At 49.2% G+C, this 71,640-nt stretch overlaps 1 protein-coding gene across 3 annotated transcripts; it reads left to right on the forward strand.

The window, feature by feature from the left end:
* Positions 1–2,555: 2,555 nt before the first annotated feature.
* On the forward strand, positions 2,556–48,433 carry LOC145362858 (cytosolic 10-formyltetrahydrofolate dehydrogenase-like). 3 transcript variants are annotated; one of them, XM_080218614.1, is made up of 23 exons: positions 2,556–2,790; positions 10,471–10,630; positions 11,476–11,710; positions 13,476–13,641; positions 14,823–14,924; positions 15,705–15,794; positions 20,588–20,722; positions 20,946–21,071; positions 21,937–22,028; positions 24,538–24,685; positions 27,507–27,626; positions 28,795–28,922; positions 33,741–33,891; positions 34,590–34,660; positions 35,152–35,257; positions 37,090–37,177; positions 37,881–37,974; positions 39,030–39,129; positions 42,970–43,068; positions 44,122–44,287; positions 45,411–45,516; positions 46,721–46,920; positions 48,018–48,433. In XM_080218614.1, exons 2-23 carry the CDS (start codon positions 10,504–10,506, stop codon positions 48,071–48,073), a joined length of 2,706 nt encoding a protein of 901 aa, XP_080074740.1. In that variant the 5' UTR covers positions 2,556–2,790; positions 10,471–10,503; the 3' UTR covers positions 48,074–48,433. The 3 variants fall into 3 exon arrangements, with proteins under 3 accessions (XP_080074740.1, XP_080074739.1, XP_080074742.1); XM_080218613.1 differs by lacking the exon at positions 2,556–2,790 and adding an exon at positions 2,827–3,029; XM_080218616.1 differs by lacking the exons at positions 2,556–2,790; positions 10,471–10,630 and having other exon boundaries at positions 11,498–11,559.
* Positions 48,434–71,640: the final 23,207 nt, after the last annotated feature.

Raw genomic sequence — 71,640 nt, forward strand, 5'->3', positions numbered from 1 at the left:
GAAACTCTGCACTGGTTTAGGCGTCTGTCAAGGTATTGCTGGGGTAATAAAACAGTGAGAATTTGCATCATCTTGTGTTTGTATTGAGATCTTTCCAACTTTCGCTTGAATGTAATATGGTTCAGTTTTCTTGTTTTAATTAATACCCTAATCTTTGTATTCAAAGTTCATCCGCAAACTCCTGTGAATTTGTTAAGTTAATTATCTGCATGGGTTAAAAACAAAGCTAGGATCTATCAGGTCAGCTTTCACTCTGGGATCTGGCTTCTGGTATTCTGACTGTAACAGAGCGCAGTCTAGTCTCTTTGATAATTAACCCCCCAATCAGATTGTACAGATACTGCATACTCTACTGTAAATAAACCAACTTCTTAATCCAATCGGGGAGCTACGATGTTTTATTGTAACAATTAAACTTTAGGTCTTACTGTAAAATGTTTAATTGCACAAAGTGCTCATAAACAGAATGCATCATAAACAGAGTGTAAAGGTTCAGCAGTGAGAGTGGGCATCCTCTGTTTAGTTGGAAATAAGTAATCTCAAACTGAAATCCAACTTGATTTTTTTGAATTGAGTATACAATTTTAAAAACTAAAAACTGCAAGTTAGCCCCACTTTACAGGAACTGTCCAGTTGTGGCCGTTAGTTAACTACCGATTAATTGCAAGTGATTGTGTGACCTGGGGTTAGATCTATGAGCAGGAAGTTGAGTTGAAGCTTTGTAACTTGGCTGTGGTTCAACCTGGCACAGCGAGGTAAACATTATCTGCTGAGACACAGAGTGTACATGGTAATATCCATAAAGTTCAATTGGTTAAATCAAATTAGATTGTGGAGGGTAGACAGCGCAGACAGTGTGCTACAATTGCTATACGTGGGAGCTATTGAAGCTTTGTGAAAATGTGTGAGCCTCGACTATCAGAAGCTAAAAGCAAATTACTGCAGATGCTGGAATCTGAAACGAAAACAGAAAATGCTGGAAAATCTCAGCAGGTCTGACAGCATCTGTGCAGAGAGAATAGAGCCAATGTTTTGAATCTGGGTGACCTTTCATCAGAGCTTGAACGAAGGGTCATCCAGACTTTTTGTTGCAAAGCGATAGACTGCTTCGCTTGCTGAGGATAAAGCCACAATCAGGTCTTAATGAACGGTACAGCTGGCTCTCCTGCTGCTACTCCGATTCCTAAATAATCCTCTGATCCAAGCAGCAGCTGCGGATCTGAGGCTGACAGACCTTCTCCTGTTGCCGTTGGAGACTCTCCAGCTGCGATCTTCGTTTCCCCACGATCCCTAACATTAAATGTAAGGGGCTGATTGGCCGCTCTCTGTGCTGCATCTCTCTCTAAGGCTTTGACTGAGCCGCACTCTATCAGATTTAACTCCACATTCGATGAGCGATGGAGAAGTTTACAACATTGGAAACGGGAAGAGGAGTAGGCCATTCAGCCCCTCAAGCTTTCTCTACTATTTGATAAGATCATGACCCTCCGCACTCCCCCACCTTCTCCCCATTTTCCTCAACTCCCTCAGAGGTCAAACATTTACTGACCCCAGCCTCGAATTTATTCAGCAAATGGAGCATCCACATCTCTGTGAGTGTCCCCTGGGTGAGGGGCTGAGCTTGAGGGAGTGAGGTTGGCTGTGAGTGGGTGAGGGGTGGGGGTGAGAGTGTGGATGGGGGGTGGGTGAGGAGTGGGGGTGAGAGTGTGGATGGGGGGTGGGTGAGGAGTGGGGGTGAGAGTGTGGATGGGGGGTGGGTGAGGGGTGGGGGTGAGAGTGTGGGTGGGGGGTGGGTGAGGGGTGGGGGTGAGAGTGTGGGTGGGGGGTGGGTGAGGGGTGGGGGTGAGAGTGTGGGTGGGGGGTGGGTGAGGGGTGGGGGTGAGAGTGTGGGTGGGGGGTGGGTGAGGGGTGGGGGTGAGAGTGTGGGTGGGGGGTGGGTGAGGGGTGGGGGTGAGAGTGTGGGTGGGGGGTGGGTGAGGGGTGGGGGTGAGAGTGTGGGTGGGGGGTGGGTGAGGGGTGGGGGTGAGAGTGTGGGTGGGGGGTGGGTGAGGGGTGGGGGTGAGAGTGTGGGTGGGGGGTGGGTGAGGGGTGGGGGTGAGAGTGTGGGTGGGGGGTGGGTGAGGGGTGAGACTATGGATGGGGGGGTGGGTGTGGGGTGGGGTGGGGGTGAGAGTGTGGATTGAATGGGTATAGGTGTGGATGGGGGTGGGTGAGGGTGGATGCTGGGTGGGTGTGGGAGTGGGTGAGGGGGTGGGGATGAGAGTGTGAGTGTAGGTTAGGGGCTGAGGTTGAGGGGGTGAGGGTGGGCGTGAGTGAATGGTGCTCCCATTAAAAATAATACAATACTTGAAAGTATTTGTTGAATAATATAACACGTTTTATTATAAATGTCCTTAAAAATGATATAGAAACTTTGCGGATATTTGTCCAAAGATAAACATTTTTGTGGTTTTTTTTCAGAATGTTTCACAGGGATTTTGTCAGCACCCTGGGGTAGGGGTGGGGGGGGGCACTGACTGGAAGTGTTGGTGAGCCATGATGTGGCGATGCCGGCGTTGGACCGTGAACACAACCTCCCGCTCACCTGACGAAGGAGCAGCGCTCCGAAAGCTCGTGACACCAAATAAACCTGTTGGGCTTTAACCTGTGAGACTCCTTAGTGTTGGTGAGGCCAGAGTGAGACATTATCCTAAACTCCAGAGACAGACAGGGAGGGTTCAGCAACAGTGGGACAGGACAGGACTGCAGTGAGGGGACAGAGAGGCAGATCAGGAACACCCACCAGCACAGGTAGGACAACAAACCTAGCGAATCACAGGGAGTGAATGGAACAGTAAAACTGGTGAAATTGAACCGTTCTTTAAATAGTTCAGGCAGTTCCAATCACCGGCAGACAGTCTGAAGCAATCTCACTCTCTCCCTGGTTCCGGGCCAAAATAACTCTGTACAAATCCAACCTCTGCCTGAGACTCCCCCCCTTCCCCAGTGCTGGATATCTGGGACACACACGGTGGACACACAGCTGATCAGTAAGTGTTTTCTAAACATTTATTACTTCTCAATTCTTCAAATTCGACAATCCTCTCCGGTTTTTTTTCCTGTTTAAGATTGCACTTTGAAAGAGAGAGGGATTTGGGGAGTGTCACTGATAGGCTATAGGGAATAGGTTTAGTCTCACACTATACTGGCAAGATTTAAAAACTGCCAGGTGGAGATTTGCAGAGTGATCTCCGGAATAATTCAGATTCTGTACATTGTGAGAGTGGAAAGTGAGGAGGTGCAAACTAATTTATTGTAATCAGTGTGATTTTAAACTGGAAATTGCGGTCTATTTAAACCCAGTCTGGTTAGTTTACCAGGTCTGGAAGCCGAAGGCGGCGTCTCTCCAGTAACACTGAGTTTACAAAGCTACTTCCGAAGTTTTTTTGAGATTATTAGCGAGCATCGAACCCCACTCCAGGAATCTGTGTGTCCATCCCAGGGTCAAATGTTCTGACCGCAGTGTCCAGCCACAATGTCACAGCAACTTTGCAGTTCACTGCTCCGAGCTGTGTTTACCAGACAGTGTGTGTGTGATTTAACCTCTGTGTTATCACAGTTACAGCGCTGTTAGCGGTGTTTGTTTAAAAGTTTTGGAACTGTTTCTCCCCAGTCAGTCACTGCTGTTTCTGACCCTAGTGTATTTTCAGTAAAGGGTGAGTCTGACACTCGGGGAAAAGCTGCAGAATGATTTATTTCTTGGGATAGGGCCAGGATATGAAGCAGTGAGTGACTGGCACACATTGTCCTGACTCACTCTGTCTGGGCCCAGGCCAAGGTCAATGATTGGTCAACCTGGGCAAACACTCCAGTAGGGGCTTGTGTAATCCATGTTTCTGATTGGTTAGTGTAAGTGACCTGCCCACATCACCCTGTCCTTAGAAACATTAGCATGAGTTTCCAGCATGGTCTCTTCCCTCACCTGACAAAGTAAGCTCATGAGTTTACTATCAAGTAAACCTGTTGGACTTTAACCTGGTGTTTGTCAGACTTCTTACTGTGTTTACCCCAGTCCAACGCTGGCATCTCCACAACATCTCTCCAACAGCCTCAGGAGTGAGATGGAAAACTCCCCTGGATGAGCGTGGTTCCAACAGCGCTGTCCCATCCAGGACAAACACACATTGTCAACCCGTTTAATACTTCAAAACTCATAAAACTTCTAATCATAAAAAAAAATCTGTAGGTGAATAAACTTCCCAAAATCTCAGTTCTCCCTGCTGGAATTCCGTGTCAGTTTACCACCTTGTTTCCCTGGGAAGGCTGAGGGGGGTCTGATCGGAGGGTATGACATTATGATGCATACTGATAGGGTGAACAGGAGGAAACCTTTCCCCTTTGTGGAACGGCCAGTAGCCAGGGGAGCAGAGGTTTAAAATAAGGAACACAATGTTTAGAGTGGATTGAAAGAAAGCTTTGTTCATCCAGAGGGTGCTGGGAGTCTGGAACTCACTGCCTGAAAGGATGGTGGAGGCAGGAACCCTCACAACATTTAACAAGTGTTTAGATGAGGGGCATCCTGGTGGCACAGTGGGTTAGCACTGCTGCCTCACAATGCCAGGCACTTGAGTTCGGTCCCCGGCTTGGGGTCACTGTCTGTGCGGAGTTTGCACATTCTCCCCGTGTCTGCGTGGGTTCCCTCCGGGTGCTCCTGTTTCCTCCCACATTCCAAAAGACTTGCTGGTTAGGGTGCATTGGCCGTGCTAAATTCTCCCTCAGTGTAACCCGACTAGAGAATTTTCACAGTAACTTCATTGCAGTGTTAATAATAAGACTATTTGTGACACTAATTAGTAAATGTAGAAACATACAAGGCTATGGACTAAGTGCTGGAAGGTGGGGTTAGACTTGGTAAATGCTTGCTATCTGTGCAATAGTGATGGGCCGAAGGGCCTCATATTTTGTGCTGTAAAATCCGCTGGGTTGGAATTTCCAGCTGCGCTCACCCCAAAGCTGGAAAATTCTGCCTGAGGTCCAACGCCCTGGCCCTGTCCCGCCCGCTGTGATTCCCGTGGTGGATAAAATGGGAAAACTCTGCCCAATGACTCTCTGAAAACTTTCTTCCCCAATTCCCAGATGTAGTTAACCCCTTCAGTATTCAGTCAATCACAGGGACGGAGTTTCAGCCTCTGGTCCACAAACTCAGCCTCTCTCCAAATTCACACTTACCTCTGTGTGATTAAATTTGCTGATGTGAAGAAATGAGTGAGTTTTATTGCTCATTATTCATGGCAGGTTAATATAAAACCCAACAAACGCCTCTCTCATGTACTGCAGTGTAATGATGGTTGGCACGGTGACACAGTGGGTTAGCACTGCTTCCTCACAGCGCCAGGGACCTGGGGTCAATTCCCAGCTTGGGTCACAGACTGTGTGGAGTCTGCACATTCTCCCCGTGTCTGCATGGGTTTCCTCCAGGTGCTGTGGTTCCTTCCCACAGTTTGAAAGATGCACTGGCCGTGCTAAATTCTTCCTGAGTGTACCCGAACAGGCGCAGGAGTGTGGTGAGTAGGGGATTTTCACAGTAGCTTCATTGCAGTGTTAATGTAAGCCTACTTGTGACACGAATAAATAAACTTCCAAACTGATTATGAAACTAAACTCAAAACATAGAGGCTGTGAATTTGAGTAGCACCATGGTAATTTTACAGTGTGAATTCAGGTGGACCAGCCTGTGACTGTGTCAGTGGCTTTGGGATTCTTTCCTTCTTCATCCATACCTTTCAGAACTTTTCAAAAAGTACAGAAGATACTTTTATTTCCACTGCTGATGCACACCCACACATCACCTTGATGGTGATGCACCTACGCAAATATATTCTGCACACAGGTGGAAAAATGTGAGAGAGAACATTAATGTGTACCATCTACAAGATGGACTGCAGCAACTCACCAAGACTCCTTTAACAGCATCTTCCAAACACACAACCTCTACCATCCAGAAGGACAAGAGCAGCAGATACCTGGGAACACCACCACCTGCAAGTCACTCACCATCCTGACTTGGAAATATATCTCCATTCCTTCACTGTCGCTGGGTCAAAATCCTGGAATGCCCTCTCTAACAGCACTGTGGGTGTACCTACACCTCAGGGACTGCAGCGATTCAAGAAGCCAGCTCACCACCGCCTTCTGAAGGGTAATTAGGAGTGGACAATAAATGCTGGCCTAGCCAATATTATAATCCTTCTTAGAAAAACAAACAGGACATCCCCACAAAACCCCCAAGAGAAGGAAAACCACTGGGTAAGATTTTACAAGCATGTTGCAGCCTGGATCTGTGAATAGTGATGGTGAAGGCTCCAATTTCTTCCCAGCAGAATGGCTGGCTAGGAATCTCTCCCACTCTGACTGCCTGTCGCTGGGGTGTGTTGGAAGGATTTACAGGTTGATGCTCGACTTGATTGACTCCTTTATAAACAGATCTTGGTGACCAAGTCCTGGAGTGGGATTTGAACCCAGAGCTGAGAGGCCGGGGCACTAACCCAGTGCATCGAGCTCTCCATTCTGGGGCACTGACCCAGTGCATCGAGCTCTCCATTCTGGGGCACTGACCCAGTGCATCGAGCTCTCCATTCTGGGGCACTGACCCAGTGAATGGCCTCTCCATTCTGGGGCACTGACCCAGTGCATCGAGCTCTCCATTCTGGGGCACTGACCCAGTGAATGGCCTCTCCATTCTGGGGCACTAACCCAGTGCATCGAGCTCTCCATTCTGGGGCACTGACCCAGTGAATGGCCTCTCCATTCTGGGGCACTGACCCAGTGCATCGAGCTCTCCATTCTGGGGCACTGACCCAGTGAATGGCCTCTCCATTCTGGGGCACTAACCCAGTGCATCGAGCTCTCCATTCTGGGGCACTGACCCAGTGAATGGCCTCTCCATTCTGGGGCATTGACCCAGTGCATCGAGCTCTCCATTCTGGGGCATTGACCCAGTGCATCGAGCTCTCCATTCTGGGGCACTGACCCAGTGCATCGAGCTCTCCATTCTGGGGCACTGACCCAGTGCATCGAGCTCTCCATTCTGGGGCACTGACCCAGTGCATCGAGCTCTCCATTCTGGGGCACTGACCCAGTGAATGGCCTCTCCATTCTGGGGCACTGACCCAGTGCATCGAGCTCTCCATTCTGGGGCACTGACCCAGTGAATGGCCTCTCCATTCTGGGGCACTAACCCAGTGCATCGAGCTCTCCATTCTGGGGCACTGACCCAGTGAATGGCCTCTCCATTCTGGGGCACTGACCCAGTGCATCGAGCTCTCCATTCTGGGGCACTGACCCAGTGAATGGCCTCTCCATTCTGGGGCACTAACCCAGTGCATCGAGCTCTCCATTCTGGGGCACTGACCCAGTGAATGGCCTCTCCATTCTGGGGCATTGACCCAGTGCATCGAGCTCTCCATTCTGGGGCATTGACCCAGTGCATCGAGCTCTCCATTCTGGGGCACTGACCCAGTGCATCGAGCTCTCCATTCTGGGGCACTGACCCAGTGCATCGAGCTCTCCATTCTGGGGCACTGACCCAGTGCATCGAGCTCTCCATTCTGGGGCACTGACCCAGTGAATGGCCTCTCCATTCTGGGGCACTGACCCAGTGCATCGAGCTCTCCATTCTGGGGCACTGACCCAGTGCATCGAGCTCTCCATTCTGGGGCACTGACCCAGTGCATCGAGCTCTCCATTCTGGGGCACCGACCCAGTGAATGGCCTCTCCATTCTGGGGCACTGACCCAGTGAATGGCCTCTCCATTCTGGGGCACTGACCCAGTGCATCGAGCTCTCCATTCTGGGGCACTGACCCAGTGCATCGAGCTCTCCATTCTGGGGCACTGACCCAGTGAATGGCCTCTCCATTCTGGGGCACCGACCCAGTGAATGGCCTCTCCATTCTGGGGCACTGACCCAGTGAATGGCCTCTCCATTCTGGGGCACTGACCCAGTGCATCGAGCTCTCCATTCTGGGGCACTGACCCAGTGCATTGAGCTCTCCATTCTGGGCACTGACCCAGTGCACCGAGCTCTCCATTCTGGGGCATTGACCCAGTGCATCGAGCTCTCCATTCTGGGGCACCGACCCAGTGAATGGCCTCTCCATTCTGGGGCACTGACCCAGTGCATCGAGCTCTCCATTCTGGGGCACCGACCCAGTGAATGGCCTCTCCATTCTGGGGCACTGACCCAGTGAATGGCCTCTCCATTCTGGGGCACTGACCCAGTGCATTGAGCTCTCCATTCTGGGGCACTGACCCAGTGCATCGAGCTCTCCATTCTGGGGCACTGACCCAGTGAATGGCCTCTCCATTCTGGGGCACCGACCCAGTGCATCGAGCTCTCCATTCTGGGGCACTGACCCAGTGCATCGAGCTCTCTATTCTGGGGCACTGACCCAGTGCATCGAGCTCTCCATTCTGGGGCACTGACCCAGTGCATCGAGCTCTCCATTCTGGGGCACTGACCCAGTGCATCGAGCTCTCCATTCTGGGGCACTGACCCAGTCTGCCACGGGGCCTCCTGTCCTTGAGCTAAACAATATCATAATCCAGAAACCAATGAACTCTCTTTCAGAATACCCCCCCCTAGATTCCTTTCACTGGGCAGGAGGATAAGAGAGATTGAATATTGAAAAGCTGTGATACAGTGAGGAGCGCACTGCTGTCACCCTGGGGGAATTCTCCCCTCGGAATCCGAACATCCCAGATTCAAACCCCACTCCAGACAGGCCCAGGAGGGGAAACCGGACCCCACCTTCAGATTGATACCCAGCAGTTTATAGTGTGAGAGTGTGGGGGTGGGGGTGAGTGGGGGTGGCTGGGTGTGAGGGTGGGGGTGAGTGTGGGAATGGGCGTGGGTGTGAGCGTGAGGGTGGGGGTGGGGATGAGTGGGGGTGACTGAGTGTGGGAGTGGATGTGGGGGTGGGTGTGGGGGTGGGGGTGGGGGGACCACCCTCTCTCCTGGGTTGTGGGAGTCCATGATGTCCTTCGCTGTAATTGGACGATTCACCCACCCATAATCCCAGTTGGGATCCTCTCAGTGATTCTGACACGTTGAGGTTTTTGTCTCAATCACCGTCTCCCGGCACGTTCCACAGCCACACAGCTCTCTGTCAGGAAAGGTTTCTCCTCCTACCTGCCACAGGTTTATCTCTAACGTCCCCGAAACTTATTAATAGCTCGTTCCAAACTGCATTCATTCTGGTGGCTGGAATTCCATGCTGAAATCTTGCCACCAACCAGATTCTTTCATCGTTTTATCCTCTCGTGTAGAGATTTCCTTAAAACTTTGGAAACTTTTCAAGTTTTTCTCTGTGTCTCACACCGGGAATCTCAGAGAATTGGTACTTTGCATTTTCTACACTCTCCACATTGCTCCCAAACAGTGAATCCTATTGCTGGAACAGCCAGGCAGTGAGGTGCTGACATTCTACAGGCTCTGGACAGGAAGGTTCCAGACTCATTTCCATTTCAGCACCAGAGGAGTTCATACTTTAGCAAATTTGAAACTTAGAAGGAACAGCAGGAAGATGTATTTAAATATCACTCTCAAAATCATTAAAAATATCTCCAAGTATTTCACAGCAGCGATTAGCAAACAGAATTTCACACTCAGCCGAGTAAAAATATACCAGGCACTGAGGGGCGAGTTTCACTGCCCCTCCCTCCCCAGGAATGGGAGCGGGCAAGGGGTGGGACGGGAATGTGATGGGATTTCCCGGTTTTAAATTCCGCCCTGAGAATCAGGTGCTGGGTCCCGGGGGGAAGGATTCTGAGGAGAATTTAAGAGGGTGAGAGGCAGGTGGTGAGGAATAGTGGGGGGCGTTTCACAGCTACTGCAATAAAAGGTTATTTAAAAAGAAAGCTTTGCATTTTTACAACACAGTTCACAACACCGGACATTCAAAAGTACTTCGCAGCCAGTGTAACTGTTGTAATGTAAGAAACACAGCAGCCAATCTGTACACAGCGAGATCCCACAAACAATAATGTGATAACGACCAGATGAACCTTTGTGATGTTGCTCAGAACACCAGGGGACCTCCCCCCGTCCTTCTCCCAAGTTCTGCTGGTGGAATCTTTTCCATCCATCTGAGAGGCCCAATGGTGCCCCAGCTGAATGTCTCTCTGGGAAGGCAGTGTAACAGTCAGTGTGTGCAGCACTGCAGTGTTAGCTCTGAGACTGCGCTCAGGCCCTGGGGTGGGTCTTGAACCCAGAACCCTGTGGCCCAGAGCTTGGAGGCTGTGAAAGCCACTGGTTCTCCAGCATGTCACCAGGCTTGTTGTCTGCTGTCCTATCCGGGAGGGGTCCGGGAAATCCTCACTATGTTCAAACCAAGGATGGGTCTGGGTCTTTATCACATCAGTGACATGAAGGGAGGACGATGGATTCTCCGGCTGCCTTGCTGTTACAATGTCACCGTGTGGTTTTTATCAGTTTCTGCAGGTTTGCGCTCAGTACTGAAGGAGAATGAAGATTGCTGTGATTGGACAGAGCCTGTTTGGCCAAGAGGTGTACAAAGAACTCAAAAAGGCGGGACATGAAATTGTTGGAATATTCACCATCCCAGATAAAGATGGCAAAGAGGATCCTCTGGGTGAGTCCGCCCCCCCTGCGGGTACACTCCCCCTGCGGGTACACTCCCTCTGTGGGTACACTCCCTCTGCGGGTACACTCCCTCTGCGGGTAGGCTCCCTCTGCGGGTCGGCTCCCTCTGCGGGTCCGCTCCCTCTGCGGGTACACTCCCTCTGCGGGTACACTCCCTCTGTGGGTACACTCCCCCTGCGGGTACACTCCCCCTGCGGGTACACTCCCTCTGCGGGTACACTCTGTGGCCAGTGAGTCTCACATCTGTGGTGGGTAAATTGTTGGAAGGTATTTTGAGAGACAGGATCAACAGGCATTTAGAGACACAAGGACTGATTAGGGACAGTCAGCATGGCTTTGTGAGTGGAAAATCATGTCTCACAAATTTCCCTGTAAATCACCCTGACCTGCAATGGGACAGCACAGTGGCACCGTGGTTAGCACGGCTGCCTCACAGTGCCAGGGAGCCAGGTTCAATCCTGGCCATAGGTGACTGTTTCCCTATGTCTGCGTGGGTTTCCTCCAGGTGCTCCGCTTTCCTCCCACAGTCCAAAGCTGTGCAGGTTAGGTGGGTTAGTTATCGTAAATGCACAGGGTCACAGTGATAGGACAGAGAGGAGACCTGGGTGGTATACTCTTTTGGAGATTTGGTGCAGACTCGATGGGCCGATTGGCCTCTTCCTGCACTGCAGGGATTCAATGATTCCTTTATTTCCTAACAGCACAGTGGGTGTACCTACACCACGTGGACTGTAGTGATTCAAGAAGGCAGCTCACTGCCACCTTCTCAACCAGGGATGGGCAATGAATGCCGGGTCTTGTTTTTAATAATCTCTGTCACATTTTCTCCACCAGCTGCTGAAGGTGCAAAGGATGGCACCCGCTTGTTTAAGTATGCCCGCTGGCGGGTGAAAGGGAAGGCGATTCCAGAGATAGTGAGCGAGTACTCCAGTCTCGGAGCAGAGCTTAATGTGCTGCCGTTCTGTTCCCAATTCATTCCGATGGAAGTGATTGACTTCCCCAAGTATGGATCCATCATCTACCATCCATCCCTACTGCCCAGACACAGGGGAGCCTCTGCTATCAACTGGTAAGAGATGCTGACCGATACCAAGGCTTTGTCAACCAACCTTCCAGCTTTATATTTTGGTGGAGTGAGTGGGTGATTCCTGTAAATCTGTGACACCTTTAACTTTCCAGCAGTAATTTAAGATGGTGATCTTGTGCACAGCATGTGTGGGGGCTTCTGGATTTTCACAACCGTGCAGCCTAGAATAAACCTTGCCTTAGAACTCAGTTGGAGAACTGTGTCTAACTCTGGACTATTTTTTAAGAAGGATACTGTTATATATATAAAAGGGTTGCAGGTTACTTTAACAGCTGATCACATGATTTGATGGCGACGTCATTAGGGTGTTGCCACAGGCTGCTATTTCATTTTGTATTCTGTGCAGAGCAGAGAGCACCTCTTTCAATAAAGCCCGTTATCTGTTAGATTGAATCTACACGTGCAAACCACAACTTTTATTGCTATTAAAAATCCACAACCTCAGACGTAGGCAGGACATTCCAGAAAGTAACTTGGTGACGAGATGGGATTTGATTGAGAAAAGATCGTAAAGGCGAAGGAGAAAAACTGCGGCTCCTCTCACTTTGAATGTTAGAAGGCTGGCAAAAAATCAGTAACAGGGTTAAAGATTAAAGTGGCAGTGTGGGGAAACCATGTCAGAGAAAGATCTGTGTGGTTTTAAAAGAGGAGATTTTCTGATCAGTGAAGGGTGAGATTGCAGACAGTCCCTGGCATGTCTGAAATGAAGGAATGTTTTGCTGTACGGCTGGGGTCATTTAACCAAGAGCCCAGAATGCCTGGAGATTAAGCCAAGGGTCCACTTTACCACCAGAGAATGAATCAAGTATCAGGGAAATGGACAAGGTGACGGTAACTGTGGTAATTGATATCTGCAGGTGAAATGTACGTGTTAGTAAATACTTATAATGATTTGATATTACACAGGATAGGAAAAAGAGAAGAGTTAAAGATAAAATCCCATTGGACAATGCAGACAGTGCAGTGTGACAGAAGCAGGAATTAGATTAAGATGATGACTGAATCGGATAAACATTGTGACAGGAAAAGCTGTAAGAATCCCGGGAACACGATAGCTCAGAAGCAACCTCGAATCGTACATCAAGTCAGCGGCCTCCAGGGTGAAAGGGGAAGTACTGGGAAGATAGTAAAAGATAGGCTGAGCGGTCACACGTCACCAGTTGGAGGGAGCAAACAGACTGAGTCTCGGGGACTGTGCAGAACTTCAACACAATGTTTTATTCAAGCTTGTTCAACATGCATGGGGGAGAGCGCTCAAAGTTACAATTCAAGTTTGCTCCTGAGCTGCCCTGTCCTGTGGCCCCACTGAACCTCTTTCTAACCACATTGTTAGTACTGATGTGGACCAGGACTGCTGGCAGTTCACCCTCCTCCCCCAGTGATATCCTTCCCCCTGGGAATCGGGGAGGCGACACACCATCCTGGATTCAGGTCTGCGGCCGCACAGACAGCTATCTGCTCCCCTAGCTATCAAATCACTAATCACTATCGCTCTTCCAGTCTTCCCTTCTATCTCTGTATAGCTGACCACACCCCGTGGTGCTATGGACGTGACTCTGGCTGCACCCCCCCCCCCCCCAGATGGACCATCACTCTTATCAGTATTGAGAGGCAGGAACACTGCTGGAGTACCCACTGACACCCGGGACGTCTCTCTGCATTGACTGGATTGGGCTTTCCCTGATCAGGAGTGTTTAGTGTTACACTTTACACCGTTTGGTAAACTGCCTGATTTGTTTCTCTCCAGGACTCTGATACACGGAGATTCGAAAGCAGGTTTCAGTATTTTCTGGGCTGACGATGGTTTGGATACAGGTCCCATTCTCATGCAGAGAGAATGTGAAGTATTTCCTGATGATACCATCAGCACCTTGTACAACCGATTCCTCTACCCGGAAGGGATTAAGGCCATGGTAAGGTCCTGATACATCCTATCCAACACCCTAAACACCCACTCCCTCCACCACCAACACTCAGTGGCAGTAGTGTGCACCATCTACAATATACACAGCGGTAACTCACCAAGGCTCCTTAAACAGCACCTCACAAACCCACAAACACAGCCATGTAGAAGGACAAGGGCAGCAGATACTTCCACCGCCTGGAGGTTCCTCTCCAAGTCACTCACCATCCTGACTGGGTCAAAATCCTGGAACTCCCTCCCTAACAGCACTGTGGGTGTACCTACACCTCAGGGATTGCCGTGGTTCAGGAAGACTGCTCCCCACCACCTTCTCAAGGGGCAATTCGGGATGGGCAATGAATGCTGGACTAACCAGCGACACCCACATCTCGTGAATGAATTTTTAAAAGGATGGTGTAACTGCTTTTCGCAATGTTAGATCAACATTATCCAAAATATACTGAGAGAGAGAGAGAGAGAGCAAGAGTCAAATGGAAACAGATTGTGATCGATATGAGAGACTGATATATTGTAATGCAGGAAAAGCAGCAGCCAGTTTATGCACAGCAAGACCCCAGCAAGTCACCCTATCCCCGTAACCCTTTGCATTTACAATGATCAAACCCGAACATCTTTGGACTGTGGGAGGAAACCAGAGGAAACCCACGCAGACATGGGGAGAACATGCAGACTCCACACAGTTGCCCAAGCCGGGAATCGAACCAGGATCCCTGGTGCTGTGAGGAGCAGTGTGAGCCACTGTGCCACCGTGTCACCTTTCTTCCAGTTGCAGGGTTCTTTCATGTTGGGTGACAAATTCAGATGTGGCTTTGGTTCATGTTTTATCTTAAAGACAGCCACCAGAATTCTACCGCCACGGAAACAGAGCGGGCGAGGGGCGGACAGCGGAAATGTCCGTTGTCCTTGGCTGGGAATTCCCCAGTTTCGCTCGAGCGAGGCTGTAAAACCCCCAGCCAGCCAGCAAGGTGAACTGTGCAGCAGGTCCCCCGTACTGCAGTGGGACGGACTGCCTGGGTTACACCCTCAAGCTGCAGATTGCTGAGTCGGAGTTGGGAGGATAAACTGTCCCCTCAGTGCCGTGCCGGAACCACGGGGATATTCCTGGCTGCTCACACAGAGGGAGCGGGGGTCCCATGGTGACAATCCCTCACCGTGTCTGTCCATTCACAGGTGGAATCCGTGCAGCTCATTGCGGATGGGAAAGCTCCGAGAATCATCCAGCCCACGGAGGGAGTGACTTATGAAGGAATTCAGAAGAAAGAAAATGCAAAGGTGATGAAATCTTTTCGTTATAAATTAGTAAAATCCAGTTCTGTCATTTCCCTGAGCAACTTTCCCTTTGGAATAATCTTATTAGTACAACATCCAAATCTGGGTGCAGGGGGGAGAGGGGTTACTGAGTGACAGTGTGAGGGAGCTGGATTAACATCAGTACAGATACAGTCAGTAACACAGGGTGCTGGGGGGGGAGAGAGAGGGGTTACTGAGTGACAGTGTGAGGGAGCTGGATTAACATCAGTACAGATACACAGTAACACAGGGTGCTGGGGGAGAGAGGGGTTACTGAGTGACAGTGTGAGGGAGCTGGATTAACATCAGTACAGATACAGTCAGTAACACAGAAGGATTATAGATTTATATATTTCCTAATAGTAAACAGGAGAATGAGGAATTATTGAAACGCTGACTGACAATTTCTTCCCTCAACCAAGGCACTGAGTCCAAGTTGTTTCATTTGTGTAGCACCATTTTCCATTTAGCAACCCCTTCACACGAGTACAACCTGTGAAGAACTGACCTCACACCCAATGTTGAGATACGTAACGTGATCTGAGACGGTTGTAGTTCTGGAGGAGGTTACACTGAAAGAGGTGAATGAGACCACAGAGGGATTTGAACATGGGATGAGATTGTTAAATTTGATGTGTTGCTGGATTGGGTGTAAATATATCGGAGTGATTGCACTGAGACTGTGGGGTTTTAGGCAGAGAATGGGTGTTGATGACTGGCTGCCCAGGGGACATGTGTCTGAAGGATTGTTTTTGTGTTCAGATTAACTGGGACCAGCCAGCGGAGGCCCTTCACAACTGGATTCGAGGAAACGACAAGGTTCCTGGGGCCTGGGCGGAGGTTAATGGACATGTAAGTGTTGTGTGCAATCCTGGGAGAGTGAATAACCCGAATAAAGTGTCTCAAACCTCAGGAAAAACATTGAGTTGTTGGCAAGGCCATGTGCCAAGGAAAAGTAAAGTTTATTTATTAGCCACAAGTAAGGTGTACATTAACACTGCAATGAAGTTACTGTGAAAATCCCCTAGTCACCACAGTGCAGGTCAATGCACTCTAACCAGCACGTCTTTCAGACTGTGGGAGGAAACCGGAGCACCCGGAGGAAACCCATGTAGACACGGGAGGAATGTGCAGACTCCACACAGACAGTGACCCAAGCCGGGAATCGAACCCGTGTCCCTGGCGCTGTGAACCAGCAGTGCTAACCACTGTGCCACCGTGCCCCCCCAGAACAAGTGCCCTGTGTGAGGCTCGAACTCATGACATTCAGATTATGAGACTGACACACTGCGCACCGCGATAACGAGGTGTGACCGAGAGAAAGATGGATTGGGGACGGGAGTCAGGTCCTCGAATCCCTTTTCCTTTGGGAAGACCCACCATTCTCTCACGGTGTTAGCAGGAAGGTTCCTGAATGGTTGGTGAAGAGGAAACCCCGGGGCTATCCCCTGGGTTTCCCAAAGTGCTGCCTAACCAATCAGCTACTCTGGACAGAGTGGATGGGGAGAAACTGTTCCCATTGGTGGAGAGGCAAAGCGCTGAGGGCACCAATATCTTTTTTCCCACGATGGTGCTGAAGCGAGGCGATCTCTTACAAACTGTGCCCAGCATGCCTTCCAGTTCGATCTTTTATTCTCCTTCCATGTTTCTAAAACTTCACTCCAACTCTTTAAACTCTCTAAAATAGACCTATCTCACATTAAGTTGACCTTTCTCTACACCCTAGCTATGACTGTAACACTACATTCTGCACACTCTCCTTTCCTTCTCTATGAACGGTATGCTTTGTCTGTACAGCGCGCAAGAAACAATACTTTTCACTGTATGTTAATACACGTGACAATAATAAATCAAATCAAATCAAAAAGACAGTGATTGGCTAAAAGACCAATGGCAATGGGAGGAAAGGTATTTTCACACAGAGTGAGAGGTTGGGAGCTGCCGGGGAGCACGCTGGAGGCAGATTCAGCCGATTCAAACATAAACTTCACAGCAGCTGGACAGATGTTGGTGAGTTTGGTAATAAGGCAGTGGGCGGGGCTAAGCTGAGTTACTCTGACACAGAGCTAGCATAGATACAAGAGGCTGAGTGGCCTCCTTATCTCCTCGAGCCATTCTTTGAGTCTATTGGTCATGGATTACAAAGCCACCTACCCCTGGTGTAAGCACCACAGACACAAGCACAAAACTGAGGCTTGAAAATTGCCCTGAGCCCACGGTGTGGGGGGGTGCAGGGTGTAGGGTTAGAGCTGCGAGGGGGAGGAGGTGGCTGCTGTGAGACCAGAAGGGGGAGGATGAGTGAGAGCTGTGAGAATGGGAGCAAGAGAGTGGGAGAGAGGGGCAAGGGGGGGAGAGCTGGGAGAGAGGGGGCAAGGGGGGGAGAGCTGGGAGAGAGGGGGCAAGGGGGGGAGAGCTGGGAGAGAGGGGGCAAGGGGGGGAGGGCTGTGAGAGAGGGGGCAAGGGGGGGAGGGCTATGAGAGAGGGGGCTAGACGGGGAGGGCTTGAGAGAGGGGGCTAGACGGGGAGGGCTTGAGAGAGGGAGCTAGAGGGGGAGGGCTGTGAGAGAGGGGCAAGAGGGGGTTTTGGTAGGGCGCGGGAACCGTGGTGCACGATGGTTGTGGTGAACCTAGACAGGAAGAAAGGAAAGGTGTATAAAAGGTTCAGGGAGCTAGGAGATGGTAAGGATCTAGAGGAGTATAAGGCTTGTAGAAAGGAGCTTAAAAAGGAAATTAGGAGAGCCAGAAGGGGTCATGAGAAGGCCTTGGCAGGTAAGATTAAGGAGAATCCCAAGGCCTTCTACAAATATGTAAAAAGTAAAAGGATGAGAAGAGAAGGGATAGGACCTCTAAAAGGTGAAGGGGGAAAAGTCTGTGTGGAACCGGAAGAAATGGCAGAGGTGCTTAATGAGTACTTTGCCTCGGTATTCACGGTGGAAAGTGATCTGGGAGGTTGTACTACAGGTTTGCGGCAGTCTGAAAAGATTGAGTATGTGGATGTTAAGGAAGAGGATGTGTTGGAACTTTTAAATTCTATCAAGATAGATAAGTCGCCGGGACCGGATGGGATGTACCCCAGGTTACTGTGGGAGGTGAGGGAAGTGATTGCAGAGCCCCTGGCGATGATCTTTGCATTGTTGATGGAGACGGGAGAGGTTCCGGAGGATTGGAGGATTGCGGATGTGGTTCCTATTTTCAAGAAAAGGAACAGGGATAGCCCGGGAAATTACCGACCGGTGAGTCTGACCTCAGTGGTTGGTAAGCTGATGGACAGGCTTCTGAGGGACAAGATTTATGAGCATTTGGAGAAGTTTGACATGATCAGAAATAGTCAGCATGGTTTTGTCAAGGGCAGGTCATGCTTTACGAGCCTAGTTGAGCTCTTTGAAAATGTGACTGAACACATTGATGAAGGAAGAGCGGTGGACGTGGTTTACATGGACTTCAGCAAGGCGTTTGATAAGGTCCCCCATGCAAGACTTCTTGAGAAGGTGAGAGGGCATGGGATCCAAGGGCCTTTGGCCTTGTGGATCCAGAACTGGCTTGCCTGCAGAAGGCAGAGAGTGGTTGTGGATGGGTCTTTTTCTGCATGGAGGTCGGTCACCAGTGGAGTGCCCCAGGGATCTGTTCTAGGACCCTTGCTGTTTGTCATTTTCATAAATGACGTGGATGAGGAAGTGGAGGGATGGGTAAGTAAGTTCGCCGATGACACGAAGGTTGGTGGTGTTGTGGATAGTCTGGAGGGATGTCAGAAGTTGCAGTGTGACATAGATAGGATGCAAGACTGGGCGGAGAAGTGGCAGATGGACTTCAACCCGGATAAATGTGTAGTGGTCCATTTTGGCAGGACCAATGGGATGCAGGAATACAATATCAAGGGTGAGAGCCTTAGCTGTGTTGAGGAGCAGAAAGATCTTGGGGTCCGGGTCCAAAGGACTCGTAAATCAGCCTCGCAGGTGGAGGATGTGGTCAAGAAGGCATATGGTGTACTGGCCTTCATTAATCGAGGGATTGAGTTTAGGAGTTGGGAGGTAATGCTGCAACTTTATAAGACCCTAGTCAGACCCCACTTGGAGTACTGTGCGCAGTTCTGGTCGCCTCACTATAGGAAGGACGTGGAAGCTATTGAAAGGGTGCAGAGGTGATTTACAAGGATGTTGCCTGGATTGGGAGGCATGCCTTATGAAGTTAGGTTTAGGGAGCTGGGACTCTTCTCCCTGGAGAGACGTAGCTTGAGAGGTGACCTGATAGAGGTTTATAAAATGTTGACAGGAATGGATAGGGTGGATTCTCGGAGGCTATTTCCCAGGGCTGAAATGGTCGCTATGAGAGGACACAGGTTTAAGGTGCTGGGAAGCAAGTACAGAGGAGATGTTAGGGGTAAGTTTTTCACTCAGAGGGTGGTGAGTGAATGGAATCGGCTGCCGTCAGTGGTGGTGGAGGCGAACTCGCTGGGGTCTTTTAAAAGACTTCTGGATGAGTATATGGGGTTTAATGGGATTGGGGGTTATAGATAGGTCTATAGATTGGTAGGTATTGATGTGATCGGCGCAACTTGTGGGCCGAAGGGCCTGTTTGTGCTGTAGTGTTCTATGTTCTATGTTCTAATCCAATTAAATCCCATATACTCATCCAGAAGTCTTTTAAAAGACCCCAGCGAGTTTGCCTCCACCACCACTGACGGCAGCCGATTCCATTCACTCACCACCCTCTGAGTGAAAAACTTACCCCTAACATCTCCTCTGTACTTGCTTCCCTGCACCTTAAACCTGTGTCCTCTCGTAGCGACCATTTCAGCCCTGGGAAATAGCCTCCGAGAATCCACCCTATCTATTCCTCTCAACATTTTATAAACCTCTATCAGGTCGCCTCTCAACCTTCGTCTCTCCAGGGAAAAGAGTCCCAGTTCCCTCAACCTATCTTCATAAGTCATGCCTCCCAATCCAGGCAACATCCTTGTAAATCTCCTCTGTACCCTTTCAATAGCTTCTACGTCTTTCCTATAGTGATGCAACCAGAACTGCGCACAGTACTCCAAATGAGGCCTGACAAGGGTCTTATAAAGTTGCAGCATTACCTCCCAACTCCTAAACTCAATCCCTCGATTAATGAAGGCTAGCACACCATACGCCTTCTTGACCACATTCTCCACCTGTGAGGCCGATTTAAGAGTCCTGTGGACCTGGACCCCAAGATCCTTCTGCTCTTCAACACTACTAAGACTCCTGCCCTTGATAGTGTACTCGTTCATCCCATTGGTTCTGCCAAAATGGATCACTACACATTTATCCGCGTTGAAGTCCATCTGCCACTTCTCCGCCCAGTCCTGCATTCTATTTATGTCCTGCTGCAACTTCTGACATCCCTCCAGACCATCCACAACACCACCGACCTTCGTGTCATCAGCGAACTTACTAACCCAAATATTGGATTGGGGGTTATAGATAGGTCGATGGATTGGTAGGTATGGATGTGATCGGCGCAACTTGTGGGCCGAAGGGCCTGTTTGTGCTGTAATGTTCTATGTTCTAAGCTGTGAGTGTGGAGGGGGAGTGGAGAGTGTGAGAGTGTGGAGGGACTGAATGGCCTCTTTATTTTCTTGTGGATTTGTTTCAAAATCTGGAATAATTTTTCCCTCTTCTATTTCAGAAGCTGACATTCTTTGGTTCCACGTTGCTCAGTAACCCCCCTCCCCAGGGCCAGCCACTGGACATCCCAGGGGGTCACGCTCCCGGCATTGTTTGCAGGAATGGCCTGGTCCTCTTTGGGAATGATGGTAAAATGGTAATGAAGCTTCAGTTCAAACTCTCAGCTCTTCTTCCTCAGAAACATTCCTGTAATATTATCAGATTGGGAGATTTAAATGGGAAATCTAACTGGCAGGGTAAAGGATTGTGAGGGTGGTTGGACAGCTGGGATACTGTTGTTGGTTTTTGCATTCATTAAATATAAGCAGCAGCATCCTGTCAGAGTGACAATTCTTCACAAACATCCGGCTTTCTTTCAGCTTTTGGTGAAGAATCTCCAGTTTGAAGATGGCAAAATGATCCCAGCCTCCAAATACTTTGACTCTTCAGAAAGTTCTTCACTGGAGTTAACTGAAGAGGAGGAAAAGGTCAAAGAGGAACTCCGAGTAAGTAAATCAGGAGAAACATCTTCACCCAGAGACTGGGGAGAATGTGGGACTCGCTTCCACAGGGAGTGGGGAGAATGTGGGACTCGCTTCCCACGGGGAGTGGGGAGAATGTGGGACTCGCTTCCCACGGGGAGTGGGGAGAATGTGGGACTCGCTCCCATGGGGAGTGGGGAGAATGTGGGACTCACTGCCACAGTGTAGAGGGAGCTTTACTCTGTATCTAACCCCGTGCTGTACCTGTCCTGGGAGTGTTTGATGGGGACAGTGTAGAGGGAGCTTTACTCTGTATCTAACCCCGTGCTGTACCTGTCCTGGGAGTGTTTGATGGGGGACAGTGTAGAGGGAGCTTTACTCTGTATCTAACCCCGTGCTGTACCTGTCCTGGGAGTGTTTGATGGGGACAGTGTAGAGGGAGCTTTACTCTGTATCTAACCCCGTGCTGTACCTGTCCTGGGAGTGTTTGATGGGGACAGTGTAGAGGGAGCTTTACTCTGTATCTAACCCCGTGCTGTACCTGTCCTGGGAGTGTTTGATGGGGGGACAGTGTAGAGGGAGCTTTACTCTGTATCTAACCCCGTGCTGTACCTGTCCTGGGAGTGTTTGATGGGGGGACAGTGTAGAGGGGGCTTTACTCTGTATCTAACCCCGTGCTGTACCTGTCCTGGGAGTGTTTGATGTTAATGTCAGTCCTGGCACTGGAATCCACCCTCTTGTTTTGCATAAAATTTTTGCAAATGAATGTTTACAAACTGTTCCAGTTTCGTTAGTTTTTTTTTGAAAAGCTGCCTCATTGTTGGAGGTGCTGTGTGGAATTCTGTCTCTGTACCATATTGAATCTTACTCTGTGTTCTGTTTGGTTTAGATTATCTGGAAGGGGATCCTATCAAATGTGGAGGAAATTGTCGATTCAACAGATTTCTTCAAGTCGGGAGCTGCATCAATGGATGTGGTCAGGTAATAAATAGCCCATTCTCCCCAAACTACCCCTCAGGCAACAGCGTTTCCCCCCTCCCCCCGTCACATCCCCCCCCCTCCCCCAGGTAATTGCCCATTCCACCCCACCCACCCCAGGTAATCCCACCCCCCCCTCACATCGCCCCGGTAATAACTCACCCTCACAGCCAGTCACAGCGGCAACCCACGAACAAATACATTTTTGAAATGGGACTCGGGTCCTCACAGCAGCGCGGTGACCGTCCCCCCCCCCCTCCACTGTACCAAACCACTCAGTTATATTACACAATGCACCAATGGTTCAAGGCAGTAATTGCTGTCTGTCCACAAGTGATGCTCAGAACGGAATGGGCCAAGATAAATGGACCAATTATTAACAGAGAGGAGATTTCCAACACAGAGTTTGGAGGAATACAAGTTTTGCACGTATTGATACTGGAGAATGGTGAACATTGAGGTTAAATCTATATCTTTGTGGGAGATATAGGAGGGATGTCCGAGGTAGGTTCTTTACTCAGAGAGTGGTTGGGGTGTGGAATAGACTGCCTGCTGTGATAGTGGAGTCGGACACTTTGGGAACTTTCAAGCGGTTATTGGATAGGCACATGGAGCACTCCAGAATGATAGGGAGTGGGATAGACTGATCTTGGTTTCGACATAGCTCGGCATGACATCGAGGGCCGAAGGGCCTGTACTGTTCTGTGTTCTATAAAACTCCAAAGGTTATAAAATTGTATAATTTACTTCTTGCTAAATCATTTGTCAGGTTGCTCTATTTCCAGCTGAATGATAATCTCAGCAGCCAATGTAAACTGGATCCTGGTTCCAGTGCCAGGCTCCCTTGAACTGTACTTGAACTTGCATCTATGCAACTTGCACTTAGATTGTATCTGTTAATACCCCAGCAATGTCACCACTCTCTCCAACTTTTACAGATGAACCATAGAAAGCATTCTTTCTGGCTGTATCACAGCTTGGTCTGGGCTCCTGCTTTGCCCAAGACCACAAGAAACTACAAAAGGTTGTGAATGTAGCCCCAATCCATCACACAAACCAGCCTCCCATCCATTGACTCTGTCTACACTTCCCACTGCCTCGGGGAAAAGCAGCCGGCATAATTAAGGACCCCCCACACCCCGGACATTCTCTCTCCCACCTTCTTCCATCGGGAAAGGAAGAAGATGGAAGAGAGAATGGAAGAGGAGGAACTTCTTTACACAAAGGGTTGTGAATCTGTGGAATTCCCTGCCCAGTGAAGCAGTTGAGGCTCCCTCACTGAATGTTTTTAAGGCAAGGATAGATAAATGTTTGAACAGTAAAGGAGTTAAGGGTTATGGTGAGTGGGCGGGTAAGTGGAGCTGAGTCCACGAAAAGATCAGCCATGATCTTATTGAATGGCGGGACAGGCTGGAGGGGCCAGATGGCCGACTCCTGCTCCTAGTTCTTATGTTCTTATGAAAAAAATACAAAAGTCTGAGATCACGTACCAACCGACTCAAGAACAGTTTCTTCCCTGCTGCCGTTAGACTTTTGAATGGACCTACCTCGCATTAAGTTGATCTTTCTCTACACCCTCGCTATGACTGTAACACTACATTCTGCATTCTCTCTTTTCCCTCTCTATGAACGGTATGCTTTGTCTGTACAGCGTGCAAGAAACAATACTTTTCATTGTATGTTAATACATGTGACAATAATAAATCAAATTTTAAAAAATCAATGCGACAGAATCTCACACCAAGTTACACAAAGAGACACAAGGGTGTTGGTTAACAGCTCAAACGCAGAGTGGGCATTAACAGGGCTTTTCTTGTTGACCGGCAGTGAATGGTAGAGTGCAGCTGGGGTCACTGCTGGTACCTCCTCTATTTACAATCTATATTCATAATTTAGGTAATGTGACAGAGAGTAATGTGTTAAAGCTTACTGATGATACAAAGCCAGGTGAGAAGGTAAGCTGTAGGGAGGATACAGAGAGGCTGCAAAGAAATACAGACAGGTTAAGTGAGTGAGAACAAGGTGGCAGATGGAGAATAATGTTGGGGAATGTGAATTTATTCACTTTGGTTGTTAGAATAGGACATGGGGGCACAGTCTCAGGATAAGGGAACTAACCATTTAAGACCCAGAGAAGGAGAAATTTCTTCACTCAGAGGGTTGTGAATCTTTAAAATCCTCCACCTGGGGGATTGTGGACGCTCCATTGTTGAATAATTTAAGGCAGGAATGGAGAGATTTCTCAGGGAATGAAGGGCCAGGATTTTATGGCTCTCCTTTCCTGGGTGAGATGTTATGGTCCCACCAAAGTAAATGGTAATTTAAACAGCCTGTGGATTTACCGAGAGTCGGGGAGAGACCCCCCCCCGGCCAAGGGCTTATGGGGAATGGGTGGGAATACAGAGTGGGAGCTCATGACCTTATTGGTTGGTGGAGCAGGCTGGATGGAGCACGGTGGACTGAGCCCTGCTCCTTGGGACAGATGAACAGAGCGTGTCCTTGTTCTCCGCAGGTTGGTGGAAGAGATTAAGTTGAAGTGTTGCGGTCTCCAGCTACAGAATGAAGATGTCTACATGGCCACCACGTTTGAAGACTTGACGCAGGCGCTCGTGAGGAAACTCCGAGGGGAAGATGCGGAGGAGGAGCTGCTGATCGATTACGTGTGTAGAGTTTACAGTAACAATCTATATATCAGAGTGGAATTATCTCAGGAGCATTGAGACAAGATCACCAGCTCAGTCCACTTGTGATCTGTCAGACTGAATCCACCCAATCTCCGTCCGATTCCACTGTCCCTCACTCCGCACAGTCCGATCCCACTGTCCCTCACTCCGCACAGTCCGATCCCACTGTCCCTCACTCCGCACAGTCCGATCCCACTGTCCCTCACTCCGCACAGTCCAATCCCACTGTCCCTCACTCCGCACAGTCCGATCCCACTCCCCCTCGCCCCACACAGTCCGATCCCACTCCCCCTCGCCCCACACAGTCCGATCCCACTCCCCCTCGCCCCACACAGTCCAATCCCACTCCCCCTCACTCCGCACAGTCCGATGCCACTCCCCCTCACTCTGTATAGTTCAATCCCACTCTCTCCGCACTCTGCCCAGTCCAACCCCACTCTCCTCACTCACTCCAAATATAGACTCATAGATGTTTACTGCAGGGTAACAGACCCTTTGGCCCAACCTGTCCAATTCGCTTTTTTTTTAAACCCAAAGCTAATCCCAATTGCCTGCATTTGGCCCGTATCCCTCTATACCCACCGTACCCATGTAACTGTCTAATCGCTTTTTAAAAGATAAAATTGTACCTGCCTCTACTACACCCTCTGACAGCTTGTTCCAGACACTCACCACCCTCTGGGTGAAAAAATTGCCCCTCTGGACCCTTTTGAATCTCTCCCCTCTCACCTTAAACCTATGCCCTCTAGTTTTAGACTCCCCTACCTTTTGGGAAAAGATATTGACTATCTTGCTGATCTGCGCCCCTCATTATTTTATAGACCTCTATAAGATCACCCCTCAGCCTCCTACACTCCAGAGAGAAAAGTCCCAGCCTATCCAGCCTCTAATCCCAGTAGATTCTTAGTAAATCTTTTCTGCACTCTTTCTAGTTTAATAATATCGTTTTAATATATATAAATATATAGTTTAATAATATCCTTTCTATAATAGGGTGATCAGAACTGTACACAGTATTCCAAGTGTGGCCTTACCAATGTCTTGTACAACTTCAACAAGACGTCCCAACTCCTGTATTCAATGTTCTGACCGATGAAACCAAGCATGCTGAATGCCTTCTTCACCACTCTGTCCACCTGTGACTCCACTTTCAAGGAGCTATGAACCTGTACCCCTAGATCTCTTTGTTCTGTAACTCTCTCCTGTGCCCTACCATTAACTGAGTAAGTCCAATCCCACTTTCTCCTCACTCCTTATAGTTTAATCCCACTCCCTTCACCTCCCTCTACACTGCCCAATCCCGCCCTCCATTTTATTGCTCCTATGCTCTAATATCTCTCTGCTGCAATGCTGCTGCTGATTCTCTTGAGATTTTGGTGGCTTTGGTTTCACAATGGAGACTCTGCGCCCACCTTTAAATCTCTCCACGGGGAATGGCCTCATGCTGTACCCTGCAATCTCCCTGTGCCCAGGGCCACACCTTTCACAGCACCCTCTTAACATGAGAAACACTGAGGAGTTTCCCAATAGGATTCACTGGGCAGTGATCAGGAGCGAGAACCATGGCTGTTTAAAAGAGAAACCCATGGGGAAGGCTGGGATTGGAGGAAATAGCTCTAAAATGAGGTAAATTGAGGGGCAGCAGACACAAGCCTGAGGGTTTAACTCTGTTGGGATCGAAAGGAAGGTGGTGGAAAAGAGAGGCTCGATCAGCACTGACGTTGAAGAAAGTCAGACTCTCAATCACAGAATTGTTGCAGCGCTGAAGGAGACCATTCGGTCCATCTAATCCATGCCAGCTCTCAAAATGAACATTTCACTGAGTCTCACTCTCCCACCTTCTCCCTGTAATCCTGAACCTTATTCCTATCCAGATAATAATCCAATTTCCCATCGAGTTCCATGCTTGACCCTGGCTCTGTGACAATCTCAGGCAGCGTGTTCCAGATCTGAACCACTCACTGGGTTTTTGCCTCGTGTCTCCATCGCTTCTTTGTAAACTGACTCAAATCAGTGTCCTCTCATTCTCGATCCTTTCATGACTGGAAACAGTTTTTTTTAAAAGTTTATTTATTAGTCATAAGGCTTACATTAACACTGCAATGAAGTTACTGTGAAATTCCCCTCGTCACCACATTCTAGTGCCTGTTTGAGTCAACGCACCGAACCAGCGGTGTGGGAGGAAACCGGAGCGTCCGGAGGAAACCCACACAGACACGGGGAGAATGTACAGGCTCCACACAGACAGTGACCAAAGCTGGGAATTGAACCCAGGTCCCTGGCACTGTGAGACAGCAGTGCTAACCACTGTGCCACCCACAATCCCTGTCCACACTGCCCAGACCCCTCAGAGTTTTGAACACCTCGATCAAATCTCCTCTCCTTGTACAAAGTGAGTTAAAATATACAAACTGTGGAATAACAGGGCTCAGTGAATAACTTTTAATCTTTGTTAGGTAAGGAATGATTGGGATTATTCCCAGAAAGCTGTATGGATTGAGTTGGTTTCACGTCTAAATGACCCTCAATGGAAATGCAGTCAGTAAAGTTTGGCTTTGTGAACCCGGGTCTGATATCTCAGGGGTTAGAATTGGGGGGGGGGTCGCGACCCTACAGTGGCTGAGTGAATATCTCACATGCAGCAAACAGGGGCTCTGCCTGTGGCTCTGTTAGTCGTGGGTGAGGGTGGGTTTCAGCAAGTGCTGGGTATGTGAGTGAGCAGAGTTACGGGATCGAACCGAGTGTTCCAAAGTGATAATCTTTGTGTATAAACTCACTGCTGCTTTTTGAATGACAGGTTGAGATGAACATTAACAACATGACTCTGCGAATACCTCACCAAGCCTTTATTAATGGGCAGTTTGTGGATACGGAAGGAGGGAAATGGTACAACTCCATCAACCCAACCAATGGCTCCGTAAGTTCAGGAGAGAAAATCCACATTCATGCTTTCCATTTTCATTCACTCCTTCCCTCTGCCCACCTCCTGCTGCCTATCCCATTCACCCTCATTCCTTCATTCTCGCTCTTTCTCTCACTCCCTGTCCTCTGTCTCTTTCTCTACTGTGGTAGCGTGGCCCCTTTAAGGGGGTGAGGGCCGCGTAGACAAGCCGGACCCTCTGGCATGTCGAGGTGGAAAGCTGAGCCAGTCGAGTGTGAGGGCGTGTACCCGGGTCAGGAGAGGCTCAGCACTGGAGCAGGGGGTGAGTGAGTCACCACTCAATGGAGAAGGACAGGGTCTTTAGAGATGTGGCTTTAGCTTTGCTCAGGTTCTGCAGTTGGATCGGCTCGGGAATGGCTGGGAAAATCGTGGAAAGGACAGGACGAATCTCTTTTATTGTAGCGACACAAGGACATCACATCATTAAACACATGCATCACCTGAGGAGGAGTGTCTGAGATAAGGAACCAACAGGGTAGCACAGTGGTTAGCACTGCTGCCTCACAGCACCAGGCACCCAGGTTCAATTCTCCAGCTCGGGTCACTGTCTGTGTGGAGTTTGCACATTCTCCCCATCTCTGTGTGGGTTTCCTCCGGGTGCTCTGATTTCTCTCCCACGCTCCAAACAAGTGCAGGTTAGATGGATTGGCCATGCTAAATGTGTGTTGGGAAGGCTCATGGGGTTAGATGGCCGACTCCTGCTCCTATTTCTTATGGGTTATGGGTATAGGGTGGGGTTGAGGACCTGGGTGAGTTGCTCTGTCAGAGAATTGGTGCAGACTTGAAGGGCTGAATGGCCTCTTCTGTAGGGAGTCTATGAACAGGAAATTTAGATCCCCCAGGATTGGTTACCGGGTTGCAGTTGGGGAAGGATTGGCAGTTCGAGCTGGACAGAGTGGTGCAGAGTCACATTGTTAGACCCAATTTGTATATATCATTAATGGGTGCTTTAGAAATAAAGCCTTTTTACCTGAAACCTCATTGAGTCACCCTCGATTTAGTACCTCTCTCTATCATTCCCTCTGCTCCTTGGCTCTCTCCTTTAATCCCTCTCATTCCCTGTGACACAGCCTCTCTCTTGTTCTCTGCCTCTCTCTCCGTCACTCACTCTCTCGCACTCTCTCTCTCTGTCTGTCTGTCCCAGGGGATCTGCAGGGTGTCGCTGGCCCAGGTGTCTGATGTGGATAAGGCTGTGGCAGCAGCGAAGGAAGCGTTTGAGACTGGGGAATGGGGCAGGATGAATCCCAGGGATCGGGGCAGACTGATCTACAGGTAAGCACGGAACGGCAGGCAGCAAAATACAGAGACAGCCAACACATCACCTCAAATATATAAAGAATATAAATCCCAGAGACTGGTGCAGACTCGAGGATCACACATTCCAACACAGTCCTCAAGTGTTCGGAATGTTCTGGAACACAATGTCAATGTTTCCCATGGTCACTTTGGAGAAGGAGAGAATTAACGAGAATTGTCATTAACTCCGATTAGTGACTGGAATCATCGATAATCACTCCCAGGACAGGGACAGCACGGGGTTAGATACAGAATAAAGCTCCCTCTACACTGTCCCCATCAAACACTCCCAGGACAGGGACAGCACGGGGTTAGATACAGAGTAAAGCTCCCTCTACACTGTCCCCATCAAACACTCCCAGGACAGGTACAGCACGGGGTTAGATACAGAGTAAAGCTCCCTCTACACTGTCCCCCCCATCAAACACACCCAGGACAGGTACAGCACGGGGTTAGATACAGAGTAAAGCTCCCTCTACACTGTCCCCATCAAACACCCCCCAGGACAGGTACAGCACGGGGTTAGATACAGAGTAAAGCTCCCTCTACACTGTCCCCCATCAAACACTCCCAGGACAGGTACAGCACGGGGTTAGATACAGAGTAAAGCTCCTTCTACACTGTCCCCATCAAACACTCCCAGGACAGGTACAGCATGGGGTTAGATACAGAGTAAAGCTCCCTCTACACTGTCCCCATCAAACACTCCCAGGACAGGTACAGCACGGGGTTAGATACAGAGTAAAGCTCCCTCTACACTGTCCCCCCCATCAAACACACCCAGGACAGGTACAGCACGGGGTTAGATACAGAGTAAAGCTCCCTCTACACTGTCCCCATCAAACACCCCCCAGGACAGGTACAGCACGGGGTTAGATACAGAGTAAAGCTCCCCCTACACTGTCCCCCATCAAACACTCCCAGGACAGGTACAGCACGGGGTTAGATACAGAGTAAAGCTCCTTCTACACTGTCCCCGTCAAACACTCCCAGGACAGGTACAGCATGGGGTTAGATACAGAGTAAAGCTCCCTCTACACTGTCCCCATCAAACACTCCCAGGACAGGTACAGCACGGGGTTAGATACAGAGTAAAGCTCCCTCTACACTGTCCCCATCAAACACTCCCAGGACAGGTACAGCACGGGGTTAGATACAGAGTAAAGCTCCCTCTACACTGTCCCCATCAAACACCCCCCAGGACAGGTACAGCACGGGGTTAGATACAGAGTAAAGCTCCCTCTACACTGTCCCCCATCAAACACTCCCAGGACAGGTACAGCACAGGCTTAGATACAGAGTAAAGCTCCCTCTACACTGTCCCCATCAAACACCTCCCAGGACAGGTACAGCACGGGGTTAGATACAGAGTAAAGCTCCCTCTACACTGTCCCCCCATCAAACACTCCCAGGACAGGTACAGCACGGGGTTAGATACAGAGTAAAGCTCCCTCTACACTGTCCCCCCATCAAACACTCCCAGGACAGGTACAGCACGGGGTTAGATACAGAGTAAAGCTCCCTCTACACTGTCCCCCCATCAAACACTCCCAGGACAGGTACAGCACGGGGTTAGATACAGAGTAAAGCTCCCTCTACACTGTCCCCCCATCAAACACTCCCAGGACAGGTACAGCACGGGGTTAGATACAGAGTAAAGCTCCCTCTACACTGTCCCCATCAAACACTCCCAGGACAGGTACAGCACGGGGTTAGATACAGAGTAAAGCTCCCTCTACACTGTCCCCATCAAACACCCCCCAGGACAGGTACAGCACGGGGTTAGATACAGAGTAAAGCTCCCTCTACACTGTCCCCCATCAAACACTCCCAGGACAGGTACAGCACAGGCTTAGATACAGAGTAAAGCTCCCTCTACACTGTCCCCATCAAACACCTCCCAGGACAGGTACAGCACGGGGTTAGATACAGAGTAAAGCTCCCTCTACACTGTCCCCCCATCAAACACTCCCAGGACAGGTACAGCACGGGGTTAGATACAGAGTAAAGCTCCCTCTACACTGTCCCCCCATCAAACACTCCCAGGACAGGTACAGCACGGGGTTAGATACAGAGTAAAGCTCCCTCTACACTGTCCCCCCATCAAACACTCCCAGGACAGGTACAGCACGGGGTTAGATACAGAGCAAAGCTCCCTCTACACTGTCCCCCCATCAAACACTCCCAGGACAGGTACAGCACGGGGTTAGATACAGAGTAAAGCTCCCTCTACACTGTCCCCATCAAACACCCCCCAGGACAGGTACAGCACGGGGTTAGATACAGAGTAAAGCTCCCTCTACACTGTCCCCCATCAAACACTCCCAGGACAGGTACAGCACGGGGTTAGATACAGAGTAAAGCTCCTTCTACACTGTCCCCATCAAACACTCCCAGGACAGGTACAGCATGGGGTTAGATACAGAGTAAAGCTCCCTCTACACTGTCCCCATCAAACACCCCCCAGGACAGGTACAGCACGGGGTTAGATACAGAGTAAAGCTCCCCCTACACTGTCCCCCATCAAACACTCCCAGGACAGGTACAGCACGGGGTTAGATACAGAGTAAAGCTCCTTCTACACTGTCCCCGTCAAACACTCCCAGGACAGGTACAGCATGGGGTTAGATACAGAGTAAAGCTCCCTCTACACTGTCCCCATCAAACACTCCCAGGACAGGTACAGCACGGGGTTAGATACAGAGTAAAGCTCCCTCTACACTGTCCCCATCAAACACTCCCAGGACAGGTACAGCACGGGGTTAGATACAGAGTAAAGCTCCCTCTACACTGTCCCCATCAAACACCCCCCAGGACAGGTACAGCACGGGGTTAGATACAGAGTAAAGCTCCCTCTACACTGTCCCCCATCAAACACTCCCAGGACAGGTACAGCACAGGCTTAGATACAGAGTAAAGCTCCCTCTACACTGTCCCCATCAAACACCTCCCAGGACAGGTACAGCACGGGGTTAGATACAGAGTAAAGCTCCCTCTACACTGTCCCCCCATCAAACACTCCCAGGACAGGTACAGCACGGGGTTAGATACAGAGTAAAGCTCCCTCTACACTGTCCCCCCATCAAACACTCCCAGGACAGGTACAGCACGGGGTTAGATACAGAGTAAAGCTCCCTCTACACTGTCCCCCCATCAAACACTCCCAGGACAGGTACAGCACGGGGTTAGATACAGAGCAAAGCTCCCTCTACACTGTCCCCCCATCAAACACTCCCAGGACAGGTACAGCACGGGGTTAGATACAGAGTAAAGCTCCCTCTACACTGTCCCCCCATCAAACACTCCCAGGACAGGTACAGCACGGGGTTAGATACAGAGCAAAGCTCCCTCTACACTGTTCCCCCATCAAACACTCCCAGGACAGGGACAGCACGGGGTTAACTGTATTTTTATAGTGTCTTTAACACAGGAAATGATCCAGAACACTTCTGTAAACTTTTTGGAACAAATTGTAACCGAGAGCTTCAATAAAAGGCAAGTGTACAGAAGCTTGTTGAAGCAGGTGTTTGTGAGGAGTGGGATGTCGCTGGGGGGTGTTTCGGAACTTGGAGGAAAGGAGACGGGAATTGAAAAAGCTCAAATCTTTTGAATCACGGAATCCTTACAGAGCAGAAGGTGGCCATTCAGCCCATTGAGTCTGCACCGACCACAATCCCACCCAGGCCTTATTCTCAGATATTTACCCTGCTAATCCCATTGACACTAAGGTCAATTTAGCACGGCCAATCCACCTAACCTGCACATCTTCGGGCTGTGGGAGGAAACCGGAGCACCCGGAGGAAACCCACACAGACACAGGGAGAATGTGCAAACTCCACACAGACAGTGACCCAAGCCAGGAATCGAACTCAGGTCCCTAGCACAGTGAGGCAGCAGTGCTAACCCACTGTGCCACTCCGAATTGGGCTGGAGGAGATTGCAGAGCTTGGGAAGAGGTGAGACCTTGGAGGGATTTGAAAATAAGTTTCTGAATTGGAGGCAGTGTCAGGCCAGGAGTTGCTATTGATCACTGGGACCCTGTCAGTGTGGGTGGGGAGGGTGGGAGGAAGGAGTCCGTGATGAGATTTCAGCACCTATAGGAAATGATTGTGTCGTTAAAGGGTTAAAGAACAAGTGTGTGCTGGAGCGAGGGAGCACAGGGGGCACACTGAGGAGAGCCTGGCTTAAACCCCCTCTGATCAGCATTGTCCCCGTTATTTAAAAAAGCAGGGAAGCATTGCCAGCAGGTTGGAAAATCCTGCTCTCTCACTCGCCTATCAGCGCGAACATTTAGTTTGATTGGAAGAGAAGCGAAATACTGCAGCTGCTGGAATTCTGAAATAAAAACAGAAAATGCTGGAAAAACTCGGCAGGTAAATATCTTTTCCCAAAGGTAGGGGAGTCTAAAACTAGAGGGAGTAGGTTTAAGGTGAGAGGGGAGAGATACAGAAGTGTCCAGAGGGGCAATTTTATCAAACAGAGGGTGGGGTGAGTGTCTGGAACAAGCTGTAGAGGCGGGGATAATTTTGTCTTTTAAAAAGCATTTAGATACATGAGTACGATGGGTATAGAGGGATATGGGTCAAACACGGGCAATTGGGACTAGCTTAGGGGTTTAAAAGAAACAAGGGCAGCATGGACAAGTTGGGCCGAAGGGCCTGTCTCCATGCTGTAAACCTCTATGACTCTCTGAGATCTGGGAGTGTCTGTGGAGAGAGAAACAGAGAGAATGTTCTGAATCTGGATGACTTCTCTGGAGATCTGAGTGTGACTGAGGACTCTGTTTGTGTGCAGGTTAGCAGACCTGATGGAGCAGCACCAGGAAGAACTGGCAACGATTGAAGCCATCGATTCGGGTGCTGTTTACACGCTGGCCCTGAAGACCCACGTGGGAATGTCCATCCAAACATTCCGATACTTTGCCGGATGGTGTGACAAGATTCAGGTTTGTGCTTCCTTTAACCATCACTCCTGAGCTTTAGGTTCCTCCCAGCAGAGACCTCTTTACTAGTTCTTATTTCTACCCAGACGGATTCCACGTCTCGACCTCCAGCCCCTCTATCATTCTCACTGATCCCTTCCTTCACTCCCTGCCCCAGTACAGGGTATCCCTCGCAGGTCCGGCTGCCTCCGCTCCCGGAAGGTGGGTGAAGGCCCCTGGGCCTCTCGCTGTGTTTATTCGCTGCTGCAATAGAGGTGTCCCTCACAGGTCCAGCTGATCAGAGTTGAGGAGGAACTTCTTCACTCAAAGGGTGGTGAATCTCTGGAATTCTCTGCCCGTTGAAGTGGTGGAGGCTGCCTCGCTAAATATATTTAAGACACGGGTAGATAGGTTTTTGGTAGGCAAGGGAATTAGGGGTTATGGGGAGAGGGCGGGAATGTGGAACTGAGACACGATAGATCAGCCATGATCTTATTGAATGGCGGGGCAGGCTCGAGGGGCTGGATGGCCTACTCCTGCTCCTATTTCTTATGTTCTTATGTCTCCACTCCGGGAAGGCACCCCTATAGCTACACACACTGTACATACCTGAACACCATGTGTAATCTCACACAGCAGTACACCTACACAATTTGTGATGGAGAGAGTTTATTTAGTCACTAACGCTGCCTCTCTCTCTCTCTCTCTCTGTCTCTCCACAGGGCTGCACCATCCCCATTAACCAAGCACGACCCAATCGTAACTTAACCTTTACTAAGAGGGAGCCGATTGGGTAAGAGGTTGATCTGTGTTTGTGCATTGCCTTTTTTCCCACAGGGAAGTTCACTTCAGAGCAGCGACACTGGAACAGGGGGAGAGGAACTGAACTCAGAACCCAGTGGGCAATAAACAGGGTTTTAACAAAACACCAATCTCTGTGGTCCGATTGTCACTGTGAATGAATAGTTCACATCAATTGTCAATGCAAATCTTCACCTTTGAACTTTTCCCCATCGTAGCTTTTACAGCTCCAGTGAGCAGTCTCACACCAGGTTAAAGATCCAGCAGGTTTCTTTGGTAGCACGTGTTTTTGGAGCATTGCCCCTGCGTCATGTGCGTCACCTGATGAAGGAGCAGTGCTCCGAAAGCTCGTACCAAATAAACCTGTTGGCCTTTAACCTGGTGTATGAACCTACTTATTGTGGTGGAGTTTATGTGGGTTAATTGTAATATTTTTGCAATAACATCCGTCCATGCTGGACCTTTCACTTTCTATTGAAACAGGGTGTGTGGCATTGTGATTCCGTGGAATTACCCACTCATGATGTTGGCATGGAAGACGGCAGCTTGTCTCGCCGCTGGGAACACCGTGGTCCTGAAGCCAGCACAGGTAAATCGGCTGTTTCATACCCTGCGTGGGGCTGTATTCCTGCTCTCCTCACACAGGCAGGCTGCATGGGGCTGTATTGAGGACGGTCTCAACAGGGATCTTGGGTTCATGTCGCACTATCCGTAACCCCCATGATTTGCCTGGGTTTGCAAAACCTCACTTACTGTCCTGTCTGGAGACAATACACATCTCTTTAACCTGTGCTTAACGCTCCTTCCACTCACAGTGTCGGCATCTTTAAGACTTGAATAGCAGGTTAGTTGTAAAGACTCACATTCTAATCAGAAATCTGTAAACTGTCTGTGCTTTATATGCTCTGTCTGAGGCCAGAACTCTCCACTCACCTGACAAAGGGGCAAACCCTGAAAGCTTGTGAGTTTACTATCAAATAAATTGGTTGGATTTTAACCTGCTGTTGTGAGACTTCTTACTGTGTTTACCCCAATCCAACACCGGCATCTCCACATCATAACTGAAAAAGGCACAATGTGTGCATGAACTGCGCAATTCTTTTGTACATTCCCCAGTGCAATGCCAGATTCAACCTGCCTGGTTTAAATTTAGACAAAGCCTGGCAGTTAACTGTCAGTCATCAGTTAACTGGTGCATTCTCCTTGGTAACATCTTTCTGCCGATTCAGAGTCCAGCTGCCGACCAATCAGCACATTCTTCTCATGCAATACAAATTGTTTTTGGTTTTACATTTGGTATTCCTGATGAGTACAAGACACAAAGCTTCAACATGCCTTTCCTCAGCAATACTCTTGTTATTCGAGAGAGACCAACATCAGACAGCTAAACGCCACCATTGCAGTGTTTTAGCGATGGAATAATGGGATTGAAAACTGCCCCAAACTCTGAGTGGCACAGATCAGCTTTGAACCTCTGATCTGGTGAACTGAGATTCCTTGGGTGGAATTCTCTGGCTGTTCACACTCTCAGGATTCCCTGATCCCGTGGCAGTGAATAGAGATTTGCCCAAGCGCCAAATTCTCCATTCTTGCTTATAGCAGCGATGGGCTGTTAATGGCTGGAGGAATCGGCTCTTATCCATAAAATTGACCTCAGGACCCCAAGGTAACACTGATGTATCGGGGTGGCACAGTGGTTAGCACTGCTGCCTCACAGCTCGAAGGACCTGGGTTCAATTCCCGGTTGGTCACTTCTGTGTGAAGTCTGCACATTTGCCCCGTGTCTGCATGGGTTTCCTCCGGGTGTTCAGGTTTCCTCCCACAGTCGGAAAGGCGTGTGGATTAGATGCATTGGCCATGCTAAATTCTCCCTCGCTGTACCCAGGTGTCGGAGTGTGGCAACTAGGGGATTTTCACAGTAACTTCATTGCGGTGTTAATGTAAGTGTGACACTGATAAATAAACTTAAATGTAAGGCCTCAAATGTGTGATTGTTAAATTATTAGCCCGGAGACAGCTTCTCTGTAACTATAAGGGAACTGTTCCAAATTATTTTAGTGTCAGAGATTCCATTAGATCCAGTTGTCACTGAAAGTTGACACAACTTCTGATCGTATCTGCAAATTCCTTCACAATGAAGAGGTTTAATCAGACCCTCAGACCCATTTTAGACCTGCGATCCTTTCGGGTGGGAGCTTGGAGTCTCGCAGCGAGACACTAGACACAATGACTAGGTGATGTCCATGGAAAATGTGGCTCAATGTGGGACAGAGGTTGTTGCAGTTAGAGATTGGGCTTTGGGTGGGATGAATGTGGAGGTGGTTTGATTCTCTGCTGAGGCAGCTGGCTGAGACGCGGAGGATGAATAAACACTTCAGAGAATCTTCACTGACACAGCGAACATCTGATTTATTCCGACAGGTGACCCCTCTGACCGCTTTGAAATTTGCTGAGCTGACGGTGAAGGCTGGATTTCCAAAGGGAGTTGTGAACATCTTACCAGGAGCAGGTAGGTGGACAGAATGGCACAGCCTGGAAACCGCTTGGCTACAAACCTCAGCAACTGCATCACACATGGAGCTGGCAGCCAGCCAGAGGTCAGGCTGAAACTGTGAACTCACCCCCTCGTGTCGGAGCACAATAAAGAAAGACTTGCATTTCTATAGCACCTTTCACATCCTCAGGAAAAAGCAAAGGGCTTCAGAACCAAAGGTGTACTCTGTAGAAATGTATTCCCTGTTGTAATGTAGGAAAATCTGCAGTCAGTTTGCACACAGCAAGATCCCACAGGCAGAATTGTGATAATGTGTCAATAATCTGCCCTTTGAGTGATTGAGGCATTAACATTGGCCAGAATGCTCCCCTGCTCTCCTCCAAAACAGTCCCATTGGGTCCGTGTTATCTGCCTGAAAGGACAAAGGAGGGCTGAGACCTTCTGTAAGGTGGCACCTGTGACTGTGCAGCACTCCATCGGTACCGCACTCGCACCGTCAGCCTGGACGGTGAGCTCAGGGCTCAGGAGTAGGAGTCAGACTGATGTCTTCCTGGCTGCTGAGTGAGTCAATGCTGGCACCACCTCAGAGGAATGTGTCTCCGCTCCTCCCGGCCCCACACTGAGGCTCCCTGGGGCCAGTGACCAGTCAGGAACTCCGTGCCTGGAGCTCGCTCCGGGATTTCATTCTGCTTTTTGAGATGATCTTTCTGTCCGACAGGTTCTTTGATTGGACAGAGAATTGCTGACCATCCAGACGTCAGGAAGCTTGGCTTCACAGGGTCAACACCTGTAGGGAAACAGATAATGAAAAGGTAACTGGGAGATTGACCAGATGTGACCATCCTGCCTTCATTAGAAAGGATTATATCCTGAAATCACAGCGTTGGCTGACTGAATGATAACTGTATCCAGACAGGCTCAGTACAGGTACAGGACCAGCCCCACACTCTCCCAGAGTCACACTACAGCTTCCCCCTACCCACACCCCAACACCCAACAGGCTGAGGTTCGCGTGCGCTGTTCCGAGAGGCCCCCAGGAGGGGCAGCATGGTGACACAGTGGTTAACCTGCTGCCTGGGGTGGGGTGTTTGAGCTGTAAGGGGAGGCTGGATAAACTGGGATTGTTTCCTCTGGAGCGGAGAAGGCTGAGGTGGGGGGGGGGGGCATGATTGAGGTGTGTAAGATTATGAGGGGCACGGACAGGGTGGGCAGGGAGCAGCTGTTCCCCCTCGGTTGAGGGGATCAGTCACAATGAGGCAGAGTTTGAGAGGGAGGGACAGATGATTCAGAGGGGGTTTGAAAGAAAAGGTTTTACTCAGAGGGCAGTGGGAATCTGGGATGCGCTGCCTGGGAAGGTAGTGGAGGCCGGAAACCTTTAACACAATATGTGGAGGAGTACTTGAAATATCAGAAATTCAAGGATGTTGGACAAGTGCAGGAAAACGGGATTAGTGCAACTTTCGTGGTGGATATTGTCAGTACAGACCCGATGGGCTGAAGAGCCTTTCCTGAGCTGTATGACTCTCAATCACTCACCTTCCCAACTGGGAAATATATCACCGTTCCTTCACTGTCACTGCGTCAAAGGCCCAGAACTCCCTAACAGCACTGTGGCTGTACCTACACCACATGGGCTGCAGTGGATCGAGAAGGCAGCTCACCCCGAGAGGCACTTAGGGATGGGCAATGAATGCTGGGCCTTATCAGGGATATTTATATCCTGTGAATGAATAAATGTGCAGGGGAGTTGCAGGGATGGAGGTGATTACAGGGCGAGGGTGAGCTGGAGCCACGGAGGGATTTGCCAATAAAAATGTGAATTTAAGAGTGAAGCAATTTGTAAATTTTGGTTTCTTTTCCTCTGCAGCTGTGCACTGGCTAATGTGAAGAAAGTCTCTCTGGAGCTGGGAGGAAAATCTCCACTCATTATATTCAGTGACTGTGACTTAGACAAGGCAGTGCGTACGGTAAGCAGATCAGAGAAAATTCCAGCCCAGGAACAGGCCCTTCGGCCCCTCCAAGCCTGCACTGACCATGCTGCCCCGACTGAACTAAAACCCCCGACCCTCCCGGGGACCGTATCCCTCTATTCCCATCCTATTCATGGATTTGTCAAGATGCCCCTTAAAACTCACTATCGTATCCGCTTCCACTCCCTCCCCCGGCAGCGAGTTCCAGGCACCCACCACCCTGTGTGTAAAAAATCTGCCTCGTAAATCTCCCTTAAACCTTGCCCCTCGCACCTTAAACCTGTCCCCCCCAAGTAACTGACTCTCCCACCCTGGGAAAAAGCTTCTGACTATCCACTCTGTCCATGCCTCTCATAACCTTCTGTCAGGTCACCCCTCAACCTCCATCGTTCCAGTGAGAACAAACCAAGTTTCTCCAACCTCTCCTCATAGCTAATGCCCTCCATACCAGGGGCAACATCCTGGTAAATCTTTTCTGTATCCTCTCCAAAGCCTCCACATCCTTCTGGTAGTGTGGTGACCAGAATCGAACACTATATTCCAAGTGCGGTCTCACTAAGGTTCTATAAAGCTGCAACATGACTCACACTTCGAGTATCGGACTGTCTACATCGGAGAGACCAAACACAGATGGGGTGACCACTTTACTGAGCACCTTCAGTCCGCCTGCAAGTGGGACCCAGACCTTTCTGTCACCCTCCTGTCCTTCCTTGGCCTGTTGCAATGTTCAAGAGATTAGTGTTTATTTATTTATAAAGTTTATTTATTCATTAGTCAAAGTAATGCTTACATTAACACTGCAATGAAGTAACTGTGAAAATCCCCTAGTCGCCACACTCCCATGCCCGTTTGGGTCAATGCACCCTAACTAGTGAGTAAAATTAAAGCTTGTGATATTGGGGGTAATGTATTGATGTGGAGAGAGAGCTGGTTGGCAGACAGGAAGCTGAGAGTAGGAATAAACGGGTCCTTTTCAGAGTGTCAGGCAGTGAGTAGTGGGATACTGCAGGGCTCAGTGCTGGGACCCCAGCTATTCACAAATCATTAATGATTTGGAGGAAGGAACTGAATGCAATATCTCCAAATTTGCAGATGACACTAAGCTGGGTGGCAGTGTGTGCTGTGGGGAGGATGCTCAGAGGCTGCAGGGTGATTTGGACAGGCTGGCTGAGTGGGTAAATACTTAGCAAATGTAATATAATGTGGATAAATGTGAGGTTATCCACTTTAGTGGCAAAAACAGGAAGGAAGATTATTATCTGAATGGTGGCAGTTTAGGTAAAAGGGGAAGTGTAACGTGACCTGGGTGCGATGGTGGAACAGTCGCTGAAGGTGGGCATGCAGGTACAGCAGGTGGTGAGGAAAGCTAATGGCATGGTGACCTTCATAGCAAGAGGATTTGAGTATCAGAGTGAGGATCTTGCTGCAGTCACACAGGGCCTTGGGGAGGCCACACATTGAGTGCTGTGTGCAGTTTTAATCTCCTTGTCTGAGGAAGGACATTCTTGCTATTCAGGGAATCCAGTGAAGGTTCACCAGACTGATTCCTGCGTTGTAGGTAAAGAATCCTCTGAGACCAGTTGTGAGTCAAAGTACAGCAAGTTTATCCAAAAGCTTTTGGGAGGTCCACCTGGTTCCTAACAGCGGTTCCCCAGGCTTCTCCCCCAACATAATTTAAGGGCACATATTTCTACCCCCCAGTTACATACACATCTCAGTCTCAGCAGGTTCCCAGATTATCCTCCATCGTGGGGACGTGGCTGCCTTGGTGTTTGATTATCTCAAGGCTGTAATCGCCGTGTGTGATTAGCCTTTAGCTACACACAGGCCGACAAGACAAGTTAAAATTCCCGGGCCGGTGTAACCATCTATGTTCATAAGCTATATAGCACATAATATGTATAATGTATTGGTATGTGACACATAAGCAGTATATAACGAATATATATGAATATATATTTAGGACATGCAAGCTTCACTATGTTAGGTGAAAGTTCATGAAATTAAAGACACAAATATAGATATGAGTTGGGTCAGCTGAACAGACTATCATAAACTTGTGTAAACAGCAAGGACAGCCACAGCCTCCCTGTCTGGGACACACAATAACACATCTTACAATACTTTTTTTTTACCAATCTCCAAGTATTACAAAGTTCATTAACCCATTCCCCACTGCACCTGGAATGGTAGGACTGACATACGACGAGACTGGGCTTGTACTGACTGGAATTTAGAATGAGAGGGGATCTCAGAGAAACATCTAAAGTCCTGATGGGGCTGGACAGGCTGGAGGGAGGAAGAATGTTCCTGACGTTGGGCAAGTCCAGAACCAGGGGTCACAGCCTGAGAATAAGGGGTAAATCATTCGGGTGTGCTGTGATGTGAGATGTGATGTGGAAGAACTTCTTCACTCAGAGAGTGGTGAACCTGTGGAATTCTCTCCCACAGAAAGCTGTTGGGATCAGTTTGTTAAATATGTTCAGGAGGGAGCTGGGCGTGGCCCTTGTGGATAAAGGGATCAAGGGGTCTGGACAGAAAGTGGGAATGGGATACTGAAGGTACATGATCAGCCATGATCATATTGAATGGTGGAGCAGGCTCGAGGGGCCGAATGGTCTCCTGCTGCCCCAATTTTCTATGTTTTTATAAACCCCAATGGGAAGGAACAGCTCCACATCTTCCGATTGGCCACGTTACAGCCTTCCAGACTGAACACTGAGCTCAACAACTTCAGGGTGTGATCTCTCCCCCTTCACCCCCTCTCCATTTATTTCATTTCATTTTATGTCATCACATTTATTTACTTTAACTTATTTTAAAATGTTCATTTTGTTTAATCTTTTCACCTTTTTCAAATCTCGCTTTCCATCTTTTCCTCCCCACTGTGGCCTCCCCACCGCCCCCACCCACCCCCACCCCACACTGTCCCACCACAGTGTCTCCCCCCCCACCCTTCATCCCCCCCCCCCAAAAATCCAGCCCCACACTCCCCACCACAGTCTCCCCCCACCCCCCCTGGCTCCCGCAGAACATTTGATAATGTCTCAGGTTGTACTTTGACACCCTGCTTTGTTCCGCCGTTTACACACTCTGTTCTCTCAATGGCCGCTGTTAACATCCTTCTTTGCCTTGATCGCTATCATTCACGTCCCTTTGTCTTCTTCTCTATGACATCTCTATCAATCCCCCACCCCTCACCCTAACAGTATAACTCTGGTCCTATTTTCTTTGTCTTCAGTTATCCAGCACCCATGGAGAGAGAGGTCGGAGCTCTCCATTCTCTCTCCACAGATGCTGTCAGACCTGCTGAGATTCTCCAGCGTTTGGTCTTTTTTTTCAGATTCCAGCATTTAAAAAGTTGGTTCCATCCAGGAATAAACCTCAAAGTTAAAGTAAAGTTTATTTATTAGTCACAAATATGGCTGACATTCACACTGCAATGAAGTTACTGTGAAATTCCCCGAGTCGCCACACTCTGGCACCTGTTCGGGTCAATCCATCCAACCAGCACATTTTTCAGAATGTGGGAGGAAACTGGAGTACTCGGAGGAAACCCACACAGACACGGGGAGAATGTGCAAACTCCACACAGACAGTGACCCAAACCGGGAATCGAACCCAGGTCCCTGACGCTGTGAAGCAGCAGTGCTAACCCACTGTGCTGTCCCAGTGGGGTCCCAGTGAGAAATCTGCCATCTTTATCCAGCCTGGAGCCAGATGTGACTCCAGTCCAATGCTGTGGTGAACGCTGGGTTGGGTAATAACAGTGTCACCCGTATCCTGACAATGAACAACACTGTAAAGCTGTGTTTGACTCAGGCAATCTCTCCCCAGGGAATGGGAGCCGTGTTCTTCAACAAGGGAGAGAACTGCATCGCGGCGGGAAGACTTTTTGTCGAGGAATCTATTCACGATCAGTTTCTTCACAAAGTGGTAAGTTCTCCAGCTCATTCCCTGCTCAGGAAGAACAAAGCGAAGCTTTAACCCCAAACCCCGGAGAATCCTGGCCCCTTTACCCCTGAATCAGACGTAAATCCCACATCAGGATTCGAGCTTCAATGTCCAGACTGACACTCCCAATGCAGTGCTGAGGGAGTGCCGCACTGTCAGAGGGTCAGTACTGAGGGAGTGCCGCACTGTCAGAGGGTCAGTGCTGAGGGAGTGCCGCACTGTCAGAGGGTCAGTACTGAGGGAGTGCCGCACTGTCAGAGGGTCAGTGCTGAGGGAGTGCCGCACTGTCAGAGGGTCAGTACTGAGGGAGTGCCGCACTGTCAGAGGGTCAGTACTGAGGGAGTGCCGCACTGTCAGAGGGTCAGTGCTGACGGAGTGCCGCACTGTCAGAGGGTCAGTGCTGAGGGAGTGCCGCACTGTCAGAGGGTCAGTGCTGAGGGAGTGCCGCACTGTCAGAGGGTCAGTGCTGAGGGAGTGCCGCACTGTCAGAGGGTCAGTACTGAGGGAGTGCCACACTGTCAGAGGGTCAGTGCTGAGGGAGTGCCGCACTGTCAGAGGGTCAGTGCTGAGGGAGTGCCGCACTGTCAGAGGGTCAGTACTGAGGGAGTGCCGCACTGTCAGAGGGTCAGTGCTGAGGGAGTGCCGCACTGTCAGAGGGTCAGTGCTGAGGGAGTGCCGCACTGTCAGAGGGTCAGTACTGAGGGAGTGCCGCACTGTCAGAGGGTCAGTGCTGAGGGAGTGCCGCACTGTCAGAGGGTCAGTGCTGAGGGAGTGCCGCACTGTCAGAGGGTCAGTACTGAGGGAGTGCCGCACTGTCAGAGGGTCAGTACTGAGGGAGTGCCGCACTGTCAGAGGGTCAGTACTGGGGGAGTGCCTCACTGTCAGAGGGTCAGTGCTGAGGGAGTGCCGCACTGTCAGAGGGTCAGTGCTGAGGGAGTGCCGCACTGTCACGGTGCTGTTTTTCAGAGGGATATTAAGTATACCTGTATGATACAATCTGCTTGCCATTAATTTCCCTTTTTCAATATCTCACAGGTGGAAGAGATAAAGAAGATGAAGATTGGAGACCCTTTGGACAGATCAACTGACCACGGACCTCAGAACCATAAAGCCCATTTGGACAAGTTGATTGAATATTGTGCTGTGGGGGTGAAGGAAGGGGCAAGACTGGTCTGTGGAGGGAAGCAGGTACCAAGACCTGGTGAGTGGATCCAGCAAGATCCCACAGGATCCTGAGATAGCCCCTTTTCTGTCTAGTTGAGAGGGGTAGAACAAGAGCATGAATTTCTGTAGCACCTTTCACAACGTTGACATTCCAAAGAGCTTTACAAGTGTAGGATTCTGTAGCTAACTCTACACAGCAAGATCCCACAAGCAATAGCACAATGATAACCCAACAATCTGGTGATGGTGTTGATTGATAGATACCTGCTGAGGGTTGGCACCTCTGGCAGTGCAGCATTCCCCCGCTGGCGTGTCAGTCTGGATTCCGCACTCTGCAGTGGGAAGTGAACCCACACTGCCTGAGACACCAGAGAGTGTGACCCCCAGAGACACTGCAGACCAAGGAGCATCTGTAAACAGGGCTGTGACTCCCAAAATCCGAGAGTAACCTTGGAGGGGGAGAAATTGGAATTGGGCAATGGTTTTACCCAATAGCAGCTTGCCACTTGGTGCAGATTACAGAGATTCTGGGAACAGAGCCAATGTTATCAGCAACGTTTGGATGCAGTTGTGAAAGATGGAGGATAGGAAGCAGGAACATTCCGGCTCCAAGCTTCTCTGAGCTGTTCAACACGAGGTTAGATACAGAGTAAAGCTCCCTCTGCACTGTCCCCATCAAATACTCCCAGGACGGGTACAGCACGGGGTTAGATACAGAGTAAAGCTCCCTCTACACTGTCCCCCATCAAACACTCCCAGGACAGGTACAGCACGGGGTTAGATACAGAGTAAAGCTCCCTCTACACTGTCCCCCATCAAACACTCCCAGGACAGGTACAGCACGGGGTTAGATACAGAGTAAAGCTCCCTCTACACTGTCCCCATCAAACACTCCCAGGACAGGTACAGCACGGGGTTAGATACAGAGTAAAGCTCCCTCTACACTGTCCCCCCCATCAAACACTCCCAGGACAGGTACAATACAGAGTTAGATACAGAGTAAAGCTCCCTCTACACTGTCCCCCATCAAACACTCCCAGGACAGGTACAGCATGGGGTTAGATACAGAGTAAAGCTCCCTCTACACTGTCCCCCCATCAAACACTCCCAGGACAGGTACAGAGTATTTATTGGACACTGAGTTGCTGTTTGTGTTCCAGGGTTTTTCTTTGAGCCGACGGTTTTTACTGAGGTTCGGGATGAGATGTACATCGCTAAGGAGGAATCCTTTGGACCTGTCATGATCATTTCTAAATTCCAGAATGGGTAGGTTTTCTCTCACTCCCTGCTCCCCACATTCCCCTGGATAATGAGCAATGTTGGAATTAGAATGGGGAAGGCTCTGTGTAATCAATCGCCATGGTGATTAACCCCTTCCTGGAAGCATTGCCCTCAGGTACATAGAGTCATAGAGGTTTACAGCATGGAAACAGGCCCTTCGGCCCAACTTATCCATGCTGTCCTTTTTTAGTTAAAACCCCTAAACTAATCCCAATTGCCTGCATTTGGCCCATATCCATCTATACTCATCTTACCCATGTAACTGTCTAAATGATTTTTAAAAGACAAAATTGTACCCACATCTACTACTGCCTCTGGCAGCTTGTTCCAGACACTCACCACCCTCTGTGTGAAAAAATTGCCCCTCTGGACACATTTTGTGTCTCTCCCCTCTCACCTTAAACCTATTCCCTCTAGTTTTAGACTCCCCTACCTTTGGGAAAAGATATTGACTATCTAACTGATCTGTGCCCCTCATTATTTTACAGACCTCTATAAGATCATCCCTCAGCCTCCTACGCTCCAGAGAAAAAAGTCCCAGTCTATCCAGCCTCTCCTTATAACTCAATCCATCAAGTCCCGGTAGCACCCCAGTAAATATTTTCTGCACTCTTTCTAGTTTAATGATATCCTTTCTATAATCGGGTGACCAGAATTGTACACAGTATTCCAAGTGTGGCCTTACCAATGTCTTGTACAACTTCAACAAGACGTCCCAACTCCTGTATTCAATGTTCTGACCGATGGAACCAAGCATGCCGAATGCCTTCTTCACCACTCTGTCCACCTGTGACTGCACTTTCAAGGAGCTATGAACCTGTACCCCTAGATCTCTTTGTTCTGTAACTCTCCCCAATGCCCTACCATTAACTGAGTAAATCCTGTCCTGGTTCAATCGACCAAAACGCATCACCTCACATTTGTCTAAATTAAACTCCATCTGCCATTCGTCAGCCCACTGGCCCAATTGATCAAGAAAAGCATTGGCAGTGGGTTTGTGAAGGGTGGTATTGATAGATGGGTTGATGTGTGATTGGGGGGGTGGTGTTGATCGATGGGTTGATGTGTGATTGGGGGGGTGGTATTGATTGATGGGTTAACGTGTGATTGGGGGGTGGTATTGATCGATGGGTTGATGTGTGATTGGAGGGTGGGATCTCTCTGAGCCTGTGGGGTTTGTTTTGGACAGGGATCTGGATGGTGTTTTGAAACGAGCCAACAACACGGAGTATGGGCTGGCCTCAGGCGTGTTCACCCGTGACCTCAGCAAAGCTCTGTATGTCAGTGAGAAGCTTCAGGCTGGAACTGTCTTCATCAACACCTACAACAAGACTGACGTCGCCGCACCATTCGGGGGCTTCAAGCAATCCGGGTTCGGCAAAGATTTAGGTAGGAGAATGGAGGGACCACCTGGATCACTGAGGGGCTGTCACCAAACCTCAAACTCACTCAAAGCAGCAAATTAAAGAGCCTCCTTCACTTCTTTTAATTTTCAGTTCGCAGATCTCAACCAGGGAACAACAACAACCTGCATTTATAAAGCACCTTTCACACAGTAAAACATCCCAAGCTCCGAGACATTGGGACAGGTCACAAAGGATTAGTCAAAGAGGTGGATTTTCACACTGACTGAAGGAAGGGAGGAGCAGGCGGGGAGGGGATTTCAGAGTTTAACAACCTGACCACAGAACGACGGCCAATGGTGAAGTGATTAAAATCAGGAATTAAAGGAATGCAGAGATATCCGGAAGGGGTGTGGAGCTGGAGAAAGTTCCAGAGATCAGGAGATGTGAGGCTACGGAGAGATAGGAGTGACAGTATTTGTTTTCAAGGCACACACATGTTATAAGCCCCTGCACCATTTACTGCCCCATCCCCTCATGGTCCTCGAGTCGCTGGTGAGCTGCCTTTTTAAATCACTGCAGTCCGCATGGTGTAGGTTCACCCACAGTGCAGTTAGGGAAGGAGTTCCAGGATTTTGACCCAGCGATGATATTTCCCAGTCAGGATAGTGAGTGACTTGGAGGGGACGCTCAGGAAGTAGTTTTCCCAAGAATCTGCTGCTAGGTTGCTCAGGGGTGGAGGTGGTGGGAGTTTCTCTCGGTGAGGGGGACCATGAAGTGGTGACTCCGTGACAACCTGAGGAATTTAGCTGCTCGTTGTTCCAAACTGATTGACTCCTTGGATGGTTGGATACCCCATTCCCCTTCTCCTTCCTCCTCAGCCCCAGCCCCCGCCATGTACAGGGACCCCCCCACCCCGCCTCCCCAGCAGTGATTCAGTCGTGGGTGGGGGAAGGGGGAGTGTGAAATGTTAAAGCATTAAGATTCAGATCAGCCGTGATTTAATTGAATGGAGGAACACACCCGAGGGGCTGAGTGGCCTCCTGTTGATGGAGGAAGGAGTTGTGATGAAGGAGTTGTCACCTTCACCCAGATGTTAGTCCCTGTTGATGCAGCAGTAACTGTTTCTCTCTCACTCCACAGGACAGGAAGCTCTGAATGAGTATCTGAGGACAAAAGCGGTGACCATCGAGTATTAACGGGGGAGAGTGAGGTGGAAAGGAAGCCAATGAGGAGACACACTCGCCACCACACTTACTGAAATATAACTAATAATACAATGGACACTTGCCAATAATGAAAGAACGGTGTAACCCGAGGCGTGTCATTCCCAGGATTCAGCCAATACGGAGAAGAATTAGAACCAATTGGACTTCCATTTGAAAGAGGGACTGAATGGCCTCCCATTCTATGCTATTGGGTTTAGACATAGCACAGCATTGAGGGCCGAAGGGCCTGTGCTGTACTGTTCGACGTTCTATTTGCAATGATTCCACGATGGTTAATATTGTTCTAATCATTGGTTCCAGTCTAGAAAGAAAGAAATTGTTTGCGTTTGGTGGTTTGCAAAAGTTTAATCATTGTTTAAATATTAACACAGAGAAAACCTTTCAGCCTCGAAGCTCCTCACCATTCAGTTCACTCACCTCCATTGACCCATCTTAGCTCCATATCCCTCAAAATTCCCCAATATCTTTAATATCTTTAATACCCCATATCCAGGAAAGCCCCCAGACCCATCTCGGCCCTGGAACCTCCAGTTGATCCTGAAATCCACAACATTTGGAGACGGAGTTTCCGATTCCGTCCCCTTTGTGCTCCTTCCCGATGTCACCGGCTCGGCCTGGCTCTCATTCCAAGGTTCGACTCCCCCCCCCCCAACAAACCCCCCCAACCTCCTCGTGCCGGACTCCAGCCCTAGCCCACACTCCCAGACTTCCCACCCCGACCCCATCCTCCACCCCACACCCCCTTAGCCACCCTCACCCCCATGCCACTGTCCCACCCACCTCACCCCCACCCCCCCACTCTGTCTCCCCAACCCTTTCTCTCCCTGTCCCTCAGGACTCCCCTCTCCTGTTTCCTGTCTGGATTCTCACATATCCAGTGGTGAAGGAGAGAATAATCACAGCCAACCTCCTCCTCGACTGGGGGACAGGAGCCTTTCACGGCCAAACCCCCGTCCCAATCCACAGCCAGCGGGAGTAATAGAGCCGGGGGCCGGGCGGGGGGGGTGACAGAGCTGGGGGAAGGGGGGGGGGTGAAAGAGTCATTGGGAGTGGCAGAGCCAGTGGGGGAGCGGGAGTGGGAGGGGGACAGAGCCAGTGGGGGGGGCGGGAATGGGGGGGACAGAGCCAGTGGGGGGGGCACAGAGCCAATGGGGGTGACAGGAGCCCCAAAGGCCATCACTGGAAGCTGGGATCTTGCTGTGATCGGTGTGACTGTTGTTCAGGGTTTGAATATGAAATTCCATTTGGGATATTTGAAATGTTGGATTCTCTCCGATGGAAACCCTGTCAGGTTCAGGAATATTACAGTTGGAATGCCAGGCCACCTCAACACTGGACAGGTCACACACACACAGTGGACAATAACTTCCTCACCGCACAGTGGGGGGGGCAGTCGGGGGTGAGCAGTCACTCTGCTGAAGTGGAAATTTTCCTGCTTCTTGACTGTGGCAGAGACTCAACAAAGTTCGTTCCAACAGAATAACCTGTCTTTATTTACAAAACCCTGCATGCAGTAATGGCAAAAACTTGAGTTCAGAGAGCCGTCACTAATTCTTCCTCAAGTCCGTGCGTACATAAAGAATCAGTTCAGTGTTTATACATAATCACCATCAGTTTGTGTGACCAGAGCTTATTCAGAAATTTGATCAGTAATAGCGTCATAAGCAATGTCATAAATCATGGTACAGCCTGCTGACCCTCCTAGAACTCTCTGTCTCATCATTCATACCTTTATCCTGTCCTTTTAATAGAACAGAAAAAGGCCGATGACTTTGTCATTTCTGACCTTGTCTGGTCTCAGTCCTCCAGCTCTGAGTTACGTGGAGTCAGCCTCATCAGGTCTGACAGAGGTCAGGCGTAACTGCACCTTCTCTGGTCTTTATCCATATCTCACGTTATGCGGGATCAGTCTTACAGGGTCTGGCATTTTGGAATCGCTCAATCAGTTTTCCTTATTTTGTACCAAATACTTTCCCATCATGCCACTACTTCATTCGGACAACTTCATAACTCGCCCCCTGTGCCTGAATTTAACGGAACCTTCAAGACTTCTCAGGGACATCTCGACGTGACTGATTAGCAAACTCTCTCTCATTTCCAGGTTACTGAGTGAACGTCAAATGGAAAAGTGTATTTATATTTTAATAATTTATCAGTTCCTGAACACACATTTCCTTCGCAGTTGCTGCTGGTGATTTAATGATTTCTATGTTAAGTTTAATAGATTACCGATAAATGCTGTTTAATTAGACTGATTTTACAATGAGTTGATGAAGCGATGACAGTGTCTGGAGTTGTCTCAGCTCCTCCCTCTCCGTACTCTCTGTCTGACTCGCTTTGTCAGTCTCTGGTCCAGTGAAATGCTGCAACTGTCCCGATCTCTGGACACAGACTTGGGGTTGAGGATGTGGGACACGGAAGGGGTGTTGATAACACAGTTTAACAAGCTGACCATCAGCCCCAAATCCTTTCACTGTTTCCCCACAGGGGAAAAAAGAGGTCAGTCTGAGGTCATGCTTAAAAAGCATCTCTGGCCAAATTTCTCTCACGTTGCCAATTCCACCAGCTCTGAGCCTCCCTCACCCCCCACCACAGATTCACTGCTCACCACCCCTCACACCCTGCAGCCACCGCTGCCACTCCCCACCACCACACCGCCCCCGCCACAATGCCCCTCCCCACCCAGTAACTCATTGTATATCAATAAAAACCACTCAGCCTATATAAGAGCCTGTCCTGGGAGTGTTTGATTGGGACAGTGTAGAGGGAGCTTTACTCTGTATCTAACCCCGTGCTGTACCTGTCCTGGGAGTGTTTGATGGGGGGACAGTGTAGAGGGAGCTTTACTCTGTATCTAACCCCGTGCTGTACCTGTCCTGGGAGTGTTTGATGGGGGGCAGTGTAGAGGGAGCTTTACTCTGTATCTAACCCCGTGCTGTACCTGTCCTGGGAGTGTTTGATGGGGGGACAGTGTAGAGGGAGCTTTACTCTGTATCTAACCCCGTGCTGTACCTGTCCTGGGAGTGTTTGATGGGGGACAGTGTAGAGGGAGCTTTATTCTGTATCTAACCCCGTGCTGTACCTGTCCTGGGAGTGTTTGATGGGGACAGTGTAGAGGGAGCTTTACTCTGTATCTAACCCCGTGCTGTACCTGTCCTGGGAGTGTTTGATGGGGGACAGTGTAGAGGGAGCTTTACTCTGTATCTAACCCCGTGCTGTACCTGTCCTGGGAGTGTTTGATGGGGGACAGTGTAGAGGGAACTTTACTCTGTGTCTAAAACACACAGTGTCTGGGATTCTCCAGTGAACGGAGTTTTGACTGAGCGCTGAATTCTCACTGGCAATGGTTTAGAAGGTCAGAGAATTAGCGAATAGTAAATGCCTGTGGGCCTGTAATACCTTGACACAACACTGGGTGGCAGGCACGCTATGTCCAAGCTCCCCCAGGGCATTGGGACGGGAGTTACTGGGACCCCATTCACCACCTCAAACATTCACTCCCTCCACCGGCTGCCCCCAGTGCCCATCGTGTGGACCTGCTGGGAGGGGGCAGCTAACGGCAGGAACCTCCTTCTCCAGCAGCTTCTGAACAACAACACCTTGAATTTATATAGCACCTGTGGATGAAATATTTTTGCTCTCAGGGAATTGGGAGAGTTTGGAATTGCGGTGGGAAGATTAACTCGAGGCAGCAAATCAGGCAGGGTGGCCATGAACGATGGGGCAGAGCCAAGGCACTGATTGGTTTGCTCCAGATTCACAATATTCTTATTCTGGTCAAAGAGCTCAATTTCAAACAGCAGGTTTTGTTTTGATTTGATTTATTATTCTCACACGTATTAACATAAACCCGCTTCGAAAGGACAGTAGGACTAGGGGGCACAGCCTCAAGATAAAGGGGGGGCGGTTTAGAACGGAGTTGAGGAGGAACTTCTTCACTCAAAGGGTGGTGAATCTCTGGAATTCTCTGCCCGTTGAAGTGGTGAAGGCTACCTCGCTAAATATATTTAAGTCACGGGTGGATAGGTTTTTGGTAGACAAGGGGATTAAGGGTTATGGGGAGAAAGCGGGAAAGTGGAACTGATCCACTTCAGATCAGCCATGATCTTATTGAATGGCGGGGCAGGCTCGAAGGGCTAGGTGGCCTACTCCTGCTCCTATTTCTTATGTTCTTATACAGTGAAAAGTATTGTTTCTTGCGCACTATACGGACAAAACATACCATTCATAGAGAAGGAAATGAGAGGGTGCAGAATGCAGTGTTATGGTCATAGCGAGGGTGTAGGGAAAGATCAGCTTAATGTGAGGTAGGTCCATTCAAAAGTCTGACAGCAGCAGGGAAGAAGCTGTTCTTGAGTCGGTCGGTACGGGACCTCAGACTTTTGTACCTTTTTCCCAACGGAAGAAAGTGGAAGAGAGAATGTCCGGGGTGTGGGGGGGTCATTAATTATACCGGCTGCTTTGCCGAGGCAGCGGGAAGTGTAGACAGATGGGGGTCTGGTTTGTGTGATGGGATTGGGCTACGTTCACAACCCTTTGTAGTTCCTTGCGGTCAGTTTGACAAAGGGCTCGAGAGGGAATTTCAGAGCCTCGGACTCAGGGAGTGAAAGCACGGCCACCAGTGGCAGAGAGATTAAAACTGGGGATGTTGATGGGGTCAGAATTGGATGATCCCCCATATCTCAGGAGGACTGTGAGGCTGGGAGGGTTAACAGAGATAGGGAGGGGGTACGGTCTGTGCAGCGGAGGGGGAAGATAGAGGGGAGAGATGGGGGAGATGGGGGGAGAGCACTCTGGTAGAGGGAGAGGGAGATGGGGGGAGGAGGGGGGGGGAGAGCGCTGCGGAGCAATGTGAGAGAAATGATGTGAATTTTATAGTTGGGGTTATTGCTTTACTGCGGATTAGTGAGGTGCTGTGAGCACAGGGGCAATGGGGGAATGGCATTTGCTGTCAGTCTGGATATGAACGGGATGGGTTCAGGTTTTTGGAGGCAGAGTATGAGCCAGCGGTCAGGAATGTGTTGGAAGCCAGGCCCAGAGGATGGGGAGACTTTGGATTTTTTTGCCTTTTGGTAAGGTTCCAGATATGAGGTTACTAAACAAAATTGGAGTAAAGCTTGGCAGGAGTTGAGAACTGGTTCAGAGACAGACACCGTGGCACAGGGATAGACGGATCATTGTCGGGGGGGGGTGGGGGCAGGCTCTGGCCTGTGAGCTGAACCAGCATTGCACCATCAATAACAACTATTTCAAATGGAATATTTCCAAATCTCCCGATGACACCAAACAAAGCGGGAATCTGAATTGTGATGAATCTTCAGGGTGACAAAGACACGACCAATGGAATATGGTGTGGGAAAACCGACCTGGATTCCATGTTCCTGGAGCAGTGGCTTTCTGGGAATGTGGCAGCAGAGTGAAAGTGAGGAAATGGGGGTCCCCCCGAGGTCCCACCCACCCTGATCACACAGCGACTGGAGGGAGCAGGGACTTGGACACACTCACCGCAATCAGGCTGTTTGAGGGCTGTTTCTCACCCACCCAGCCTCAATTTTGAGGCTGATGGGAAGAATTACTTGGTGTGAGGGAGAGCCGAAAATAAATGGATTTAAATCTCAGGAGCTGAGGGTGTGAATTCATCAGAGAACCCCCGCAAATGTCCACTCCCCACCACTATCAGGCCTGCCCTGCTCCCCCCAGCCCGGGACTCCTGACATAACCTTGCCGTCCAATCCCGGGACTTTGGCTCTGGCACCTTGAAGTGCTTCCTCTTCTGTCCTGTGCTCCTCCTGTCGCTGGAGGGAACAGAGAGCCGCCGGCCAATCAGACTAGGGTTTCCTCCCAAGACCAATGTGAAATGATCAACAAGAAAGAGAGAAATCCGGGAGCTGGCAGCGAGATATTGGAAAGTGTTAATCTGAAGGAATCTGGGAGTCTTTATTCAGGAGCCAATGAGAGCCAACATTCAGGTGCAGCAAGAAATTCAAAGGACAAATTATATGTTGGCCTTTATCACAAGAGCTTTTGAGTATTGGAGTAAAGACATTTTTATTCTTTCACAGGATGTGGGTCTCATTGAGCTGAACCAGCATTTATTACCCATCCCTAATTGCCCTTGGAACTTGAGGTTGTGCTGCCCTCTTAAACGTTCTCGGTGCCTCCGAGACCAAGGAGGTGTGGGTACACCCACGGTTCTTTTTCTTACTGTTTCTAGAAGCTTCCTTCATTGAACGTAAGGCAAGTTCCAGTGTGAACCTGCTGCCTTAGTGGTAAAGTCTCTGTGGGGCTTAATTACAGCCTCTTTGTGCTGTCCACTTTCTCCTCCTGTAGCTCAGCCTGGAGTTTGGTCTCTAATCCTGCGCTCAGTTCCCTCAGGTTGCTGGAGTCTCGTTGAGTTTATCCTCAGTGAGTTGGGGGTCTCTCCTCTCCTGCTGTCAATGTTAACAAAGCTTCAACTTCTGCTGAATGAGCAACTGTTTCTCCCTCGTCAACTCTTCATGTTTCTGGCAGCAGGTTAGAATGTCCTCAGTCAGTTTGTTCAATTCTTTATCCAGAGTTTTGTTGCTCTCTTGAATCTTGTCATTTCTGATTTTCCTGTTGCGAATTCCTCTTGGATCGAATTGTTTTCTTTCTGAGTCTGAAGCAGAGCTTCCCATTGGTGTTTTATCTCTGCTGCCCAGCTCTGACCCAGTAAAACCATGGATAACATTGGAATAGTTTAGGTTAGAGGGTCATAGAACATAGAACATAGAACACTACAGCACAAACAGGCCCTTCGGCCCACAAGTTGCGCCGACCACATCACCTACCAACCTACAGACCTATCTATAACCCTCAATCTCATTAAACCCCATATACTCATCCAGAAGTCTTTTAAAAGACCCCAGCGAGTTCGCCTCCACCACCACTGACAGCAGCCGATTCCATTCACTCACCACCCTCTGAGTGAAAAACTTACCCCTAACATCACTTCTGTACTTTCCTCCCCGCACCTTAAATCTGTGTCCTCTCGTAGCGACCATTTCAAACCGGGGAAATAGCCTCTGAGAGTCCACCCTATCTATTCCTCTCAACATTTTGTAAACTTCTATCAGGTCGCCTCTCAACCTTCGTCTCTCCAGGGAAAAGAGTCCCAGCTCCCTCAACCTAACTTCATAAGGCATGCCTCCCAATCCAGGCAACATCCTTGTAAATCTCCTCTGCACCCTTTCAATAGCTTCTACATCTTTCCTATAGTGAGGCGACCAGAACTGCGCACAATACTCCAAATGAGGCCTGACAAGGGTCTTATAAAGTTCCAGCATTACCTCCCGACTCCTAAACTCAATCCCTCGATTAATGAAGGCCAGTACACCATACGCCTTCTTGACCACCTCCTCCACCTGCGAGGCCGATTTAAGAGTCCTGTGGACTCAAGAGTCCTGTGGGTCATTAGATTGGTTCCACTGGTTGGCACAACATCGAGGGCCGAAGGGCCTGTACTGCGCTGGAATGTTCTATGTTCATTTCCTGATAATTGCTGCTGCCTTGGTAAACAGCATGTCCTCAGCCACATCGTCAGACCACTGAATACAGGAACTGGGACATCTTGTTGAAGTTGTACAAGACATCATTATGGCCACATTTGGAATACCGTGTACAGTTCCGATCACCCTATTATAGAAAGGATATTATTAAACTAGAAAGAGTGCAGAAAAGATTTACTAGGATGCTACCGGGACTTTTGATGGATTGGGTTATAAGGAGAGGCTGGATAGACTGGGACTTTTTTCTTTGGAGTGTAGGGGTGACTGATACCATTCTATAAATAATGAGGGGCATAGATCAGCTAGATAGTCAATAGCTTTTCCCAAAAAGAGAAAGTCTAAAACTAGTCTAAAAGGGGAGTCTGAAACTAGAGGCCATAGGTTTAAGGTGAGAGGGGAGAGATACAAAAGTGTCCAGAGGGGCAATTTTTTCACACAGAGGGTGGGGTGAGTGTTCTGAACAAGCTGCCAGAGGCAGTAGTAGAGGCGGGTAGAATTTTATCTTTCAGAAAGCATTTAGACAGTTACATGGATACAATGGGTATAGAGGGATATGGGCCAAATGCGGGCAATTGGGACTAGCTTAGGGGTTTTAAAAAAGAAAGGACGGCATGGACAAGTTGGGCCGAAGGGCCTGTTTCATTGCTGGAAAGCTTTATGACTCTATGACAAGCAACTTCTCCTCCTTAGCCTCTGGGTTTCCTGGAAGTCTCTGACTGAAGATTGGCACAGTTGGTTTCTGAGCTTTGTTGACCCTGCGACAGCTCCGAGAGCTTCCCTTCATTCCCAGCCACCGGCCCGCTCAGCACCGCCATCTGCTGCTGCAATGTGGTATTATGTCAGCCTTTGGAGAAAGTTCCATTTGTAAATCTTTCAGCTGGCCCTCATATGCCTTCTTTCAGTCACTCTGAGATTCCAGTGACTCTTTCATTTTTCTCTAAAGTTGCTGTTCAGCTTTCTGATTTTCCTTCAGTTCCACAAACCCCCATTCCCCCGTTTCACCCCCCCCCCTTCCCTCCTCCTCCCCCCCGCCGCAGTTTGACCACTGGGGCTGTTAGTCCATCAGTGAGTGAAACCTCAGAGCTCCCTCCTGCCTCGGAACCAAACTCTTCAGCTCATTCACCTCATTGGTTACACTCGCAAACCCTTCGCTGTTCTTGTTTGATTTGCTATGCTGGCTCATTCCTGTGGGAAAAATTAGATCAAGTTAAGTGTTTCTGGGGTTTTCCTTTCTCTACATTAAGGGAGCAACCATCCCCTTAGGGGTAACACTCCAATTCAGTTTGATCGCTGTGTGACAAATGCTTTGATCCGTTTGGTGCTAAAACGTCCTAAAGACATTGATGACACGAATGGCCATTGGCCGCTTTTCTGATGGTCTCACCAGGTGTCTCGGAATAAGATAGGCCGAGGTGCAGTGAACCCACTTGTGGCAGTGTTTGGGGCAGAGATACCAACCCTGCCCCCCCCGCAACCACCCCAAACCCTAGCTTATCAAATCCCAACCCATCAAACCCCAACCTATAGAATTATAGAATCCCTACTGTGCAGAAGGAGGCCATTTGGCCCATCATGTGTGCACTCCAACAGAGAATCTTACCCAGGCCCTCTCTCCCCCACCCTATCCCTGTAACCCTACACGTTTAACATCGCCAACCCATCTAACCTGCACACCTTCGGACACTGAGGGGCAATTTAGCCTGGCCAACCCGCCAAACCCACACATCATTGGACGATTGAACCTCAAACCTTTCAAACTCCAACCCATCGAATCCCCAATCGGTTGCCATGGTGACATTCAACCCATAGAAATACAACCTTACTCTTTTTCCTAGATATCTTCCACATGCTGTGTGTGTGGGTCACCGGGTGAATTCTTCGACAGAGAATGTATTTGGAGAATGTTTGATTTCGTTTTGATATTGGAAATTCCTCCGGGATGTTATCGCTGATTCCAGTCTATTTTGAGCTTCCATTGGAGGATTCGAAGACCAGGCTATTATTAACTCCACCCTTCCCGACCCTGCAAGGTCAGTCAAACACGGCGCAGTGCCAGTGAATGGAAATCACACACTGGGCGGCAGCACCCAGGCTGAGACACCCCCAGGGGAAGGTTCTTCCCAGAGAGGCTCAGCACCTTCAGGACACGGCGAGGGGAGGGGAGAGAAACACAATCAACAGAATCCCAGTCACCACCTTGCACTGAAACACTCTGAACGAGATATCTGGCTGTGATGTGTAACGGAGGAGTTATTTATAACCAGAGTCAGTCAGCTTGTTTGGATTAAGTTCTCTGGGACAGTTGCCAATTCTCAGTTCTCTGCTGTAGAGCTGAGGAAATGGGCGAGAGGTTCCTGGACGAGATGTTGGAACTTTTCCCCTGTTGTATTTATAATTCCACACAAATTCAAGCTTCCCTTCATCTCCTCCGAATCGAGTATCGATTACCCAATCAGGTCCAAACCTTTGAAATCATGGGAAGAGGCCATTTGGCCCATCGAGCAGGTGCTAGACTGAGCCATTCAGTCCCCCCCCCCCCGTTTCTGTCTTTCACTCACATTATTTTTCCATCAAGTATTTATTCAATTAAATTTTGAAGGTTGTCACTGGTTACATTCTGAGGCACAACATTCCAACTCCGAACCACTCAATACAAAAAGACACAGACCACAAGCTTCCAGCCCCTCATTCCAGAATCTTCCAGCCCCTCATTCTGGAATCTTCCAACCCCTCATTCCGGAATCTTCCAGCCTCTCAGTCCGGAATCTTCCAGCCCCTCATTCCGGAATCTTCCAACCCCTCATTCCAGAATCTTCCAGCCCCTCATTCTGGAATCTTCCAGCCCCTCATTCCACAATCTTCCAGCCCCTCATTCCACAATCTTCCAGCCCCTCGTTCTGGAATCTTCCAGCACCTCATTCCAGAATCTTCCAGATGCTCATTCCAAAATCTTCCAGTCCCACCAATGTGAACGGTGATTTAAATGGTTCCCTGTTCCCGTGACGAGGGAACGCAGGGCCGCAGGCTCCTAGCCTGTAGGAGGCCGTGTGGGGTTAAAGTTGGTACTTTTATTTTGTGTATTAAGTTTTTCCTCGTCCCACCTCTGATCCCTGTCCAATCGCCTCAAATCCGTTTGCCGGTTGCTGGTGGAATATCAGCCAGTGGAAGTTTGAAGCCCCCCGAGTCTCTGTGTGTCTCCTGATCTCGGAGGGTTTTACAGCATTGCCCACACTGACCAATATCACTGAGGCTCAGCAACTACAGGCCCATTGATTGGCTGGCAGCCCCCAGGGGCGGGGTGTTCTCTCTCTTGGGGGCAGTAGTCACGGCTGCAGGCAACAAGCCCACAGGAAAATGGAGCGGCTTCCCGAGGCGCAGAGGTGGCAATCAACATAAAACTCAACCCAAGGTTCCGACAGGGTGTGTGAAGAGTCTGCTCTGAAATATTGCTTCATTTCTTCACATCCGGTAATTCTAAAATCAGGCTGATCCATTGTTTGGAAAATGAAGCTTCAAGGATTTATATCCATATTGGTAAACATTAGAAATAGTGGGTTTAATTTAATGTTTCTATGGAAGGAAAGGTAAAGTTAGCTTTATGCTGGATAAAGGTATCTGTATGTGTGGGGATTGGTTAAGTTCCAACTGTTATTCTATTGTGCTGAGAGAGGGCTATGGCACAAAGTGTAATAAACTAGCAGTGATTGCTTAGCAACTGAGGGCCTTGTAAGGTAGAAAAGTTTTGCTTTTAGAAAAGCCTTTAAGTTTCAGTCTTAGTTAGAAATCTTACAGTTGAAGAAGGACATCAGGGAGTGAATATCTCTCAACTCTGCCAGAAAAAAGATTGGACACGCTGGAAGCTGCAAACAGGCATGTTTCCTAAAGAACCGGATACAGTCCAGATAACCAGGGGATTGAGAGAGAAAGACTGTCTTAAGATGGACTGAAGTTAAGAGAACAGAGACTAAGGTGTTGTTCACAAGGAAACACAGAGTCCCAAGTTATAGAGACAATTGCAGTAACCAGGTTTAAAATGGGAAAAGCAGACTTCAGAAATAAATCGAAAGTTCAATGTCAATTTAATAAATTCTAGGAATCGAGATTTAAAGTAATTGCGAACAATTTATACAGCAATCCAGATGAAGGAAACTGTGAAAGGGGTGGTGTAAAACCTGGATATAGGAGTTGTTGTTAAAAGTGGAGTGGAAGATATGTTTAAAAGGTGGAAAAGGTGGACTGGATTTTGGAATGAAAACCACTGAAGGGAGGTATTATTGTGAAAGCAGATTGGAAAGCATGTTTTGGGAGTGGAGTTTGGAAACTCCCATGTGACAATCAAATGGGGGAATTCTGAGGAAAATCCAGACATTCACCTGGGTTCAGAGGTGAGAGTATGTATTTGACCACAGCCATACTGTGTGCTTAAAAGGACTTTGTGTTACTGTGATCATTGCAACTTAAGATGTAATTTATAAACCGCGTTAATCTTAAAATCTGTGTGTATTAGTTAAGGTGAGGAGCGAGTAAAGGAGAATTGTGTAACGATCCAATATCTTCCTGTTAAAACAAATTAGTGACCCTGTGACCCTGTTCCTCCACAGTTTATAAAAAAAGTAGAAGTTACAGTTTTTTTGAGCCAGGGTTCCATTTTTGGACCTTCCTGTCCTGTTATAACGTTAACAGGGATGTTAACACCTTGAAACTTTTTTTCTTCACACTGACTGAGTATTACAAACTCTGAACTTTATTCAGAAAAACAGGCTGTTCAATACAGAGTTCAACATCTGTAAATAATCAGCCTTCCGTCTCCCCTGCTCACTGTCCTGTTACAATTGGACAAAATGTGGCCACGTTCCAAACAGTTCAGGTTAATAGTTGCCGAGAATCTGTTAATTGCAAAAGTTAAGAATGGAGGTTCAACTTTCTAAATGAGCAACTGTGATCTGAGACTCAAAACCCCAGTTATCATTTCAACAAAAAATGCAGGATTGAGGAAATGAGGCAAATCTTTTCCCAAGTTTTCTGTTCACTCTTGTTCAAGACAAACCACAGCGAATGAAACATTCACCTCGTTAGGCTACAGTCAACATGATGGTTAGATACAAAGTAAAGCTCCCTCTACACTGTCCCCCCCATCAAACACACCCAGGACAGGTACAGCACGGGGTTAGATACAGAGTAAAGCTCCCTCTACACTGTCCCCCCATCAAACACTCCCAGGACAGGGACAGCACGGGGTTAGATACAGAGTAAAGCTCCCTCTACACTGTCCCCATCAAACACTCCCAGGACAGGGACAGCACGGGGTTAGATACAGAGTAAAGCTCCCTCTACACTGTCCCCCATCAAACACTCCCAGGACAGGTACAGCACGGGGTTAGATACAGAGTAAAGCTCCCTCTACACTGTCCCCCCATCAAACACTCCCAGGACAGGTACAGCATGGGGTTAGATACAGAGTAAAGCTCCCTCGACACTGTCCCCCCATCAAACACTCCCAGGACAGGTACAGCATGGGGTTAGATACAGAGTAAAGCTCCCTCTACACTGTCCCCATCAAACATTCCCAGGACAGGTACAGCACGGGGTTAGATATAGCGGGCTCCAATCAGCATTCTGGAATGAGGTTTATTTGCTCCATGAGTAAATCTGGCAGTATCTGTGGGGAGCGGGACAGATGGCCGGCACAGTGACACCGTGGTTAGCACTGCTGCCTCACGGTGCCAGGGACTTGTATTCAATACCCATCACAGGTCACTGTCCGTGTGGAGTCTGCACGTTCTCCCCGTGTCCCTCTGGATGCTCCAGTTTCCTCCCACAGTCCAAAGAGGTGCTGGTTGGGGTGCATTGGCCATGCTAAATTCTCCCTCAGTGTAACCCGAACAGGCGCCAGAGTGTGGTCACTAGATTTTCACAGTAATTTGATTGCAGTGTTAATGTCAGCCTACTTGTCACACTAATAAATAAACTTAAAACTTTTAAAATTGAAACAAAGTGAACCTTTCAGGTCCCTTTGACTCTTCATCTGCATTAATGAGAGGGAAAAGGTGTTGAGTGTGAAACTTGTAGCTGGGTTGAAAAAATGCATCAATTTTGTTTCGGATTTGCACGGCTCTGTCACCTTCAGACAGACCATCTCCCACATTCCATTCCCCTCCCCTCCCCTCCCCTCCCCTCACCTCCCCTCCCCTCCCCTCCCCTCCCCTCCCCTCACCTCCCCTCCCCTCACCTCCCCTCCCCTCACCTCCCCTCCCGTCCCCTCCCCTCCCCTCCCCTCACCTCCCCTCACCTCCCCTCCCCTCCTCTCCCCTCCCCTCACCTCCCCTCCCCTCCCCTCACCTCCCCTCCCCTCCCCTCCCCTCCCCTCCCCTCCCCTCCCCTCCCCTCACCTCCCCTCACCTCTGGCAATAAACTATCCACCAATATTCATCACAAACCAGCTGACTCCCGTTGTTACCGTGGTGACAGCTCCTCACATTCCACTCCCTGTCCTCACTCCATCCCAATTTCCCACTTTCTCCTCCTTGGTCCCAGGATGCCACCTTCGAAGACAGACCTCCAACATGTCCGCCTTTACCCTGAACTGAGCTTCCCCTCCTGTGATTGGCAGCACAGCCAACTGTGGCTGATCCATCGCCCTCACCTCCACCCTCCGCCCTCACCGACCTCGCCTCAACCCACCGCCCTCACCCCAACCCACCGCCCTCACCTCAGCCCTCCGCCCTCACCTCAGCCCTCTGCCCTCGTCTCAGCCCTCCACCCACCGCCCTCCACCCTCGCCTCCGCCCTCCGCCCACCGCCCTCACCTCTGTCCTCAACCCTCACCTTTCCTCCTAGAGCTGGGACATGGTTCCCCTTTGCGAGTATTGCATGGGAATGTGAAGGGAATGGGGAATTGGGTGTGATCGAGGCCTGGATCAGGAGTGGATCTATCCCACCAATCCCCGCATTCAGAGGATCAACCTCCACAATTTCTGTAAGCTCCAGCATGACGCCATCACTCAAACACATCTTTCCCTCACTCTCCCTGTCAGTATTCCGCAGGGATTACTCTCTCCGGGACATCCTGGTCCACTCCTCCATCAAACCCAACATCTCACCCACTGCCCATGGCACCTTCCCCACACAATCACAGAAGGAGAAACCCTTACCCCTTTACCTCCTCCCTGCTGACTGTCCGAGGCCCCAGGCATTTCCGTCAGGTGAGGCAGCTTCACAGGTACCTCCATCTGGTTTATTGTATTCACTGCCCCCAATGTGATCTCAAAGAACAAAGAAAATTCCAGCACGGCCCCTCCAATCCTGCACTGACCACGCTGCCCCCGACTGAACTAAAACCCCCGACCCTTCCGGGGACCGTATCCCTCTATTCCCATCCTATTCATGTATTTATCAAGACTCCCCTTAAAAGTCACCATTGCATCCGCTTCCACTCCCTCCCTCAGCAGCGAGTTCCAGACACCCACCACTCTCTGTGTAAAAAATCTGCCTCGTACATCTCCTTTAAACCTTGCCCCTCACACCTTAAACCTGTCCCCCGCCGAGTAATTGACTCTTCCACCCTGGGAAAAAGCTTCTGACTATCCGCTCTGTCCATGCCTCTCGTAATCTTGTAGATTTCTATCAGGTCTCCCCTCAACCTCCCTCACTCCAGTGAGAACAAACCAAGTTTCCCCAACCTCTCCTCATAGCTGATGCCCTCCATACCAGGCAACATCCTGGTAAATCTTTTCTGTACCCTCTCCAAAGCCTCCACATCCTTCTGGTAGTGTGGTGACCAGAATTGAACACTATATTCCAAGTGCGGCCTCACTAAGGTTCTATAAAGCTGCAACATGACTTGCCAATTTTTAAACTCAATACCCCAGCTGATGAAGGCAAGCATGCCGTACGCCTTCTTGACCACCTTCTCCACCTGCATTGCCACTTTCAGTGACCTGTGTACCTGTACACCCAGATCCCTCTGCCTATCAATATTCTTAAGGGTTCTGTCATTTACTGTTTATTTCCTATCTGTATTAGACCTTCCAAAATGCATTACCTCACATTTGTCTGGATTAAACTCCATCTGCCATCTCTCTGCCCAAGTCTCCAACTGATCTATATCCTGCTGTATCCTCTGATGGTCCTCATCGCTATCCGCAAATCCACCAACCTTTGTGTCATCCACAAATTTACTAATCAATCCAGTTACATTTTCCTCCAAATCATTTATATATATTACAAACAGCAAAGGTCCCAGCACTGATCCCTGAGGAACACCACTTATCACAGCCCTCCATTCAGAAACACACCCTTCCACTGCTACCCTCTGTCTTCATTGACTCAGCCAGTTCTGTATCCACCTGTGTTCTATATCCCCTCGACATTGGAGAGACTGAACACATACACAGGAGTACAGAATATAGGGTTAATGGAAGGACTCTTAGTAGTGTTGACGAGCAGAGAGATCTCGGGGTACATGTGCATAGCTCCCTGAAAGTTGGCACCCAGGTTGATAAGGTTGTTAAAAAGGCGTACGGCGTGTTAGCTTTTATTGGTAAAGGGATTGAATTTCGGAGCCGTGAGATCATGTTGCTACTGTACAAAACTCTGGTGCGGCCGCACTTGGAGTATTGCGTACAGTTCTGGTCGCCGCATTATAAGAAAGATGTGGAGGCATTGGAAAGGGTGCAGAGGAGGTTTACCAGGATGTTGCCTGGTATGGTGGGAAGGTCTTATGAGGAAAGACTGAGGGACTTGAGGTTGTTTTCGGGGCAGCTAAAGGAATCAGGGAAATTGTGGGAGTAGGGGGATTCGATGATCAGCCATGATCAAATTGAATGGCAGAGTGGGCTTGAAGGGCGAGTGGCCTCCTTCTGCTTCTAGTTTCTATGATGAGGGAGTCTGAATGCAGTCTAGAGGGAGCTTTACTCTGTATCTAACCCGGTGCTGTCCCTGTCCTGGGAGTGTTTGATGGGGACAGTGTAGAGGGAGCTTTACTCTGTATCTAACGCCGTGCTGTACCTGTCCTGGGAGTGTTTGATGGGGACAGTGTAGAGGGAGCTTTACTCTGTATCTAACCCCGTGCTGTACCTGTCCTGGGAATGTTTGATGGAGACAGTGTAGAGGCAGCTTTACTCTGTATCTAACCCCGTGCTGTACCTGTCCTGGGAGTGTTTGATGGGGGACAGTGTAGAGGGAGCTTTACTCTGTATCTAACCCCGTGCTGTACCTGTCCTGGGAGTGTTTGATGGGGGGACAGTGTAGAGGGAGCTTTACTCTGTATCTAACCCCGTGCTGTACCTGTCCTGGGAGTGTTTGATGGGGACAGTGTAGAGGGAGCTTTACTCTGTATCTAACCCTGTGCTGTACCTGTCCTGGGAGTGGTTGATGGGGACAGTGTAGAGGGAGCTTGACTCTGTATCTAACCCCGTGCTGTACCTGTCCTGGGAGTGTTTGATGGGGGGACAGTGTAGAGGGAGCTTTACTCTGTATCTAACCCCATGCTGTACCTGTCCTGGGAGTGTTTGATGGGGACAGTGTAGAGGCAGCTTTACTCTGTATCTAACCCCGTGCTGTACCTGTCCTGGGAGTGTTTGATGGGGGACAGTGTAGAGGGAGCTTTACTCTGTATCTAACCCCGTGCTGTACCTGTCCTGGGAGTGTTTGATGGGGGACAGTGTAGAGGGAGCTTTACTCTGTATCTAACCCCGTGCTGTACCTGTCCTGGGAGTGTTTGATGGGGGGACAGTGTAGAGGGAGCTTTACTCTGTATCTAACCCCGTGCTGTACCTGCCCTGGGAGTGTTTGATGGGGACAGTGTGAAGCCTGGATAGTTTGGTGCTGACAGTGGTCTGTTTGAGGTTAAACGGTTGTTTGAAGGCAAGAAGTGGGAGTGTGGGGATGGGAGCTTTACTCTTTATCTCAGCCTGTGCTGGGACTGCTGTCTCAAATACGTTCTGTTTTGTTATATAATGTGTCAAAATGACAAAGACCATAAAAAACTGCAAGTCATAGTTGTTGATTTTCCTGGTTGTGATTGGAGATTCTGATTGTGGTTAAAGTTGTGAGGAGATTGACATTTACAGTAAATCAGTGACCAGAGCTGCTGTTGTTTGACTCTTTCACAGCGAGGGCAATCCGATTATTTTACCCAATGACATGTTTCTACTCAGCTGGTTTCAAAGGTTCATCAGAAACCTGAGCAAAACAGTCAAAAACAGATTAGTTATGACCGTGCTGCCCGACTGAACTAAAACCCCCTACCCTTCCGAGGACCATATCCCTACATTCCCGTCATGCTTATGTATTTGTCAAGATGCTCCTTAAAACTCACTATCGTATCCGCTTCCACTCCCTCCCCCGGCAACAAGTTCCAGGCACCCACCCCCCTCTGTGTAAAAAATCTGCCTCATACATCAGCTTTAAAACTTACCCCTCGCACCTTAAACCTGTGCCCCCCGAGTAATTGACTCTTCCACCCTGGGAAAAAGCTTCTGACTATCCACTCTGTCCATGCCTCTCATAATCTGGTAGACTTCTATCAGGTCTCCCCTCAACCTCCATCACTCCAGTGAGAACAAACCAAGTTTCTCCAACCTCTCCTCATAGCTAATGCCCTCCATACCAGGCAACATCCTGGTAAATCTTTTCTGTACCCTCTCCAAAGCCTCCACATCCTTCTGGTAGTGTGGCGACCAGAATTGAACACTATATTCCAAGTGCGGCCTCACTAAGGTTCTATAAAGCTGCAACATGACTTGCCAATTTTTAAACTCAATATCCCGGCCGATGAAGGCAAGCATGCCGTATGCCTTCTTGACTACCTTCTCCACCTGCATTGCCACTTTCAGTGACCTGTGTACCTGTACCCACAGATCCCTCTGCCTATCAATACTCTTAAGGGTTCTGCCATTTACTGTATATTTCCTATCTGTATTAGACCTTCCAAAATGCATTACCTCACATTTATCCGGATTAAACTCCATCTGCCATCTCTCTGCCCAAGTCTCCAACTGATCTATATCCTGCTGTACCCTCTGATGGTCCTCATCACTATCCACAAATCCACCAACCTTTGTGTCATCCACAAATTTACTAATCAATCCAGTTATATTTTCCTCCAAATCATTTATATATATTACAACAACAAAGGTCCCAGCACTGATCCCTGAGGAACACCACTTATCACAGCCCTCCATTCAGAAACACACCTTTCCACTGCTACCCTCTGTCTTCTTTGACCGAGCCAGTTTTGTATCCACTTTGCCAGCTCACCTCTGATCCCATGTGACTTCACCTTCTGCATCTCATAGAAACTTATAAAATTCGCACAGTGTTAGACAGGGTAGATTCAGGAAGAATGTTCCCAATGGTGGGATGTTGAGAACTAGGGGTTCCTAGATTCAGGATAAGGATCCCTTTCAGGCCTGGGGTGAGGAGAACTTTCTTCACCCAGAGGGTGGTGAATGTGTGGAATTCACTCCCACAGGATGTAATTGAGGCCAAAATGTTATCTGATTTCAAGAAGGAATTAGATATTGTTCTTGGGACTAACAGGATCAAGGGAAAGGTGGGGGGGGGTCAGGATATTGAATTTGATGATCGGCCATGATCAAAATAAATGGCGGAGCAGGTTTGATGGGCCGAATGGCCTAACCCTGTTCCTAGTTTCTATGTTTAACACAGTGGGCACAGGTTAATCATAGTTGGCAAGACTTGGAATGGTGGTCAGATAATACAACTGACAGTCAACAAACGTCAACGCGCTCTCTCACTCACTTACACCCTTCAACTGTAAATGGGAAGGGTGGGATCTTCCTGAATAGGTGAGGGGATCCTCTGGGAAGTGGGGGTCCCGCTTGCCTCTGTGTTCAAACTAAACCAAGCAAGGGTAGATCTAAAGGGAGTATCTGATCTTTTTATTAAAAGTTCTCCACCCTCCTCCCAGCCTCTCTATTCAGCTGCAGGAACTCTGTGTCATTTTTGTAACATGTTTTATAATAAGGTGACCAGAACCATAGACACTATTGGGAGTGCTACCTCTGAGTGGGCACACTGACTCGAGACCCTTCCTGACTTCCAGTGGAATTTAGGACAGAATTTAAAGACAGCTGAAGACTTAACTCTCAGCTCTCTCCCAATGGGATGCTAATTAAGGGCATGGTTTAGCTCAGTCAGGCTTTCATTCCCTGGATGGAACAGCTGATATTACCCTGTGGAGGGCGGGTCAGGGGTGGTCATGTATTCTGCAGTTTGGAAGTGTCCTGCTCAATCACTTTTCAAGGAGACATTTAAAGCCAAAGAACTTTTGAACCCGACCCCTACCGCTGAGGATAAACAAAAACCGGGGACAAAAGGACAACCTCACATTGCACTTTCACCAAGAACTAGTAGGAAATTTAACAGACTCTGTCTGGTATTTTGCCTTTTTGAGATCATTAAGGTCCCAAATCTAACAATAAATACCAGAACAATCTGCTCTCTGCTTTCTGGAGTCTCATTAACTCCTCCTGCCCTGTTTCCTGATCCACCAGAACCTGTTCCAATTCCACATTTTCCACAATATTGACCCCAGGCAGTTCTGCATCACAGACAACACTTTCATCTCATTCAAATCCCTCTTATCTCGGTTCCCTTCTACAACCCTCCGAGGTCTCAGAGCTTTTCCAATTCTGGTGTTATGGTGATCCCAGATACTCATCGCTCCAGCACTGACAGCCATGCCTTCATCTACTTGGGTCTGAGTCTCTGGAATTCCCTCCCTCAGCCTCTCTGTCTCGCTGCCTCACCCTCCTCATTTCAGACTCTCCTTAAAACCTACCTCTTTGACCAGGTTTTTGATCTGATCTGATGGACGGGAGTTTACAGCTAACCTCTTGGTATGATGTCTGGCAGAGGAAGCAGTTCACCATTGGCCTCCTGCAGAATCTTCCAGTCCCACGGATGTCTGTGGAGTCCTGGGGCCTCGGCCACTGCATTGCTGGGGAACCCAGCGTGAGGGCTTGTCTTTGTGACCTGATCTCCTCAGTCTCAGTCTCACACTCCAGTCTATACATCATTCCTGTGAAACCCAACAGGATATTTCACTATATTCAAGGTGCGAGACTGAGGGAAATAGACCTGGCTCAGGAATGAACAAAACAAAAACAAACAAGATAAATATTACAAATTATGATTAGTGACTGTCATCTCCCCGGTATGCCCTCTTTACCAGAAGCAATTGTTTTTGATTTGATTTATTATTGTCACATGTATTAACATACAGTGAAAGGTATTGTTTCTTGCATGGTATACAAATAGAGCATACCGTTCATAGAGAAGGAAAGGAGGGAATGCAGAATGTAGTGTTACAGTCACAGGGTGTAGAGAAAGATGAAGATAGGTCCATTCCTGAAGTTGATGACAATCTCCTTTGTTTTACTGACATTGAGGGAGAGATTATTGTTGCCGCACCAGTTCACCAGATTCTCTATCTCATTCCTGTACTCTGTCTCCTCATTGTTTGAGGTCCGACCCACTACATCGTCAACAAACTTGAAAATCGAATTGGAGGGGAATTTGTCCGCACAGTTTTAGATGTATAAGGAGTATAGTAGGGGGCTGAGAACACAGCCTTGTGGGGCACCGGTGTTGAGGATGAACACGGAGGAGATGTTGTTGCCGATCCTTACTGATTGTGGGCAGCGAGTTTGGAAGCTCAGGATCCAGTCACAGAGGGAACCGATTTATGAGCCAATCGTGGTATCCGGGACAGACAATCCCAGTGCAAATTCTCCACCAATGCAGCACCTTCGAACGCTCGAATATGAAGCATTGGAATGTGGTGAAGATTCATCCTGGACTGTGAATGATCCAAATATTGGAAAGGCCATCAAACTGAACTCGCTTCTGCTGAGTATTGCAGCATAACAATGGTTTTGGAGAGGAGTTCTTGACGTTTGTGGCAAATTTATTCAGATTCCCATCCTTCAATCAAGTTAAAAAAGACCATTGTACAATAAACCGGAGAAGTCTGAAACTGATTCGAGGTCAAAACCAGAGTGAAGCTCGGACCAAAAACCCCTTCTCAAAGAAACCATAGAAAAATGTAAAACATGGAAGAACATTTTCCTGAGATTGTTTCACATCTCTTTCCCCAGGAATTCAGCTCAGAGACAGAGTCTCTGAATGTCAGAACACCGTGAGAGGCGACTGCAAACTCCAGAGAGAAAATACACCAACTTCAGAAACCACCGGAGGAAAGGAGTCTACACCCTGAGCCACAGAGTGAGTATCCTGCACCAACAGCCTACACTGCTTATGGGGAGGCAATGGCCCAGTGGTATTATCACTAGACTATTAATCCTGGGGACCCGGGTTTGAATCCTGCCATGGCAGATGGTGGAATTTGCATTCAATAGAAAAAGAATTAAGAATCTACTGATGACCATGAAACTATTGTCGATTGTCGGGAAAACCCATCTGGTTCACAAATGTCCTTTAGGGAAGGAAATCTGCTGCCCTTACCTGGTCTGACCTACATGTGACTCCAGAGTGACAGCCAATGTGGTTGACTCTCAACTGCCATCAGACAACTAGGGATGGGCAATTAACGCTGGTCCAGGCAGCGACGCCCATGGCCCACGAATGAATAAAAAGCTCTTCCGTAAGTGTCACCCTTGCAGCGTTGAGCTGCCTCAGAGCTCCAGCGCTATCTCTCAGACAGAGGTGTCAGTGAGGACGCCTATGGATAGTCAGCGGGAACTGGGAGGTGGTGATTAGAGGAGCTACTGGGGAGGAGAGGAGATGGGAGGGAGGGTGAGTGACAGGGTCTCACAAGGCGGCTGTGAGTTTGGGTGTGTGAGTGTGAGCGTGTGTGGGTGTGAGCGTGTGTGTGTGTGAGAGGGTGTGTGGGTGTGGGTGTGGGTGTGTGTGAGAGGGGGTGTGGGTGTGGGTGTGGGTGTGTGGGTGACAGATGAGAAGACTGACTTACCCTGACCGTACGGAGGAAATGATTTATCTTCTCCCTGCCCTGGAGTCTCGTCCTCCTGTCCAGGGAGTGGGCACTGGCACCCGGGCGAGGTTGGTCAACTTCCTGAAGGGTGTCTGTTGTGTTTGAGGTGCCCCCCCCCCCACCCCCCTGCCCCCCGATTGGAGTGTTGAGCTGATGCCGGGGGGGGGGGTGGATGGATCGGACTCTGCCACCATGGAGACGGTGGGAAACTCCCGCAAATATATCTTTTAAAGTAGCTAAAAGCAGCGTGTGAGAAAGCCCCAGTGCCTCTGGCAGGCTGTTTCCCTGCTTCCCACATCCAAAACGGCACAGCCGATAAACGGAAAATTCTGCCCCTTATCCCGGCGAGCCTCGGGGAACTTTGCCAGCTCTTTTTCAGATGGGGTTTTTTCACACTGAGCTGAGGCTGTGCCTCCGATAGTGCAGCACTCCCTCAGAACGGGACTGAGCTTTCACCTGTTATTAAACACGTTGTGAGGTGTGACTGAAAGAAAGAACAAAGAAAATTCCAGCACAGGAACAGGCCCTTTGGCCCCTCCAAGCCCATGCTGCCCCTGACTGAACTAAAACCCCAACCCTTCCGGGGATCGTATCCCTCTATCCCTTAAAACTCATTATCGTATCCGCTTCCACTGCCTCCCCCCTGGCTGCGAGTTCCAGGAACCCACCACCCTCCGTGTAAAAAAAACCTGCCTTCGTACATCTCCTTTAAACCCTGTCCCTCGCACCTTAAACCTGTGTCCCCGAGTGATTGACTCTTCCACCCTGGGGAGAATCCTTCTCACTATCCACTCTGAAAGATTGTGCTGGCTATCGATATTAGACCGATCGGAAACATTCATTACGGAATCTGTGACCAAATTCCTCTCACCAGATGTGGAATTATTCAGTCGAGCCCAAAGGGGGCCCGATTCCCAGCTTTCATTCTCTCTATTCTGTGATGTGATGCTCCTGGAAAGGCGGCTGTGATCATGGGACTGGAGTTTCTAAAGAAAGCTGGGACTCTGTTTACAACTCCCCGTATCCTGTGGCCT

Source organism: Carcharhinus amblyrhynchos, chromosome 3, assembly GCF_965287045.1.
Source record: "Carcharhinus amblyrhynchos chromosome 3, sCarAmb.v2.hapA, whole genome shotgun sequence".
In the NCBI taxonomy this organism is placed as follows: Eukaryota; Metazoa; Chordata; class Chondrichthyes; order Carcharhiniformes; family Carcharhinidae; genus Carcharhinus; species Carcharhinus amblyrhynchos.

Coding starts and splice junctions, on each gene's coding strand:
- LOC145362858 (XM_080218614.1), top strand. CDS start 10,504: ATGAAGATTGCTGTGATTGGACAGAGCCTGTTTGGCCAAGAGGTGTAC. Junction 21,072..21,936: donor AGGTCAAAGAGGAACTCCGA/GTAAGTAAATCA, acceptor TGTTTGGTTTAG/ATTATCTGGAAGGGGATCCT. Junction 33,892..34,589: donor GATGGTGTGACAAGATTCAG/GTTTGTGCTTCC, acceptor GTCTCTCCACAG/GGCTGCACCATCCCCATTAA.